The sequence below is a fragment of the Gastrolobium bilobum genome, unplaced genomic scaffold (assembly GCF_033153095.1).
Source record: "Gastrolobium bilobum isolate Gb01-03AN ecotype WA unplaced genomic scaffold, APGP_CSIRO_Gbil_v1 utg4009, whole genome shotgun sequence".
NCBI classification, from domain to species: domain Eukaryota; kingdom Viridiplantae; phylum Streptophyta; class Magnoliopsida; order Fabales; family Fabaceae; genus Gastrolobium; species Gastrolobium bilobum.
Window position 1 is genome coordinate 1 of NW_026898414.1, and position 52,246 is coordinate 52,246.

Sequence of the window (52,246 nt, forward strand, 5' to 3'; positions counted from 1 at the left end):
ATCAACATCATCTCCAAGATTACCATCCCCAACTTTAAGTAGCCACTCAGAAAATTCTTTTATTTCCTCTAACTTGTGAGCGCTACTTCCAGAATTAATACGCATGTTCTTGGTCAAAGTTAATAAATGACAATGGGACCCATAGATGAGAAGAATTGATGGTTGCATGAACTATATCTTGTCTGTTGCCATGAGGAATGACAGGTAATATTTGCCGAAAGTCACCTCCTAGAACAACAACTTTTCCACCAAATGGCATATCAACACAGCTTGTATCAGAAATTCTAAGAACATCTCTCTGTGTCCTATCCAGAGCCTCAAAGCAAAATCTATGTACCATTGGAACTTCATCCCAAATGATTAACTTTGTTTTTGACAGCAACTCAGCTATAGTAGATTTCAGCCTTATATTACACGTTGAATCTTCATTGATTTGAATAGGAATACGAAATCTAGAATGCGCTGTTCGTCCTCCAGGAAGCAGAAGGGAAGCAATTCCGCTAGAAGCAACATTGAGTGCGATTCCAGCTTTTGATCTAATAGATGCTGAAAAAGTATTCCAAATAAATGTTTTTCCTGTACCACCGAACCCGTATAGGAAAAATAACCCTCAATTACCTGCCGTAACTGCTGAAACAATTTTATCATAAACAGCTTTCTGCTCATCAGTGAGGGAATTAATTAGTCTTTTATGCTCCTCTTCCAAAGCAAATCTGTCATACATTAATTCATCCAACACTAATCGATTTTGCATATCAAGCAAAGTTTCACTATTGATGCGTGGCATTGACGGATAATCAGAGAGGCATTTCCCATTGCTCTGCAGTACCTTATCAATTTCTTCAAGAGTTATGTTTTTTATAGACTCTTCTGTAAGAATTGCATCTGACAAAGCATAAAATTCAAAGGAAAAAAAATTAAAAAATTAACAAAGATAAAGTAATCAAAGAAAGAAAAGAGAGCGAAATAAGTACTAAAGCATCATTTGTTGAATGCAGGCAAAAAAAAAAACAAAATAAGCACTAAAGCAACATTTGCTGAATACAGGCAAAAAAAGCTAATAAGTACTAAGGCATCATATGCTGATTTCGGTTAAAAAAAAAAATTGTATGAAATATTATTATAACACGTACCTTGACGTCCTATTTTTTTCCTATGCCGATAAACAACGTCGTCGGATAAAAATTTCCAACACTTTTCCCAAACTTTTTCAGGTCTGTTCATTGAGTTGGCAAATAACAACAGAGCAAACAGACATCTAAGATAAGCAGCAGATCCCCAGGAACTTGCCTCCTTAATTGCATCAATGTACTCATTGTCATCATCCAGAAGTCCTAAAGAATAGCACGCATCCTTAAATGTAGGAAAAACCACGCCATTGATCGTTCTAAGATCTTCATAACTGGTGTAACCTCTTTGAAAATTAAGCAAGGTGCAAAGATATGAATCTTCTCCATTATTGGCAGAAAAACGATTTATCCTTCCAATGGAAAATCATTTTTTTCTCGGATTCCATTCATGCGTTTTTTCTTTGAAAACAAATTCAGTCGGGTACTCTCCATAAGTTAGATGCCTACCTTCTGGATATTTTTTATTTGCATCCATCCAAGACTCAAAAATTGACAGTCTAGACTCCGCCCTTGTCTTTACATCATACAACGAATCATTATCACTGAAAATAATGTTCTTTTCATTAGGCTAGTGAAATGGCAATCTCTGAACAGGGGGATATCTCGAATGAATGTCAAATCCAAATATTCTCCAAGCTGCTTCACATGCGGAGACATACCTATCATAAATAAATAAATCGGTGAACATTTAAGTTAATAATTTCTCAAAAAAATTGTGCCAATTTTGTAGGAAATCAAAACACAATGGAGATTATTTTTAGTACCTGCAGTCATAAAACATTTTTATTTCATCGTCCGAATGATTTATGGCAGCTGTCACTCTGTCATTCCCTTTATGGATGTATTTAAAAAGATATTTAATGACACTTCTCTGGCAAGTATATTCAACGTTGATATGAGCCTGGTACATTAAAAGAAGGTGTGCATTATAGGGCACAACATAACGATTATCAAGTTCAACACCATTTTTGTTCACAACTCTCCCATCATTTCTTCTCTTATAATGAAGAAATCCATCATCGTCAATCAAAGTACGGGAGCAGAAGTTTTTTGAAAATTTTTTTGAACACCGTCCGTCCTTCATGCAAGGAGATTTGTAATTTTCAGGACCACATGGACCATGTATCATGTAACTCGTGACAGCCATAAACAGCGTAGGATTCGTTTCCTTGTCAGGTATCTCCGCTGAAATCAATTTATCAATATCAAGAGCACTTTCAGCTTTGCTTGAAGGGTTCAAGAATAGAAGAATATGAGCATGAGGTAGTCTGCGCTTTTGGAATTCGATTGTATAAACATCTGTTACATTCAACGAATATAACATAAGTGATAATAAGAATACAACAACGTTATAGAAAGATTCAATGCATGACGTAAATTTTTTTGTATAAAATCCAGTTAACAAAAAGAGTATCAAGTTTATAATATACTTACATGCAATGACTCTGCCAAGAATATTTTCCTTTTTTAAATCATGTAGCAACTGGTCCAATTTGAACTTGAAGACTCTGCATAGAATATCAGGCCGATCTTCAGGGTTCAGCTGTCTGGCCCTAACAAATCGTGTAATTTCTGGCCACTTAGGATTGCAGGTAATTGTTATAAAAAGATGAGGATATCCAGCCCAACGGCAAATTGCGAAAGCATCTTTACAATTTTCAGCCATATATCTAGGTCCGCCTGAGAATGAAGAAGGTGTAATGATACGTTTTCCAGTGCTCAGTGCTGCATCTTCACCGTTATCTAATGAATGTTTTATATTTTTGTACAACTCAGCTCTCAGATGACTCTGGTTATATCGAATGAAATTAAGTCGTTCAAACTCAATCATAGTGTATGCATCAACCAGAAATTGTTGGAAAAGTTTCCTTGATCGATGTAGAATTTCTGATTCTCCAGATCGCATCTGAAGTCTAAACGAAAAAAATTCCTTCATGCTGATCATGGCTCTTGCATTTTTCCTACCACTGGATACAGTACGCTGGACATCATCACGATAACCGTCTTCACCGTATGGAAATAACAATGGATACTGCAAGCCAAGATATAATGGATGCTTCACATCGATGCGCTGCAATACTCTATCTTGTGTTTCAATAATGATATCCCTATCGCCCATAGCACTGTCTATATCTCCAACAATCAAAGTTGCCACTTCGGATGCTGTCGGAAGATTATAAACTCTTCCATCACTACCACGCCTTCGAATAAGCCTCAACTTTACACCATTAAAGTCATCTTCCTTATAACGGTCTCTAGCGTACCTGAAAGACTAAGCTATACTGTTGTGCTTATCGAACATCTCCTTCAATAATCAGATAATTTCAGGATCAAGCATATCTTCAGTGCTGGTGGAACTGCAAATTTAATAAATAAAAAAATTGTCATTCATATTAGTCAACATAAAAAGATACTCCACATATGAAACATGAGAATTGGGTCAAAAAAAAAATATACCTTAGACAACCAAGTCTGTTGTCCACTTCATGCTCAGTGTCGTAAATATAAAGTTGAGCAAATTTTGGAGACTGACTATCAGCAGGCAGAAGACTGCCAATTAAATGATGAACTCTCCCCCCAACTCTAAAACAGTAAGGGTCAAAACCTTGATTTACTGATCCATCCACTTTTGCTCCAAAGGAGGTGAAGGAAAAAATCATATTGTACGCTCTAATATTTCGCAAAAACTGGCGGCTCGTCATATTGGAATTAGCATGCAATTGAAGCAATGTATCCGGAGCAGTTGGCACAAAGAGTTGTGATTCAATATTTGAAAATTGAAAATTAATATAAAGACCTTGATGGATAGAGGTAATAGTTGGCACACTGGAGTCATTGACATCAGTATCTGTAACACAAAGCAAAAATGTAACAAAAATAACAAAAGACATTTTTAATATAAAAATATTTTTAACTGCGTATTAAATCGGATTTGTGCTCACCATATTGAGTATAAGTTGCAGACAAATGTTCTCCAAGATGATATGTAAAAAATAAAAAAAATGGCACATTGGAATCATCCATATCCATATATATAACACAACAGGAAAACGTAATAAAAAAAACTAAAAAGAGAGCCCATCACGAACAAAGAGTTGTGATTTAATATCTGAAAATTTAAAATCGATAGAAAGAGAGCCCATCATGTTCTCTTATTCATTGTTATCAGTATCTGTAACACAAAGCAAGAGGTAACGAAAATAATAAAAGACATTCTAATATAAATAAATTTATTCCCAGCGCATTTAATTAAGCAAATGCGTACCAGTATAAGTCGTAAACAACTGTTCTTGAATATGCTATGTAAAAAATCGGTGAGTATAACATTTATCATTCAGACATTTAATTTGCAATTAAACAATAGAAAATTGGAAATAACAAATTTAGAGAATAAACAACGCTCAAAATAATTAATTTACTATTATTTTTTCCAGTTACCATTCGTATAGAAGCATTCGTGCTTGCATTTTAAAAATCCAATACAAACAGTGACAGGTGTTTAAACTCACTTTGTTGATCCAAATCAGCTGAAGTCGTACTTGTACCGTTATCATATAGGGAACTACATTGTATGTCACAGATAAAAAAAAAGGCTTTAATGAATTTATATTACGTCAATGAAGGAGGTGCATGTAAAAATATTTAATTACAACATAGTGTTCCCATAAAAGTATCACAGGTATAATGATACTGTGATATATAGTTTTCATCACTGAACGCAGTAACGGTTGAAAGCACTGAATTCTCACTGTTCACATCAATCCCTATATGAAAAAGTCCAATGCGGAATAAATAATATAGTCGAAATAATGGTAAGTGAAAAAATAGTTAATACATTACATATATTATCCTCTTATAATTCATGGTTGTAGTAAAATCAATCAAAGACGAATTACCTAGTCAAGTCAAGCATCTTTGGTATATTGTTTATCTTGACATATTGCTTAGAAGTCTTCTTTTGGAACATGATACCTTTCCGCCTTGATCTAGCATTTTTGCTTTCTAAGAAAAAATAAAATAAAATAAAAACTTAACGGCAACCAATATAAATTTTACATTTTATTTCACAAAATTAAAATAACGTGTGTTGTAGAAAATGGTAGCTTATTGAAAAGATTACCTTGTTTGGGATGAGAATGAAGACAGTCTCTAGCAATTGAGGAAGAAATATTGGATATCGAATGGTTTGTATTTGCGTAAATACTGATTAGTTGGAAAAAAATATTATACAACATATGAAGCAGTTAAAAAAACTGCTCAATATGAAATTTAAACAATCAAACAGCAGATGTCAATTACCTGCTAACGCATGAGGGAGTCAATGGAGATAGATTTTCTACACAATACCAAAAATGTAAATGAGGTGCCAACATTATAATGCCAACTTTCCTAAGGATAGTGATCTAAATAAAGTTATCAGTTGAATAAGAGAAGGAAATCTAATTGCAAGCTAGTGTTGATATAATAATAAAACTCATATGTTGCTGTACAACCAATAGAATATGAGAATGTATTTACAAAAGAAAATAGTGTACAAAAAAATAAATAGACATTGAAGTTAATTTCTTTTCACCTACTGTTAGTTATATCATCAAGAGAGAACCTGTTGCAGCTAAACTCATTCCGTTTACTGGTCATTTGAGAAATGTTGTATGTTTAAAAAAGATTAATAAATCAAGGATTGTTAGTCATTGTTGAATGAGATAACCCAAGCAATAATCTTACATGGCACTGGTGGAGGCAGAAAATGGAGTAAGATTTTCTACAGAAAAATTGAAAAAGTCAATTAGATAAGAACACAAATAATCGAAGTTCATTGAGGAAAGCCTTCGCACACACCATTCAAAGGAAACGATTCCACAACGTTTGGCTAGTAGGAATTAGATATTATTTTATTATAATCACAACCACGTGGCATGCTATGCGCAGTACCAACTGGGAACAATACAAAATCGAAAAAATAATAAATCAAACTTCCAATAGTATAACGTTGCTAAAGCTGTCAAATTGGTATAAAAGAGTAACAAACCGTTTGTAATATTATGCAGTCGTTGTCTGTTGGAGCTTATATCATTCTGAATAAAGCTCACCTTTGAAAGTCTACATGTTTTAAATATGGGGCAATAACAAAATCCACTAAAGAAGTTCCGCAATTAAATTTAAAAAATCAACAAACCATGAATGACATAAATGACGAAATAAAATTACCTGCCATCGGTAGAGGGAGAAAACCCCAAAAGTTGTTCTACACAGCAATGAGTAAAATTAATGAGTAAAATTATTTAGTTGTGAAAATGAGAATTGATTGTCTGTTGCAGTCAACCTAGATGATTCACTCAGACCTCTGTTTCTTCTTTTCCTTGAAGGAGTATGGAATTCTGATTTGTATTTGCTCATTTTGATATTGTCTCTGTAGCAGTTTGGTCTTCAAATGATATGGTTTTTTGGTTTTTTAGCTCGATACCTTGCTGCAAGAAATGCAGTTTTTTAGCTCGATACGTTCAGGAAAAGAAATGCCAGAAATGCGTTGGGATTCAGTAGTTATAAAAATGTGAAGTTTTTGAATTAAACTGAATAAAGATTTAAAAAACAAAGATAACGACAAAAGAGTGATTCAGTAGTTATAAATGAGATTTTCATGGAATAAAACAGTCATTTGTTTTAATAACAAAACACTCATACCTGATTCCACTGAATCAAGAGGTTAATAAAAGATTCAAATTTAAAAATATGAAAATAAGGAACAAAGGTCGGGATATGTATACTTTTTTTTTTTACTAATTAATTTTTTTTCGAGTAAATAGAATTGTATTCTTTAAAAAATGTGAAGTTTTTGAATTAAACTGAATAAAGATTTAAAAAACAAAGATAATGACAAAGAGTGATTGAGTAGTTATAAATCAATGAATATCCCATAAGGTGCATGGTTCTGTGGTTTTATCTTCTGACACACAAAACAATTTTTAACAAAGTCTCTAACATCCTGTTTGATTCCTTTCCAGGTAAACGAACCGTAGATGCGGTGCATTGTAGCAGTGACACCCGAGTGACCACCCTGGATGGAAGAATGCAGTTCCTGGAGCAGGATGGGAATTAAACTGGACCCTGATGGTAAATTTTTTTTGTTGTTGTATAGGACGAGTGGACCCTGAACTCGCCATTGAGGCCATGAGGATGGGGTCTGGTGAATGGCTTGCCAGATGTGTGAGGTATAGGGGTCCTTCTGCAATTCAGATTGTAAAGTGGCGGTGTAATTGGAAGTGGGTCCTGACAACACCGTGAAATGGGCTGCTGGGGCGGCAAGGTCAATGTTGGTGGTCTAGAGAGTGCATCGGCCACAATATTAGCCTTGCCTGACTTGTACTGGATTGTGAAGTTGAAACCGAGTAGTTTGGCCAGGAAGAGTTGTTGCTCCGGTGTTTGAATGACCTGCGACATGAGGTGATGCAAGCTACGGTGATCAGTTCGGATAATAAATTCAGATCCCAGCAAATACTATCGCCATTTTGCCACAGCAGCTGAAATGGCAAACATTTCCCGCACATAGGTGGACTTGTTCTGCATGGTGGGGGAGAGCTTCTTGCTAAAAAAAGCAATGGGATGATTGTGTTGGAGTAGCACAACACCTATACCACAACCAGAAGCGTCAGTTTCCAAAATAAATGGAAGGGAAAAATCAGGGAGCGCTAAGATAGGGGCCTGTGTAATCAAAGCTTTCAACTTCTGAAAAGCTTGAGCGGCTGTTGGTGACCACAAGAAACCCGATTTGCACATTAAATCAGATAAGGGTGCTGCTACTAAGGCATAATTTTTGATGAAGCGACGATAGTAACCGGAGAGGCCCAAAAAGGCTCTGACATGGGTTTGGGTCGTTGGCAATGGCCTGTACCTTCTGAGGGTCCGGTGCAACCCCAGCACCAGAGATAATATGTCCCAAGAAATGGATGGAAGGTAAAGCAAATGAACATTTGGACAATTTCGCATATAGAGAATTACTGCGCAGCATTTGCAGCACTATGAATAAATGGTGAACATGGTCCTGTAGGGAAGCACTGTACACCAGAATATCATCAAAAAAATAACTACAAAGCGGCGAAGAAATTCAGAGAAAACCTCGTTCATGGTAGCCTAGAAGGTGGACAGGGCATTGGAGAGCCCAAAGGGCATGACCACAAACTCGTAATGACCATGATGTGTGCGAAAAGCTGTCTTATGGATATCATAAGGATCCATCAAGATTTGGTGCCCCGAGCGTAAGTCAAGCTTGGAGAAAATGATAGCCCCGTCTAATTCATCCAAAAGCTCATCAATCGTAGGGATGGGAAATTTGTCCTTCACCGTGACAGCTTTTAAAGCTCTATAATCGACACAAAAAAAGCCAGGTACCGTCCTTTTTCTTGACCAATAGAACTGGTGAGCTAAAGGAAGAGTGACTGGCGCGGATAAGTCCCCCAGTAAGCATTTCTTTGACCAAACGTTCAATCTCATTCTTTTGGAAATGAGGATAACGGTATGGTCGGACCTGGATGGGTTTGGTGTTTTGGTGGAGAGGAATCTTATGGTTGTATGTTCGGTTAGGGGGAAGGGCTGGAGGTGTCTCAAACACATCAGCAAAATCAAGCAGCAGTGTCCTAACTGCTGGGTCAACAGGCCTTGGATCAACAAGCAGCTCACTTCCTATAGGGGACTGTGAATTGGTAGCTAAAGTGGTGAAACACATGTGACAAGATGAAACAGAATTCTGAGCCACCAATCGATGGAGTTGAGCTGGAGAGATGGCAGTAGGGTCTAGAGTAAGAGCACCATGTAGAATGACCTGTGAAGTTCCATGAGTGAAAGACATTGTGAGCTGTTTGTAGTCTGTGACAATGGGGCCCAATGTGGCTAACCATTGTACGCCAAGTACAATGTCAGCACCCTTGAGGTCTAGAACAAATAATTCCACCAAGAAAAGTTCATCCTGTAAGAGCAAGGGAACCTGTAAACATTTGGCAGAACAGAGAAGTGTGTCTCCATTGCCTACTTGGACAGTGAAGGGGGAAATGGCCTGTAGTGTTAAATGCAGAAACGAAGCCATCCTTGGAGTAATGAAGTTATGGGTGCTGCCTCCATCAATGAGGACTTGAAGTGGATGACCTGCAATGGAGCCCTGGAGTCTAAAGGAACGCGAATTATGATGACCGAAGAGAGCATGGAAGCTAATCTCTGGAATGGAGGGTTCGGGTTCCGCTGGTTCAGGGAAGGAAGGAATGGCATCAGTGTGAGAAGCAGCTGGGTGTGGCAGCTGGATGGCATCCAATTCCGATTCACTGTTATCCAGGTATAATAGAGCAGGTTTGGATTTGCATTTGAGACCGAATGTATATCTTTCGTCACAATTGAAACAGATGTTCTTCTCCCTTTTTACTCTAATTTCTTCGGGTGATAGTCTCTTAATTGGGATGGCAGGTATAGGGGCAACCTGGGAAACCGTAGGAGTAGGGGTTGTAAGTGCTAATGGAACAGTGTTGTGAGAACGAGGAATCCAAGGTTTCGAAGACCGCTCCTGATTAATCTGGTCTTCATAGACCCGAGCAAGAGCAAAAGCTTGGTGGACATCCATTGGGCGATGAGGAATCATAGAACTTCTGATTCTGGGTTTTAAACTAGAGATAAACATGCTCTTTGTGATAGCAGGGGATAAGCCAGGAACTCGACTAGATAAACCCTCAAATGCGGTCTAGTAATCATGAACTGTGGCAGTTTGCTGGAGCTTGGCCAGAAGTGGAGTAGGGTCTTCAAATTCTGTAGGGCCAAAGCGTTGATTCAGTGCCAAAACAAATGTATTCCAAGTGGTGATGAGGCCATCACGTGACATTCCTTGAAACCAGCTAGCAGCCGGATCTTCCAGATGAAAAGAAGTGAGGAGTAATTTATTAGGTTCAAGGGTTTGGTAGTATAAGAAATACCGTTCAACTGCAAAAAGCCATCTAGTAGGATCTCCCGTAGAGAAACGAGGCAGATCTAATCGAGGAGAACGTCCTCCAGGCCCTGGACCCAAGATTCCAGGTTGACGTCCGTGGTGATTGATCATACCATTGTTCTGCTGCTTCTGTAAATGTCTTTCCAGGTCAGTACGCATATCTTCGAATCTTTCTTTTTGTTGGTTTTCAATAGCATGGAAGCGTCAATCATGAGCTACGTCCCATGCTCTGAATTGTTGAGTGGTTGTGGTCTCATTATTTTGTAAACGATTTTCTGCATTTAAGAGTTGCTGCTTAAGTTCGTTTACTTGATTTTGTAGGTCTCTCATCCTAGTATTATCAGCCATAGAAGGAGATGCAGCAATGAAAGCACCAAATTGTAAGGAAGAAGATGAAGAAATCAAGGAGAGGTAGTTAGAGGAGAGAGTAGAATTGTCCAACAATTTTCTATATTTTCTCTTCTTTTTAGTTTCTGTATATATTCACGTTTCCAACTAACATGGAATGGGTAACTTGACATTACATGATAGCCAACCCATTATCCCAACAATTATTAACCCATTACAAAATCTCTAAAACGTTTGGGCCTAAGTTTGGTTCGGTTGGCCCTCTTATTCTTCTGAGCTGATAGACTTGGGTTCTGGACGTAAGGATCAATTGGGCTTGCTACATCACCTGTGTTGAGTTGCTCTATTCAATTGAGAACAAGGTTGTTACGGTTAAGGGAATGTAATTTGGGTCCCAATCATTGCACCAGACGTTACAGTTGGGAGTGTTGTTTGATAACAGAAATTAGCTATGTGGCCAATCCAAGCTTTATATATCAACTAGGTAGCATGCAGAGAACTGCTGCGGGTTACCAAATATTCAAATGACAGTATCGTTTAAATTAATAGAAAACAGCATACATAGTAGGAAGGAGATGAATGGAACTTCATTCAAGAAAGAAGGAATTAACAAACATTACATTAATCAAGCTTAACCAACTCTAATCTTCCTTGGGCATATCAGCTATCTTCTCTGGTTCATCTAAGGCAGATGAAGTTCTGAATCTTTCCGCTGGAATTTTAGACACATCACGACGTACTCCAATATCAAAAACCAATCGGCTAACACAGTACATGCCATAACCAACCAATGCTAAACCACTAAAACTGGTGGTCAGAAAGCCAAACGGTGTAGAAACTACGGCACTAGCAGCAGCAAAGTACGATGTCGCTTGCCCACTCCTGCATACACCGAAGCTTGTGAATACAAGCAGACCTGTTTTGCAGTAAATTGCAAAATCTTCACAGTTATTCTTGAAAAGATTGTAGCCACCAAATCCATTTTCCAGAAGAAATGAAGCACGGCGAAGAACATCTTCAGTTGGATCAGAAGGAGCAAGTGTGCAGGTACCTCCTCGAGCTTTGGCTAGAAAAAATGCAGGTGAGACACCATACTCAAAGAGGTATAGATTACCACCATGAAGAAAACAATCCAAACAGGAAGAGATGACACCATCAGTCCTACTTTGGTCACCACATCTCGGGCATGGATTGTCATTATCATGAGAGGGAGATGAACTGAAAATGAGACGGTCCAACACAGTTCCTGTTCCAATTTCATGGCCTGCTCCCCTGGTAAAGTGGATCACCATTCCATCACCCACGTATATTCCTGGTGTTGTGCACGAAGGGAGTTGAAAAAAACCAAGATATCAATTTCACTACCAATACCATACATAAAATAACACAGACTATAGGTTCAGAGTCCAATTAAATCTGAAGTCTCCAAATCTCATATATGGAAGAGAACTAAAGCATGCAAAAAGATCAATGGCATCTTACTATGCATGAATCTGGCCAAAATGCTTATTAATCCTAGAATTCTTGTGAACGATATTTTTCTGGTCCTGAGGTTCTCTTTATGCACAAAGAGTCTTAGTTAGTTTTGCTTTACTTCCCCCTGCCCAAAACGTGCCACATGCACACACACACAAAGATTGCCAGCCTATAGTTTCTCACCCCTATGAATCAGTCCTTTGATAAAAAATTAACTGACCTTGCAAAGCATTCAACCTCAACATTATCTCTCCTCATTGATGTTTAATATTATTCCTTAATGTCAATAGGTTACATAATCCATGTAGCTAGAAGGGTTAATTTCCAAAATAATTAAATATCAAATACCACGTTGGATTGCATTAATGTCTAAAAGTTCAAGTATTTAATTTGTATGATATGTTTGTTCATATTTAGAAGTCTTGAAAATCCTATTACCCAATAGTTCCATACTTCCATTACATTTAAGGAACAACAGCACAATAAACCTACAAGCACTGAAAGATTTCACCCACAACTGATCATACCAATCAATAAGTCACACACAGTTCATCTAAATACATCCAGGAACCGTGACATTTATTATAAAGAATCCACAAGATTGCCTTCAGAGTCCAATTAGATCATAACCATGAAGCTCATCAGTACAAGATTGCCTTCAGAGTCCAAGGTTTATTTTGTTTAAATACCAAATTGCAAGCCACATCCAAGTGGCCTCTAGGAGAAAACTAAGACAGTAGACTATTAATTGCATAGGAGTTAAACTTTCTAAACCATGGGACATAACTGGAATGAAAGGCTTTCTTTAAAGAGATAATGGGCCAAACATACAGACTTAAAAAATAAACACGAGCACTAGGGCCTAGGCAAAAAACAGAGTTGGTGGGTTTTTGCATTAGCTTCTTCCTATGGTTAAAGCAGAGATTTTATTCCAGCTTCATAGGTGCTCAATGATGATTCATGAACAATGATAAGTGCCATCAGTGGTGGAGTCTTAGGAGGGCCTATCGCCTGGCTAGGAGGGGTGGTTGTCCTCCTCAATTTCAACAAATCTTTTTGTCCTAGCTTACATTCAGATTTAAAAAAAAAAGAAGTGTAGCATAAGTTCCCCCCCCCCCCCCCTCGTCCTTATTATTCCTCATGTATGAATGAAAACTTGGAGATTTCTTCAAATCTGGGAGCGTCGACCTAGTATCGGATTGGCCGGTCTAATTTAGTATGAATTTTGCTTTCGTCGCCCCTCTCACAAAATTTTCTAGCTCTGCGATTGAATGGCATCAAACACTGTAATTTTGGGAACCAACTCTCTCCCACTAAAATTTGGTGAAATTTACACATTCGGGTTTAGGGTTTAGGGTTTAGGGTTTAGCAAATAATTAAGTGACTAAACTTGATCCAACACATGACCTTTGTGCATCTTTCTAAACTGAATAAATCTCAACCCCACATCCAATTGAAACTTTCTAATACAATAACAGAAGCATGAAAACAGAACGAAACAGTTATTACCACTACAAACTGACTTAAAAAACATGTATTGGGACTCAAAGATGATGACGGAGAGGAAATAAAAACAAGATCCGAACCTGAAAATGAATGATTTGCAAGAACAAAGGAAAAAAATCCCAAAATATGTGGTGTTAAAGCAAATACAAGAACAATGAATGACGAAGAAAGAGAAACCATAAAAAGATGATAAATTTAAGAAGAAGAAAAGACCGTGATGTGCGTAGATGTAAGCCTCCCTCCAGGAATAAATGTGATCACCGGGCTTCAGATGTTCCCGAACGATCTTATTGGAAAGCAATCCCATGTCTCTCTCTCTGAAGTCTGAACCCAAGCACAATGGAAAACTTGAAAAAGGGTTACGAAATATTATTGATGTTTTTTTTGAATTTGTACATAGGGGTCTCCATTTATAGAGACTTCTTGACCTAATTTTGACCTAATGGGCTTGGCCCAATATACAAGTAACGAACTAAACAAATACAAACAAATGACTACGTAATTACTAATAAATGACTACATAATTACTATTTACAACACTCCCCCTCAAGCTGAGGAATAGATATTTATCATTCCCAGCTTGCTAGCAAGTTCTTGAAATCTATCTGAAGGAAGCCCCTTTGTCAATAGATCAGCTAATTGACGCCTAGTGGGAATGTATGGAGTGGTAATCAACCCGCTATCAAGTTTCTCTTTGATGAAATGGAGGTCGACCTCAATATGTTTAGTCCAATCATGTTGAACTGGATTATGAGCTATACAAATAGCGGACTTATTATCACATAGCAGCTTCATAGGTCCCTCACATTTTATTTTTAGATCATCAAGTACAATTTTCAGCCACAGTAACTCACAAATGCCTTGAGCCATAGCTCGAAATTCAGCTTCTGCACTTGATTTGGCGACCACATCTTGTTTCTTACTTCTCCATGTCACCAAGTTACCACAAAGAAACATGCAATAATCAGTGGTAGAACGACGGTCAGTCACGGATCTAGCATAATCAGCATCTGTGTAGACTTCTAAAGATAGATTGCCATCACGTCGGAATAATAACCCTTTACCAGGAGTACCTTTCAGATACTGAAGAATTCTCTCTACTGCCTGCATATGTTTCTCCTTTGGATCGTGCATAAACTGACTGACAACACTAACAGCATAAGCTAAGTCTGGTCTAGTATGGGCCAAATATATCAATTTCCCAACTAGCCGTTGATATTGTCCTTTATCAACTGGAGGACTCTCCTCTTCATAGCACATCTTGTGATTCTGCTCAATAGGAGTATTAGAGGGTTTACACCTGAGCTTTCCTGCTTCTTTGAGAAGATCAAGAACATATTTCCTCTGGCTGATAAAGATTCCTTTGCTCGAATGAGCTACTTCTATCCCTAGGAAATATCTCAGTTTCCCAAGGTCTTTGACTTCAAACTCAGAGGCAAGTCGTGTTTGCAGAATCTGTCTCTCCACAAAATCATCACCTGAGATAATAATATCATCAACATATACAAGGAGCACAGTAAGCTTCCCATTTTGGGAGTGCTTGAAAAAAAGAGTGTGATCTCCTTGACTTTGTTTATATCCTAAGGTCATCATAACCTTAGTAAACTTTCCAAACCAGGCACGAGGTGACTGCTTCAATCCATACAAGGCCTTTTTTAATTTACAAACTTTATTTTCTCCCTTCACAGAATCAAAACCAGGCGGAATTTCCATGTAGACTTCTTCTTCTAACTCACCATTGAGGAAAGCATTCTTCACATCAAATTGGTTTATATCCCAATTGTAATGGGCAGCAAGGGATAACAAAACTCTCACCGTATTCATCTTTGCAACTGGAGCAAATGTTTCTTCATAATCAATGCCATAGGTTTGAGAGTAACCTTTGGCAACTAATCGAGCTTTGTATCTCTCAAGAGTTCCATCAGAATTATATTTCAGGGCATAAACCCATCTGCACCCTACCGCTTTCTTTCCAGTAGGTCTATCAATAACCTCCCATGTTTTATTTTTCTCCAATGCATTCATCACCTCTTGCATGGCTTAAGCCCAATTCCCATCTTTCAAGGCTTCATGTACTGATTTTGGGATTGTAATAGAGTCTAGTGCTGAAACAAAGCTTTTGTGCTGCACAGACAGATTAGCAGAGGAAACAAAATGGGAGATAGGGTATTGAGTACAAGAGGAACAAGATTTCTTGGGACATGATCTTTTTCCTTTTCTAAGAGCAATGGGTAAATCATCAGAATCAGTAGTAATGGGTAAGTCATCAGAAGTATCATGATCAGAAATATGAGATTCAGGACTTACCAGTGGTTCAGACGATTGAGGTTGCTGTTGAGGCAATGTGGGCTGTGTATCATTCATAGGAGGATCAGTCACAGGAGGATCAGACATAGACACATTGGGAACAGGAACAAGAGGAAGAGACATTGACTCAGGTGAAGGAGTAGACACTGAAGATTCAAATTCAAAGAAGGAAGGTGATGAGTCTTCTAGTGAATTATTCTCCCCCTGAAGATGAAAACCTTGGAAAAAGGACTCAGATTCCTGAAATGTAACATCCATAGAAACAAAAAATTTCCGACTTCCAGGGTGATAACACTTATAGCCCTTCTTATCAGGAGCAAATCCAAGGAAGACACATTTAAGAGCCCTAGGATCCAACTTACTGCGATGTTGTTTATGAATATGAACAAAGACAATACACCCAAACACTCGAGGAGGAAGACTTTGCAAAGTTGGAACAGAAGGAAAAAAAGAAGTCATGGAGTGAATAGGACTTACATGATCGAGAACCCGAGTGGGTAGACGGTTGATCAAGAACGCTGCAGTAAGAATGGCATCTCCCCAATAGCATTTGGGTACATGTGTTTGAAACATTAAGGCACGAGCAACTTCAAGAAGGTGACGATTTTTTCTTTCAGCAACCCCATTTTGTTGAGGGGAGTCTACACAAGTAAGTTCATGAATCATACCTTGATTTCGTATAAATTGGGAAAAACTGTGATTAACATATTCAGTACCATTATCTGTTCTTAGTCTCTTGATTTTTCTACCAAATTGGGTCTCAACCATTTTATAAAATTGAAAGAACAGATGTGGTACCTCAGACTTTTCATGCATTAAGTAAACCCAAGTTACACGAGTGCAATCATCAATAAAAGAAACAAACCATCTATTTCCAGAAGCATGAGGGACTTTAGAAGGACCCCAAACATCATAATGAATAAGATCAAAAGGTTCAACACTCTTAGTACAACTAGAAGGAAAAGACACACGATGATGCTTAGCAAACTCACAAACATCACAATGAAAAGACTCAATAGGCTTAGATAAAAACAATGACGGAAATAAAGACTTGAGTAAACCAAATGGAGGATGTCCCAAGCGCTTATGATGAAGCCAAATCAAAGAATCAGCAGTTGATTGACCATGAGACATCAAGATGTGATCTGTTACTTTATTTGCGGGAGATTGTGACACCAGATAGTACAGCCCACCTTGCTCTTTAGCACTACCAATCGTCTTCCCCGTGGCGAGATCCTGAAAAACACAATGGGTAGGGAAGAAGGTTACAGTACAATTCAGATCTTTTGTAATTTTATGAATAGAAAGAAGATTCGGGACTGCTGTAAGTTTATGTCACCAGAACCCGCAACTGATGTATGTGAGCCATCAGCTATGGCTATAGTATGAGTTCCAATGGTAGGATGATAAGAAGCAAAGGAGTCAGCACAACAAGCCATATGATCAGTAGCACCAGAATCAACAACCCAGGAATGTTTAAAATCATTACATGAAGAAAGGAAAGAATGAGTTTTGGGGCTCATACCAGTCAAAGCCAAAGCACTAGTATCAGATGGCTTACTCAGATAATCAAGGATGGTTCGGAGCCGTTCTAACTCATCTAGACGAAATGCAGGTTGGGTCTCATTAGGTGCAGGAGTTATTCCAAAGGAAGTAAAATGCGCTTGACCACGCATCCTTGCCATCTTTTCTAAGACAGTTTGCTTTCCATGGAGGCGAAAGCATAAATCCTTGATATGACCTGTTCTTTTACAATAAGAACACCATCGATCATCTCTCTTAGGTTTAGAAGATGCACCATCATAAAACTTTGTAAAAGAACTCCTTTGAGAAGAGGCCATACTGCACAAAAAACAGTCAACGAAAAAGGCTCTAAGAAGCCAAAAAATTCGGAAAAAATACCAAACGATGTCCGATCTGAGAAAACAACACAGATCCAGAAAGAGAACAAGGAGACGAGAAGAATGGTGGTGGTCCGGTCCAGAAACACCGCCGGACGCGCCTCCACGCGCCGGAGAAAGCAGCTGCGCGTGGGCTTCACACGCGGACAAAGAGGGGGCGCGTGAGAGCGCGTGGAAAGGCTTCTCCGGCTGAAATTTTTCCAGTGTGGTCTTCTGGTGAGCGCGCACCTGTCTGTGGGTGCTTGCGGTTGAAAAGTCACCGGAAAGGGTTCTAAACGGTGAAGACAGAACTGGTTGAAGGCGGTCGGAGGTGTTTGGGTCGTTTGTGGCGGAGGAACGTTGTGTAGAATGATAGAACGAAAAAAAAAAAGGTCAACAGTGGTCCCCTTGGTCCAAAAGGTCCCCGGATATCATTCACAAACGGATGGACAAAGTGAGGTTGTCAACCGGTGCCTCGAGCAATATCTCCGGAGTTTCACCATGGATCAACCATCATCTTGGTCCAAATATATCCACTGGGCTGAATATTGGTACAATACATCCTTCCACTCTTCGGCTAAAATGACACCTTTTGAGGCTCTATATGGCCGCAGCCCTCCTACTATCCCTGATTATATTTCTGGTGGTTCATCTGACTCCAACGTTGACCGTGTTCTCCGTAACAGAGATGCTCTTTTATGCTTACTTAAAGATAACCTCCGACGTGCTCAACAACGCATGAAAGCTTTTGCAGACACCAGTGGCACAGATCGCGCATTTAATGTTGGTGATAGGGTACTGGTGAAACTCCATGCTTACAGGCAACAGTCCTTAGCTCAGCGCAAGTCATACAAACTGTCCAGAAGATACTACGGGCCATTTCAGGTGCAAGTCCGTATTGGGCAGGTTGCTTACAAGCTGTCTTTACCATCCACTTCAAAAATACATCCTGTATTTCACATTTCTTTGCTCAAACCATTTCATGGTGAACCAACAGACGCTGCCCTCCCAAGTCTTCCTGACGACGAGCTAGAGAACCTTGGGGACAAGGTTCAGCTTGAAGAGCGAGGGGATGATAAATACCCCACAGCTACAGTACCGCTCCGTGCACGTATACGCAAACAACCAACTCACTTGGCTGACTACGTCGTGGGTACAACATCTAGGAATAGTTAATGTTTTGTATTTTATTCCTTCCGTTACTTTTGTTCAGTTTATTTGTAACCTCCCTTGTAGTTATTTGCTTTCATTGCACGTTCTGATTGTGATCCTTATTTCATGGGATTTAGTTAGTGGGTCTTTGGTTGTTTTAGAGCATAAATAGGAACCGTATTATGAATGAAAGAGCAGATTATTTTGCAGTAACGTTTATTTCTTTTAAATTTAAACAAGCTTATCCTTTTTGCTAAAAAGGAGACCTACCATTTTGCTATCTTTCTTGTATTTACAGGGTCTGAACTGTGTCCAATCATGACAATCCCATTTTGCTTGTGATCAATTATGGATATGTTGCCAGATGGCTTAACGTGCAAAAGCATATAGTATAGGCGATCTTTACCAAAAGATTTTCTCTAAGATTTCAAGGACTTAGATGGCAAGGATGGGAGCAAAAGATGAAAGAGCACAAGAAAGTATTCCCCCCCCCCCCCTGCTCTTTTCTATAACATAGAACATTCAGGTTCACTACTTTGCATTTTCCAACGATTTTTATAGACATATTAGCATAAAGATAATGCACATTCATGTTTTAATTGTTGGGAATGGAACTACCAAAAGATTTTCTCTAAGATTTCAAGGACTTAGATGGCAAGGATGGGAGCAAAAGATGAAAGAGCACAAGAAAGTATTCCCCCCCCTGCTCTTTTCTATAACATAGAACATTCAGGTTCACTACTTTGCATTTTCCAACGATTTTTATAGACATATTAGCATAAAGATAATGCACATTCATGTTTTAATTGTTGGGAATGGAACGAGGGAGCCCAAAACCCTTTGCAAAGGGTGTACATCCTCCAATGGGCCAAATGACAAACCACAATAAGTGGGCCGACACCACATCTCAACCCAAAACCTTAAGGCTGTAGGTTTATGGGTCTTTTGCACTTATATGGTCATCACTTGGTCTATGTCTAGTCTATGTGGTACTTCTTTACAACTCATACTTGATTATTTCCAACATCCTCCCTCAAGTGTGAGGCCCAATATCATTCTTACCCTAAGGACAACTTCTGCGGAAGTCTTTTTTTTTTCTCTTTCAAATATTAGGGTCACACTAGCCTTCTGCAGAGACCTTCCAAACACCTGGCCCAGATCGTTGGGCTCTGATACCACTGTTGGGAATGGAACGAGGGAGCCCAAAACCCTTTGCAAAGGGTGTACATCCTCCAATGAGCCAAATGACAAACCACAATAAGTGGGCCGACACCACATCTCAACCCAAAACCTTAAGGCTGTAGGTTTATGGGTCTTTTGCACTTATATGGTCATCACTTGGTCTATGTCTAGTCTATGTGGTACTTCTTTACAACTCATACTTGATTATTTCCAACATCCTCCCTCAAGTGTGAGGCCCAATATCATTCTTACCCTAAGGACAACTTCTGCGAAAGTCTTTTTTTTTTCTCTTTCAAATATTAGGGTCACACTAGCCTTCTGCAAAGACCTTCCAAACACCTGGCCCAGATCGTTGGGCTCTGATACCACTGTTGGGAATGGAACGAGGGAGCCCAAAACCCTTTGCAAAGGGTGTACATCCTCCAATGAGCCAAATGACAAACCACAATAAGTGAGCCGACACCACATCTCAACCCAAAACCTTAAGGCTGTAGGTTTATGGGTCTTTTGCACTTATATGGTCATCACTTGGTCTATGTCTAGTCTATGTGGTACTTCTTTACAACTCATACTTGATTATTTCCAACATTAATTTCTCAAAGAAATTCATTTCATAAACTCCACTTAGTTTTAAGAGGAAAAGACTCTTTAAACTTGCTTCAGATTAAAGGACTAGTAAAATTAATCCCAAGCATCATTGACAATCAATTATGCCATTCCTTCATCTGCATTGTTCCCTGATCCAACTACACACCCAAAATCAATTTCAATATAATTTTGTCAGTACAGCTAATAGAGAAACTCATTTTTTCTCTTTTTTCAAAAAGAAAACCCTGACTATCAATTTTGCCATTCCTTCATCTCTATTGCTCCTGATCCAACTACACACCCAAAATCAATTTCAATATGATTTTGTCAGTACAGATAATAGAGAAGCTCAATTTTCTATTTTTTCGAAAAGAAAACTCTGACATGAGTCAATATCTTGTGAATATAACTAAATTATCCATCAGACAACATGTCACCGTAACCCCCCCCCCCCACACAATATTATATATATATATATATATATATATATATATATATATATATATATAAATAAATATATGCATTCCTATCTGGTACCTCTTTCCGTTATAATTCCTGCAATTGACTTCTCCTCACCAGGTTTCACAACAACCAAAGCTCCAACATTGTTCTGGGTCATCTGCAACGGATATCAATTTAGTGGATTTCGTCAATCCTGTGTAATTAAACACCTACAAAACTATTGCAAAAACAATTGCAATGAAAGTAAATATGAATTACCGATTTAACAGCATCATAAACAGTATCCTCTGTGTTGCACCAAAGTCAGGAGCCATCTGCACCTTTGCCTTTTGCTTTCAAGATGTCTTCAATGGTGGTGCTCTCAAAACCATGCTCCTCAATACGAGCAGGTGTAGCAGACTCATACCGTGAAAAGGATACAGGCTGCAATAGGGGGTTCACGATGCGCATTCGTTGCAACACAGCATTTTTTACGACATTCCCGTGTGATAAAAACACTCGCAATCCTCCTTGCATTTTAACTTTCTACTAACCAGATAGGCAGAGAGTACCTCTTAGAATTTGTAATTTTGTAATTTAATTAGCTTAAGCCAATAAATGCACATATTCATGGGAGAAGAAGTGATGAGCTCTTAGCTCTACAAAGAATCACACAGTACAAAAGAACCGAGTATATGCATATCGGCCAATTCAAGTGTTATCCCCCCACCCCCAACCAAAAAATAAAAAAATAAAAAAATGGTACTAATTAACAATGAAATAAATTTTGACGAGCATTGCAATATCAGATTGGAAAAAGCTAGATACTCCTAAGTTTTAAAAACAAAACTCATACAGATGTTACCAAAATCAATGGGTGAATCAAATTTACCAAGTGGTCCTCACCACCACAACCAGTTGTGTAATAGTTACCGTCGCATACCAGGTTCTTCTTTTGTAAAAGATTCATGCTAAATTGCATAGCTGTATCAAACTTATATCTTTTTCAGATGAAGCTCAGAGCAACATGGTGACTATCAACAAAAGAGAGAGAGGGGAAACGAAACCAATAAGGTATGTAAAAGCATTTCACAAGATTGTGCTGCTAATTACCCGATTCATGAAGTCTGGGAAATGGTTCATAAATACCCTAACATCGTAAAAAATTCCCATATAACAACATTTCCAAGTGCCAAAGGAGATCAAAATAACTTTCTCGTCCAATTAACAAGCACTCGGATCAAATCTTAGAATAATTTACATAACTTACCATTTAAAAATAAAAAAATGAATCTCAAAATTGAAAAATGAAGTATACAAGAAAACATCACTTCCAAGTCTAAAAAGAGAGAGAAAAGGAAAGAGACGCAGAAGGTACGGAATCCGATCTAAAAATTAATAGAAAAAATTGAATGAGAGATTCAGGTCTCCTCTTTAATTTTATTCAGCGTTGTTGTATCTTTGATGACTAAGGTTCATGGATATATATGGAAGTTGAGGGTAAGCAAACCAAAGCAATCAATTTACTTCATCACAACGCAACACAACATAACCCCCACAGACATCAGCATCAAGAAGCTGAAAATAAATCTGAGAGAAATAAATTTAGAGAAGAAAGGGGGTGGGGGTGGGGACCCATAGAATTAATGATAATCGGAGATAGCATATCATATCAACCTGAATCTGCAGTTTGGGTGGGGTGGGATCTTTCGAGATCCAAGTGAGTGGCAGCACAGAAGGGTGCTCGAACAAAGAATAAGAAATGAGGATAAATTAAAAACTAGTAAGTGGATAGAAAGACGTATGTACCTTACAAGAACACAACAGAAGAGAAGAGTAGAGAAAAGAACGGCGTGAGGATAGAAATGAAATATAGAATGGCTGAGCTGAACCCTAATGAACTTTTTCTAGAAGTTCGATATTAAATATTAAATAGAAGTTCGACTTTATCTAGCAGAAAATAAATGAACTTTTTCTTTTTATTCCATTTTATCATTAAATGAATATATCTGCAAATAATTATTAAATTGTTTTATTATTTTTATCTAATAAAATTAATTTACTTAAAATATTTATATATTAGTTAAAAGTTAATATATTTCCTTTCCTTGCGAGGAAATTATTATTTCATATCACTTATCTTTTGCGTTTGTGTATGACGTAGTAAAATCAAACTGTAAGTGTATAAATTTATCAATAAGATCAATACTAGTTAAGTAATAAAAAATAAATGTATAGGATAACATGCCTTTTGCCTAATAAAAGGTGAGTAACACTGCTCAAAACTGAATCCCATAGCAAATTAGCTACTTAATGGAATTTTTTAATGTGCTACAGCAGTATAAACGCGGTTGATGGTCCTTTGTGTTTTTTGAAAAATTATTTAATTTTTAAATTCTTCTTTTTTCAATGATATATCTCTCAATCTCTTTTTCCTTTCTATTCTTGGAAGGGACCATGATATTTCAGGACCATCAAAAAATATGAGATATCAAAAAACACAAATAAATCATCAAATAAGATTTACTATCTCTTATACTATAAGAGATAAAAAAAATTGATACATAATAAAAGATAAATTTATCTTTTATATATAAATAAAAATATAAGTGACTCGTATTTTCTCTTTTTCTTTTTCATAATTCCTAATTCTTTTAGCAATATTTTGATGGGTTCGCTTTTTCTACAGTCAATGTAGATAACTTATCTACAGTGAGCCCAAAACGACGTCGTTTTGAGGCTGAAATCAAGGTATTTTTGTAATTATAATTTATTTCAGGGTTATAATAGTCTTTTTCATTATAGTTTTTTAATTTTTCAACCCAAAACGACGTCGTTTTGGGAGCGAATGTAGATAACTTATCTACATTCACTTTAGAAACATTAAAGTCTATTTTGATTCTGTTTGATGAGAAAATCAATGTTTTTAATCTCATAGTGCTAAAGAACTATGATTTGTTATTTTTAAGTCAACAAGGATTTCTTCATCAATTTTCACGTGTGGAGACTCCTTAACAAAACTCTAATAGTGAACAAAAACATCAACATATCTTGAATATCCCAAAAGCTTTATACTTGTAGTCATAGATCCCTATTCATTTTTAGACAAAATGCATTATGACTATTGTGTTTTTTGTTAATAAGATTGTTCCCAATATACTTAGGCACCGATCTCCTTACAATTTGCTATATCACAAGGAGTTTGATTGCTCATACTTATGACTTTTTGCCTCCACTTTCTTTGCCCTCATAGCAAGTTTCATCCACGGGCTCACACTTGTGTCTTTCTAAGTTATTTTCATTGATTAATCAACCAACAAATCATGAGACAATATTCATTTGCAACGGTGCATCTCCTCAAGACATTGTCATGGATTCTTTTTCAGATTTAGCTTTGCCCGATATATTTACATCTTATAGCTCTCCTCTATGTCTAAAACCAGAGGTTGCCCCCTATCATGAGTCATCTGTCCCATAACAGCCTACCCACCCTACTCTTGTACAATGTTAACGGCCTAAATGTATTCATGATTCTTTGGTTCCATCTTAATCCCAGTTTCTCATATATCCACTTGAGTAGTCCTAGCTATCTTTAACATTATCATTGCAATTTTCCAATCACTTATCCATTATCACCTTTGTTCCATATGCTTTGTCCTTAGTGATTTTGTATGAGCTATCTCCTAAACATAGATAATTAACTCTTAATGTCTTTTCACACTTTAAACCTCATTTTGACCATCAAAGCCATCAATTTCCCTAAATGGTTTGTTTTTTCTTTGCTTTCAAGCAAACACATAGTTGGATGTCACTAGATTTACAAAATTGTATTCAAGTCTCATGGTTCCATTAAGTGATATAAAGCTCATTTGGTAGCCAATAGGTGTACTCAACAAGATGGGTGAACTTCATTGATACTTTTTCCAAAGTTGTCAAGTTAGTCACAGTTAAAACTCTACTTGTCATTGCATCCTTTAAAGGTTGAATCTTCCATCAATTGGATGTAAATAATGCCTTTCTAAAAGGCAATTTATTTGAAAAGGTTTACATGGACTCACCTCTCGTCAATAAGGTTCAGGGGGAGGCTCTTGGTGACGATGGCAGACCTGTGTGTCGTCTATGCTTTTCATGGCCTTGGACAAACATCAACACAATGACATTCAAAAAAAATTGCTACATTTTTAAGGCATGACTTTCGTCAGTCCAAGTTAGACTATTCCCTTTTCACAAAAGGTTATGGATCATTCTTTGCTACCTTCTAGTGTACGTGCATTACATAATTCTTAGAGGTCCATCATCTAAAATAATTGAATCCTTTTAAAATAATTCATTCACCATCGGTTCAAGTTTAAGAATTTTGGTCACTTGAAGTATTTATTACGTATTGAAATTGTTAAGAGCTACAGAGGCATTGTGTTCCAAAAGTTACTACTCCCTCTAATTAGCATAAGACGTGGGATTTCTTGCTTGCAAACAAGTTATTGTTCCCATGGAGCATAAATACCAACTCAATGGTATTGATGGCAAGCCTTTATCTAATTATTCATAATTTCGCATATTAGTTGGAAGGATATTATTATACCTAACACTCTCTAACCAGATATAACCTTTGATGTCCACAAATTGAGTCAAATCATGTCTCAGCCTAGAATCCCATACTTGCAAGCAGTTCACTGCACTTTCTTAGATATCTTAAAAGTATACTTGGCCAAGGACTATTGTTACCTTCATCTTTTTCTTTATAGTTGACAACCTTCACTGGTGCAGATTGGGTATCATGTTTAGATGCAACAAAATTTGTTATTGGAATCTGTGTTTTTCTTGGGGACTCTATCTTGAAAATCTAAGAAACAACAAACATCTTAAATTTTGTAGCTGAAGCTGAATACGGAGTGATGACTGCTATTCAGCAGAACTTTGTTTAATGTTGTAACTTTTGCAGGACCTTGCTATTTGCTGTTCGTTTTCAACGTTAATGTTTTGCGACAACCAAATGACAATCCACAATGCTTATAATCTAACTTTCCACGAACTTACTAAACACATTGAAATCAACTACCATTTTCTTAATGATCAAGTTGATGTTTATTCTTTTTTAATATCATTTGGCTAATATATTCACGAAGCCATTACTATATTCATCATTATTTCCTTTGCTATTCAAGATAGTTGTGCTTGATACATGATAAGCATATACCACAAAATACTATAACCAATCATTATTATGTTATTAGTTAACGGTTATAGTTAGTTAACTCTTCCTATTATTTTCTTGTTCATCTGCTATAAATATAGAGCAGTGTGTACTCTCTTTAATTAATCAATATACGAAGTATTATTCAGTTACATGCTTTCCTTTCTATCTTTCTGTTAGAACTCTCGTTTGAGAGTTTCTTGCTTCCTGAGTCTGATACCTTTCATGGTATCAGAGCACCACAAGATCCATGACCTCTCCGCGATCAGACACACCTTCTTCCGTGAGCAATGCCAACACGTCAACAACGAAAATCATCATGAAATCCTTTTCACAACCCATTGCAGATAAACTAGATGAAGAAAGCTTTCTCCCATGGCAACAACTTGCCCTTGCAACCATCCATGGTCATGATCTTCGGGATCATCTTGATAAAGAAAAGGTTCCACCTCAGTATCAGACACCAGAAGATCAAGATCTTTAGATCACAAATGCTGCATATACTCAATGGCATCAACAAGACAATCTTCTCGTCTCATGGCTTCTTTCTTCGATGAACATGTCCTTCAAGAACAGAATGGTTGGCTGCACTCATGCCTATGAGATATGGATCAAACTTCAGGTATATTTCGCCTCTCGTACTTAAGCCAAAATCAAGCAACTCAAGAATTTATTAAAGAACACCAAGAAAAAAGGTCCAGCTTCCGAATATCTACTCCAAATCAAGAAGAAAATTGATTCTTTAGGAGCTGTTGGTTCACCTCTTACTGATAATGAATACAACGAAGCAATTCTTGATGGACTGGGAGAAGAATATGCTCCCCTCATTACATCTGCAATGTCCAGATCTCCTCCATTCTCGGTTATTGAATTAGAAGCCTTTCTATTGGCACAAGAAGACATGCTTGATCGTTTCAAGAAAACTGAACTCCCTTCCATTCAAGCCAATTTTAGTCAAAGAAACCCATCACAAGACCCTGCAGCCACTTTCAATCAACTAAATCAGACATCAGAACCTGCTGGTAATCGTAACTTTGGTGTTCGAAGAGGCAGAAGCAACAGAAATTTCAGAGGCGACAGATATTCAAACTCCTCTTGGAATCAAAATCGACTTCAATGTCAAATATGTGGCAGAAATGGCCATCCTGCGTCAAGATGCTTTTATCGCTATGATTCTTTTCAACAAAACACACCTACAGTTAATTCAAATCAGAGAACACCACCACCACCACCATCCACCTTTCACAATCCAACAACTTACTTAGCTGGTCCTACATCTCTTGTTGATACTTCTTGGTATCCTGATTCTGGCACAACCCATCACCTCACCAATGACATTAGTAATCTCACCACGTGCTCTGAATACAATGGATCCGATAAGGTACATGTTGGTAATGGAGCAGGTATGTCTATTCAACACTTTGGTAACTCAACTTTATGCACCTCTAATTCATCTACAGTTTTTAAACTCAAGAATTTACTGCATGTTCCTCACATTACCAAAAATCTGATTAGTTTTTCCCAATTTGCCAAGGACAATGATGTTTATTTTGAATTCTATCCTAATCGTTGTCTTGTCAAATCTCAGGTTACCAAGGAAATTGTTCTCAAGGGCAACCTTAAAGATGGTCTCTATCAATTCACCAATTCTCATGTGAATTCACACCCTATATCACTAACATCTCCTACTGCACTTTATTCTAAACTTGCTTCTTTTGATGTTTGGCATAAACGTCTAGGACATGCAGCTCCACCTATTGTTAAAACTGTATTGAAACATTATAATCTTCCTTTTAATATGAATAAACGATCCTCTGCTTCATCAGTTTGTGAAGCCTGTTGTCTAGGCAAAATTCACCAATTACCACACTTTGATTCAAATACTCAATATACTTCTCCTTTTGAATTGGTTCTGATTGATGTTTGGGGTCCTGCACCCATTCCTGAAAATTCAGGATCCTTTTATTATGTGTTGTTTGTTGATACCTTTACTCGCTTTAGTTATCTTTATTTTCTGCGCCACAAATCTCAGGTTTATCAGACCTTTATCCAGTACAAAACAACAATTGAAAATCTCACTGGTTTCAAGATTAAATCTGTGCAAACAGACAATGCCAAGGAACTCACTTCATCTCAATTTAACCATTTCCTCAACCTCCATGGCATTACTCACAAACTCACCTGCCCCTATTCCCATCAACAAAATGGCAAAGTGGAAAGAAAACATCGCCACATTACAGAAGTTGGTCTAGCTCTCTTAGCCAATGCCAAATTACCTTTATCTTACTGGGAAGAAGCTTTTATAACAACCATCTATCTTACAAATAGGTTACCAACCCCTGTTCTTCATTTTAAATCTCCCTTTGAGCTTTTATATCACAACACACCCGATTACAGCTTTAAGAAGATATTTGGATGTGCTTGCTTTCCCCTACTTAGACCATATAACAGACATAAACTTGATTTTCGATCCACCAAATGTCTTTTCTTGGGATATGCAGTTGATCACAAGGGATACAAATGCCTTGCTCCAAATGGTAAAGTCTATATCTCTAGAGATGTTTTATTTGATGAACTTAATTTTCCATACTCTGAATTATTTCCTACATCCTCTCATGTCTCTCAATCAACTGATATTTCTCACATTCCTTACATTCCCTTGTTACATCAGCACATTCCTGCACATATTCCCCAATCCCCTCATTTATCTGTTACTACTAACATTTCTCCCAGTGTTTCAACTATAAACTCCCCCCACTTCCAGCATTTCCAGAGCAATCAACATCACCATCAACATCTCCTGATCATACCACTGCAGTTGATCCTTCACGTCCTATGCAAACTCGAGCCAAATCAGGGATCTTCAAACCAAAATCATTTGCAACTACAACCATTGCTTTCGATCCACATTTACTACATTATGAACCTCAGAATGTCTCTCAAGCACTCAAATTTCCTCATTGGAAACAAGCTATGCAGGAAGAATATACAGCCCTCATCAACAATGGTACCTGGACTCTTGTCCCTCCCACCTCTTCCATTTAACCTATCGACTGCAAGTGGATATTCAGGATCAAGAGACATTCAGATGACAGCATTCACAGATATAAAGCACGATTAGTTGCAAAGGGTTTTCAACAAAGAGAAGGATTCGACTTTAGTGAGGTGTTTAGTCCGGTTGTCAAACCTTCTACTGTCAGACTCATTCTCTCTATTGCTCTCACCAACAAGTGGATCATCCGTCAGTTTGACTTTAATAATGCTTTTCTCTGTGGATCACTTCAGGAAGATGTCTATATGCATCAACCTACAGGCTTTCCTAGTGATCATCCACTCTTTATCTGCAAATTAAACAAAGCCATCTATGGCCTTCGACAAGCACCTCGAGCATGGTTTCAGACTCTCAACCTCACCCTTAAAAAACATGGATTCCACAACACAAAATCTGATGCATCTCTCTACACCAGATTCACTCCAACATCTACTATTACATACTCGTGTATCTTGATGATATCTTGATCACAGGAAATAATCCAACTGAAATCTCATCCCTCATCTCTCAACTCAATAGCCAATTCTCCCTAAGAGACTTAGGAAGCTTGAACTACTTCCTTGGCCTCGAGGCAATCTATACATCACCCACCACTTTACACCTTACTCAAACCAAATACATCACTGATCTATTAACCAAAACCAATATGCTATCAGCTAAACCCATGCCTACCCCTATGATTGCTCACCAGAAACTGTCTCTCGAGGGTGATGTTGCCTTCTCTGATCCCACTCTCTATAGATCTATCGTCGGTGGCATCCAATATGCAACCATTACCAGACCTGACCTCTCCTATGCTGTCAATAAGGTCAGTCAATTCATGCACAACCCACTTGAAATTCATAGGAAGGCAGTGAAGAGGATCCTTCGATACCTAGCTGGCACTCTCACCCATGGCTTAGTTTTTCATCCTTCCACTGATTCCAGACTCATAGCATTCTGTGACTCTGATTGGGGATCAGACATTGATGATCGCAAGTCCACCAGTGGTTTCTGTGTCTACTATGGCAGCAACGTAATTTCCTGGACCAATAAGAAACAACATGTTGTTTCCCGCTCCAACACAGAAGCTGAGTTTCGCAGCCTAGCAGCCACCTTAGCTGAACTGATCTGGCTTCAATCTCTTCTCTCAGAACTTCGAATTCCTTGTCCCACTCTTCCAACCATGTTTTGTGACAATGCAAGTGCAGTCCAACTGGCAGCCAATCCCATACTTCACAATAGAACCAAACACTTTGAGTTGGATCTTTATTTTGTTCGTGACAGAGTTCTCCAACGTCAAGTCTTTGTTCAACATCTTCCAGGCACTGAACAAGTTGCAGACATACTCACCAAACCTATCTCTGCTCCTAACTTTACCAGATTTCGCTACAAACTCAGGGTTGATGCTTCACCGCTGAGTTTGCGGGGGGCTGATAAGCATATACCACAAAATACTGTAACCAATCATTATTCTGTTATTAGTTAACAGTTATAGTTAGTTAACTCTTCCTATTATTTTCTTGTCCATCTGCTATAAATATAGAGCAATGTGTACTCTCTTTAATTAATCAATATACAAAGTATTATTGAGTTACATGCTTTCCTTTCTATCTTTCTGTTAGAACTCTCATTTGAGAGTTTCTTGCTTCCTTGGTCTGATACCTTTCAATACACACTTCAACTTGGGGGAGTTTTGTAATTAGTCACTAGTTAGTTTGTAACTAATTTAGTTAGAATGATTAATTAATTTGTTACTTTCTAACTATTTTGAAGTGTGTACTTGGTATATTGTCTAACAATAATTGAAGTTAATTTCATTTTTCTCACTTGTCTATGTATGAAATGCTTGAAGCTAGTACCCTTAGCCGTCGTTGAAGAAGTCTGAAAATATAACTAATTCACATTATCTTATCTTAACTCTTAATTATTTTCAGACTTCTTCAACGACGGCTAAGGGTGCAGCGTGATATTTTGGCAAAATTTACTGTTAGTGTGACAGTCTGATAAATTTTTTTGCCAAGTATGACAAAATGATCACTCTTCCTATGAATTCACTGTATAATATGAATTATTTATGGCTAAACTTAAAGGGAAAAAATAATAAATCTTGAGATAGAGATGCATAGAGGTCCGCAAAACTGAATCTGGGGTTAAGATAAATAATTTGTTGCTCTCTGCTAACATAAGAATGTGTCCTAATGTTATTGGTTGTAGTACAATCTCTAAATTCTTCACATTTTCTCATTAAAAAATTCTTACATGTTGCTGGAGGAATAATTCTTTCTCGATGCATGGTGCGGAGTGATATGACAATAGCACATATTAAAAATAAAAATACCTACTAAGTTGAAGAAAACGTGATTTTAGTAAATTACGAACGTTCAAAGTTAAATTGATAAAAACAAAATTACAATAGTTGTCAGGGCTGATTTCTAAAGAAGGTTCTCAATTCATATTTGCAGTAAATCACGGATGCTTGATTCTTGACTTTAAGCATCGGTAGATTTTACTCATTAAAATGCCATTAATTCTTGAATTTGAATGGAAAGATAGACTTTGAAAGTGAAATGGAAGCGGTAACTCTTGATATGATTGTTTGTGGAGTCTCCGAGATCTTTATAAAGGCTTAAATTGCATTAAGCCTGCCTGAAGTAGAAACGGAAAGGGGCAAATCACACTAAAAATACAATTCTTTATCTATTTCATTTTATTAATATAAGATTATAATAATATTAAACTTTATTAAGCTTAGTTTTAATATAATGATTAAGGTTTCTTTACTAAGTTAATTACTCGGCCTCAAATCTTTTTCATTAGTTGGATTAATGGATCATCACATTTAAAATGGTAAGAGAATGCATGTAAGGTGTTAATAAAATATAATGCTCAAGGTCAGACTACTACTTCCAGTTGACTAAGTTTAATATTCACTTTTAAACTCGAAGCAAACTACTCTGAATTAGGTGAAACGGTCCCCTTGACATGTGTCTTAATAGTTTTTTGACAAATAATAGAAATAGTAATCTCACATTATTTATTTATGGGGAATACTTTTCTCCTTTAAAAGGAGAGAAGAGTTGTCTCCTACTGAGACAAAAAAGTGGGACCAACAATTTAAAAAAAAATAAAAACAAAAATAAAAGCTTGACACGGAAGTCGATGTATGTGTAGGAATGAAATGTTGTCTCATGTGAAAGGAGAAAAGCATTTCTCTTTATTTATTTATTTATATTTTCGTTTAACTAGGATGCAATTCTTCTCATCTCTCCTCTCCTATTGAACTCGCACAAAAAGAGCAGAAAAGATGCAACAACAGGCTCTGTCCGCGACATAGAAAGAGAATAAATATTATTTATGGTAGAAATGTGATTTATATCAACACTTAAGCACCAGAAACCAACATGTCGAAAACTCAGCAATATCTAGTATCTACCATCCAAGAGAAAGACATGTTTATCTCAGTCAACCTGAAATATGAGAGCTCTTTGTTTACTTCATACGCTAACAAGGGAAACCAGATAGATCCTTCAAGCGCCTTCTCACAGATAACAGGAAGAGTGTCACCATATAAGGCCAATAACTTCCTTTCATTCTCAATCAAAACACAAACAGGTGAAAAACTTAACCTGCAATTGGGACACATACCAAATTACGGAGTAGGTTCAAAGTTCGTATCTTTGGAGAAAGCACTCTGATATAGCATATTACCATGTCCACTTTCACATGAATTTTTTTGCAAAATATAACATGACATTATCATTCTCTATTTTATACACTATGTATGCGTACATATAAGTATTTCACATTCTATTTCTTGGATAAGGCATAGAAGCAACACAGTTAGTATGTTAAACCAAAGTAGATAAATGGCCTAACTTAAAATAGTGCCACCAAGCTATCTTTTAGGATTAAACTCGGTATGTAAAATATCTCTCTTCTTTGCTCTGCATAAGCATAATGACAATAGGTTGTACTTTCTGGTATTTATCACATCAGTCATTTGTCATGTTACTCATGAAAACATTATTTTGACAATTTTGAAGTACAAGAAGATTTGCACTAATTTAAAGTTTCATCAATATTTTAAAGTTGTAAGAAATAAAAAAAATATTGAAAAAAGAGGTTTACCTTCATGAAATAAGAATACCACGAAGAGAACCAGCTCCAACTCGCTTTCTTGCCTGCAGCGGAACATGTAATAAGGTAGATACTAAATAAGTCAGGCTTAAATACGGACCTGGACTCTCTCTCTCTCTCTCTTTTTAGGGGTGGGTGGGTATTAGACTCACCTTCTCATTATTAAATAGGTCTTCTGCTGCAGCTTCCGTTTGCTTTCGCCTTTTCTCCTCCTTCACAGACTCAGCCATCTCATCATTCCCATAGTCAGAGTCTCTGGGGTAGAAAACAAATGAGATATAACATAACCTATTACTAGGAGAAAAGGAATGAAGTAAACTGGAAAAGCTAGCCAGATTTTGTTTGAAATAACATCACCAATCAGATTCAATATTATTCTTACTTGTATGGATATTTTGCAAATGGAACAAGATTGTCGAAACTATTACCAGATTGAGTTTGTGCCTGCAATTCCATTTCAAAGAAAACTGAACTAGTCATATACGTTAACATTCAATAATTGACTTTGCATGAAGCAATAAGGTTTGGTCGAATATAAAAGTCAGACAAGCCCCAATATAATTTGAACTAGATAACCAAAATATTTTTGTTTTAAATTTTCAACCACAACAAATGATAAGCTCATTAAGAGCAAGAGATATGGTATCAAAACTACACCTTTCTAAAGCGTTTGAAATCTGGAATACTGATATTTGGTGCAGTAGTTGTGTTCGTAAGTACGTTAATATCTCGAACAACTAAATTTTGGCTGTAAACAATATCTGAATTTCCACTTTCATAATCATCAACCTTGTCTTTCCTTACTTTGATACCACCACTACCATCCTCGAAATTGGTAGTAGCATGTGTATCCAATCTGGCAGAAGCACCATCCAAGCATGTTTCTGTTTTTGCACGTTTTATGTCATGCAATCTGGTAGAAACGTCATCTGAGGATGCCTCCATTTTCTCATGTTTACTCTTATTCAAAGTGCCAGAATCATCATCTAATTCTTCTGTTTTGGTGTATTTTACATTATTGCCATTGGAGAATGCCTCACTTGCATGAGCTGATGTGGCTGTTTCAACTTCGGTATCTGAATCTGCTACAACTGTCTCGTCCGTAGAGCATGAAGATGAAACTAGTACTGCAACGATACATACAGCTTGTTAAAAGAATAAAAATTACCTTTAATTGACCAACCATTCTCCCCTTTTCCTCAATTTCATCCCCATTAGGTGCAATTACAAAGCCTCAAACAACATTTTACACTCAGCAGCAAACAAAGGTGTGAACATTGGAAGAAAAACAACCCTAATTTTGAAATATTTATTGACAGTTGATCTCCTGTTACCTACTTTAATAGATAGCTAATACAAAGGGAAATCTGTCAAATGGCAAGTTTTATTTTATTTTATTTTTTAACGGGGGTGGAAAGCAAAGAATTTTGTACACACATGAACAGGTTCAACCAGATATACAAAATGCAGGTAACGATTTAGGTTTTTCATTTATGGGGAGAAAAACATAAAGGTTTGGACAGTGCAAATCAATTTCTTGAGATATTAAGAATACTTACCACATGGTGATTTCAATACAGACAGATCTAACTGTCCACTCAAAGCAGCAAATATTACATCCAATTCATTCACTCTAAGCAAGGAACTTAATTTATTGAAGCGATCAGAATTGCAAGCTTGTTCTCCTGGGATGACTAAAACCAGACGATTATCATCTTCATAATCTGAACCCTACAAGAAATAAATGAGGTTACCATACTGAAGTACCTAACTTTCAAGCAAGAGATAATAATCGGCCTGCTAATATGCCTAATGTCTAAAGAATATCAGAAATCAGATTAGTCAACCAAAAACTGAAGTCTTTAGTTATTCGATGATGAATTGATGACTATATTTCTGACTCAGGTTAATGCTAGAAAGGGAAAGAAGGCTGAAGAACAAAAGATTGCATTTGATGAGAAATCTTAAAAATTACAAAGGATAAGACATAGGCTATTACTGAATATTTGATTTCAAATGCATGTTTATAGCACATAAAATAGCATGGATATAAACATAAATGTTATAAGCATATAAAATAGTCAATCACCTTATGTCAATTGCAAAGTTCAGTATGTACCTTGTAATCAACAGAATTAATAAATAGAAAGAAAGAAACGAAATACATACTTGGCTATTTAAACAAAATTCTTCAAAGGAAACAGTTTTTGCACCAGCCACTTCCAATAAAGACTTTAGCTGATCCGTGAATTTATGCTGTAAGCAGGGAAAAGAATACGTTAAATATATTATCAAGATGAGCTATGCTCCAAAAGTATCAAAATGTTTTCATCTTATACATTCGGAAACTCATGCATGTTTGTTCCTGCATATTTACATGTGAGCATTCAAACAAAATTTCCAAGAATAAAATAAAGGAAACCTAACAGCATATTCTTTAACAATGGAAAACTGAATAACATCGAAACATGCTATTAATTATAATACTAAAGTTCAGTTTCAGAGTATAGAAGACTTTCAAAAACAAATACCAAATGCAGAGATTCCAACAAAAAAGTGTATCCTTTCAAGCAGTTTTCACGAGTTTTAGGGTCAGCAACTTTGATAGATGCTCCTTCCACAGACACTGTTGGAATATATCTGCTTGTACAGGAGGAAAGGATAGAAAAGAAAAAGAAGACAAGGAAAGCTTCTCTTTAGTTAGCCTAACCAGAGTCAGGGTCATGGAATATAAAGCAGGCTCAACCAAAATTCCAAAGTTAGAGCAATACTTACGAATGACAGCTAGGAATTTCAGTGCCAATGTTCTTCTCTGCAAAAATCTATACAGGGAACAAGCAGTCACAACATAATTTTCAACACAGGCAGAATAGTTCTCTACTAAATCCTTCAATTAACTCTCATACTTATAGACTCTAAATTAGACAATATGTTTATCTTGATGAGCTGTTATCGTAAAAGAAATTTATCCCTTTTAATATAAGCAACAATTAGCATTGTCTTTAGTCAGAACTGAGAATACAAATTCTGGCATACAATTCAAGATCTACGAAGCTAGTAAATAAAGAATAATCAGTGAATATATAACATGTCCTAGACTCAGTGCATGACTCTATTATCTAAAAAAAAAAAATGAGATCATGAAACTTTTATTTATAGTACAGGGTCCACAAGCTACATGAAAAATTATAATTATGCTTGTAAAATCTGAATTGATGCTTAGCAAATTATTCCCACAATTTGGGAAGGTAACACAGATCTAAATATATTATTGCTGTGTATAAATTGTATTAGATGCTTTTAGCTGTATATCTATATACATCAACTCTCCTTTTACATAACCCATTCTACTGCAGAAAAATGCTATGTCCGTCTTAAAACATTTTATTTAAGATGCATCAAATAATAAAAAAAATCAACCACAAAATATGAGTGTGAAAGCAACTAACTTTCATGTCATCAAACTATGAATCAAAGTATGATTAATCACTTGACTGTAACAAATAATTAGTATAATGAATAGTTGAAAACCCAAAATAATCAATACATAACACTGAATGCTTCTATACCTCAAGCCAAGTTTTGAGAACACAAGATTTTTTTGCCACAACAGCATCAACAAGGTCCTTCTTCAATGGCATGAATTGATCCACCAATACGTGTGTGCACTCTTCACCTAAGGTATGAGTAACACCGGCACCTAAATTGAAAGTATATGTTGGTCATTATTCACGTCAAGACAAGAGTCTAATGCTTCATCAAGCAAAACGACATTTCCTGTTCAATGTGAAAAGCACAATAACGGTATATTAATATGCCATAATTTGAGTGCCCTAGGATTTTTTGAATAGATTGCGTCTAATATAGCCCATGTAGCAAGATAAGCTGAGTGGCCTAGGACTTTTTTGAACATGCCGTAATTTCAATTTACATAACAAAAACTAATTACAGTGTCATTGTCGAAGCTATGCAAACTCTACTTCCTTACTAACAAATTTATTAGTTTCTCACCATTATTATTCATATTTGTTGAAACTAACAAAATTCAAGCATTCGATAATATCAAAACTTCACCACTACCATGGGATAAAGCAAGTTAGTAATGGCCTTTCAAAACCTATGATCTCTGATCACACTGCAGACACTGCTTCTGGAACAAATCTTTGGTAGTTAAGTGCTTTTTTCTTTACTAATTTTAAGGAAATGCAATATCATGTGCAAGTAACTGCATATGTTAAAGCAATCTGACAGCATATGTAGTCATGAATTATAGGAATTGAAGAACCTTTACAAGTATTTTCCCCACTGACCAATTGATGAAATTTTCTCTTCAAGAGATTGATCCACTTTATCCGAGGAACAGATGAAAAAAATGAGGGGGACATGGCAAAACCTGTCAGAATAAATTTAAAAAGCACAAAAGTGGAAGAGAGACAAATGTCATGAAACTGCATCAACCTATATAAACCTAGACCTAGAAAAGCTCTGCAACAACATTCTCTAAAAATTAAAAGTAAGAAGCATAAAAGAGGGAATAGAAAACCATATTGAAAAGATTGTTAACATACTTGTAGTTAGCATTACCAGTACCAAAAGAAACAAGGTCACCATCCTCTAATGCTGTTTCTTTGTTTGGTAGCTCATGCACTTTGTTCTTGGGTCCAACATTCTTGCTAATAAATGTTCCATACTTGGAGCAATCTCTAATCTGTATACTGGGTGCCAAATGAGAATGTTCATTTGGTAGAGGGTTTAACATGTTCATTGCATTAACAACAATTTCAGCATGAACCCGAGAAACCCCTTTATCTTTAGTGATGATCACATCACAACCTGTAAGCAGATAGTAAAATGTTCTTATAAATTATCATAATGAAATCCAGAAAACCAATAACCAGTAATTTTGTGCTTAACTGCTTAGAGCTTAAGCTCTTGTGCTGAATCAAGCTTTGACACAAAGCATTCTTACCCAATTTTTACATTTTCAGTTTCACTCTATCAAAGGTAAGGCAATATCCAAACCCATAGTAGCAGATACATAATCTTATTTATTTTGATATAAGAAAATAAGCGTAAAGTGTTAGTAATGAAAATCAATCAAGCACTTTAGCTGCAGTGTGTAGATAACTATTCAATCACGAAACAGCATGCACAAATTTGTGCACAACATAAGCCTTCCAAGTTGGCGAAAAAAATAGTAGGAACCATAAATTACACTACCTTTTCGACCAACTCTGTAAATTCCACTTTTGAAAATGTAGTAATTATCTTCACCTGTCATACAAATTTTAAAATAAAAATTAATACAAAAATTATTGGCACAACAAGAGTATGATAATAGACAGAGTCACAGAACTATAGCACTACAAAAGCCCAAAAATGAATTGAAATAAAAAAGCTGTATTCAATATTGGTACCTGAAAGAGGATCGATGGGGAAGATTCCCCACACCATGATTCTTCTTCGTGGTAACTCTGAAGCTGCACCCTGCACTTGCTGACAAGGTCGAAGACAAAGAATTAAGACATAGGGTCAACCAAGTTCAAAAGATGAAACGACATATTTCTATATCAAACGACTGCCGACTGGTATATTCTCGTATTTAATTATGTGTGCTAATTATAATTTGACTTTAATATATGAGAAATTATAAATAACCCCGAGGTTTTATACTTTGTGTAAAAATTACTCTTCCGATAAACAAAACCTAAGAATGTGTTTGGGAATTTAGAGTGGAAGATAAAGAAGGGAATCCAAAGAAGAGGAAGATGAAAAAAAGGAAGAAAAATAAAAGATATTTTCTTCTCCTTATTTAAGAGTTAAAAAGATGATAAAAATATTTACCAAAAAAGATGATAAAATATAATTATTATATTTTACATATAAAATTAAATTTAAAATTTTAAAAATATATTTATATAATTTTCACATTTAAAAAGTGATTCAACGTCTAAAAAATTATTGGTATTTGTATTATTCATTCACGGATTACTGTTCAGTTCACGCACAGTATTATTGTTTAGGGTTTCTGTGCAAATAGTGATCTTTTTTCTTTCTTTTTTTATAAATAGGCTTCCTCCATAATTTTCAAAAAATAAAAAACTGAATATAGGAACTTTTCTCTCTCTGTAATTATCTTCCTTTCTCTTATCTTTTCTATCAATTTTATAACATAATATCATCACGATAGCTTCTATCATATCAAATTAAATGCCTCTTTGGATTTTTATTTTAAGTTACAAACTCCTTATAAGCATAAGTTATGCCAAACAGATTTTGGGAAAAGTTCTTATAACTAAAAGCTCTTTTTTTATAATGAAGAAAAAAGCTGAAAACTAAAAGCTCTTAGGAGGAGCTTTTTTTTTAAGCTCTTATTTGTTTTTCTTGAATTGTATGCTTTTTTTTTAAAATGAAGAGTGATAAAGATAGAGAGAGATAATTTTCTTGAAATATGTGCTTTTAAGTCATTTTCAAACTAAAACTTTTATGTAATTTTCAAACAGTTTCTAGCTTCTTTTTTTAAACATTTTTTTTTTAACTTTAGCTTATAAGTAACTCCTAGTTTATAAGTAACTTCTAGCTTAAAAATAAAAGAATCCAAACAAACTATAAAAAGTTTGTGGCCAATCCTTCTTCTCTCAATTATTTTTCTCACACACGGTTACCACTTTCCACTTTGACTGAACTCAAGTCACGCTTCTCCCTCTTTTCAACTGCTTCAGACTTTCTCTCAACATTTACCTTGGCACTAATTGAGCGAGTGTCTCCTTTTCTATTGAAGTAGTGGTGGCTTAGTTTCTTTGTTGTTGTATACCACAAAGTGATTTCCTTGAACCTGTAATTGTTATTTCCAAATGTAAAAAAAAAAATCAAAAAAAAAAAATACTCTTCATCGATACTGTTCACATGAACACTATTGTGCAAAAAACACAAAAAGATTATTGAAATGGTGCAAGATGCGCCAGAAACTACCGATCGGAACAAAATTTGATGTTGTTAGTGAAAAACAACAATAAAATTAAAAAAAATTTATATTAAAACTATAATATAAAAAATATATTAAAATAATAATAAACAAATAAATATATATAATATAAGCCAAAAATAACAATTAATACTAAATATTATAATAGCTATGATATATATATATATATATATATATATATATATATATATATATATATATATAAATGACAGTATACGTGGAACAAAGAGATAGCGGTGATACTTACATTTTTCTTGATAATAATTATTTCGTTAATGAGTTAGTTAGATTCTACGGGAACTCGTTACCATTCAACTTTTAAAAATGAGCCCGTTTGTTTGCACTTTTTTAAAAAGTAATTTTTATCTCCTTCTTATTTTAGAAGTTATTTTTACAAAAGTTAAAACTATTTATATTTTTATAAAAATATTTAGATTTTAAAAAAAATATTTGACTTTTGACTTCTACTTTTTTTAGAAGTTAAAATTTTTGACTTTTTTTTGTGACTTATGCTTTTTTTAAAAGCAGACATCCAAACGAATTAAAAATGAAAAATATTCTGAAGAAAAAAAAGTACATCCAAACGGGCCCAATATAGGGTCACCTAACGAAAGAAAAGAAACAAAGAAACGAAATGAAACAGAGAAAAGAAGTGGTCAAATAAGAAGGAATGTAATATTGGAGAAAATCACATTCTCCTAATTTTATTTTTTTATTTTATAGAGTAAAGTTTTTTTTGGGTCGCTAACAAAAAACACGATCTTTACAAAAAAAAATTAGTCGTCTGCCCTGTGAAATTCAAAGCGAATCCATTTTAGTCTTTTTCAGTGAGTAATATGGGTCTTTTTTGAGTTTATGAGGGACTATAATTTTAAGTAAATTGATCTACTTTGAATTTTTTAGGGACCTCAAGACTATTTTTTTGTTTGTAAAGGACTAAAATTTGGACCCTTTTTTTTGTTAGGGACGCAAAATGGGTGTTACTCTCTTTTATATGTAAAACTGATATTTTGAAGTTATTTCTTTAAAAGTTATGAATGTGTCGTTACTCTGTCCAAATATTTTATTTTGAATATCTTCTTTTTTTTTTGATACATCTATTATCTTTGAGTTTGTGGATTTGATAAATTTATTCATATTGGTTATAAGAATGATCTTGAATCTATAATATAGAAATAAAAAATTCCTTTCGTACCAAATGAATATTACGGACTATGTAATCTTTTACTGAATGATTTTGATGTGAACGACCCACGAAGGGATCAAAATGGTTATAGGGTAAGAGACGTCTTATCATGGTTTGAGCTCGGCCATACAGAACCTTTTACATGTAGAACTCATAGAATTTGGGCGCTCACATAATTGAACTTTAGTCATTTCAGTTAAAGACTACACATTCTTTTATATGGTTTGAGCTCCGCCATACAGAACCTTTTACATGTAGAACTCATAGAATTTGGGCGCTCAAAATAATTGAACTTTAGTCATTTCAGTTAAAGACTACACATTCTTTTATATGGTTTGAGCTCCGCCATACAAAACCTTTTACATGTAGAACTCATAGAATTTGGGCGCTCACATAATTGAACTTTAGTCATTTCGGTTAAAGACTACGCATTCTTTTATATGGTTTGAGCTCCGCCATACAAAACCTTTTACATGTAGAACTCATAGAATTTGGGCGCTCACATAATTGAACTTTAGTCATTTCAGTTAAAGACTACACATTCTTTTATATCTATCTATGCAAAAGCCCACAAAGGTTTGAGTATATTTTTTCGAAGAACCCACAAAAGTTTGGGTAGAACCCACAACTGTTTGGGTATATTTTAAAAAAAACTCACATAGGTCTAGGCTTATGTTTATTATTTATGTTATTATTTTCTTATTATAAATATCTTTTGTGAGAATGATATTTTTCAGTATTGATTTTAGTTCAAAAATTTAAATATTGAGATTTATCTCACTTGTGTTTATGTTTATGCTAACATTTTCAGAAAGTAAGCATATCAATATGTGTAGCTTTAGAATAGGATGAAACACCGGATAATGACTTTGAAGACTTAATCGAGTAACTGATAGAATAAAAGCGTTTATTTTCAGTTAAATGATGATGTAATATAGTCCATTTCAGATGTAACAGTCAACTTGACTTTTGTTTCATGTATAATTTTAAGAATTTTTTGTTATATGCCTTATTTAATATATGATGCGTTAGAATGTGATATTTTATTAAAATAAAATAAGAACTAAAAAGTAATGTGATATCATCTATGTTAGTCAGTAATAGGGAATGTTACAGTATTGCAAAGTGATTTTTGTCTATGAGGTAGATATTTGGAAGAATTAGGGTGGCTCTCCACAAATTAGCTTGATACACCAAGTTTTGTCATTTTTTAGGTAAGTTCACTTATTTTCTCTTTTAGTTAATAATTTCTTACTTTTGAATATTTTTGTGCTCTTTATTATTTTTATTAGAAATTTTCTTATATAGTTTAGAAACTTAATTAAGGATTAAATTAGACGTGATGACTTATTAATCTCATAGTTTTTTGGATCATTTTAGTTGTGACAACTTAATGATCCAAAATACATTTTAATAAAATTTATATTAATATAATGACATCAAAATTAATTTATGTATAAATGAGTAATTTAGCCGTGACAGCTTGATAATCTAACACTTATATATATCTATCATAAATTGTAATGGTACCATTAATAACATTAAAATCATTTTATTCTGAGGTTGATTTAACCGCGACGACTTGTCAATCCCACACATACTTTATTTGAGTAGTTTTGGGTGAGGCAACTTGATGATTCGATTTTCCCAAGTTTAAAGAAATTTCATAAAAAGTGAGATTATTTCAAAACGTTATAAAAATTAAAATTAACATATATTTTTAAAGAACGACATAGCTTTAAATTTCTCACTGCACCAGAGGATACGTTGGAGCGAGATTTTTTCTATCAAGCCAAAAATAAATTTTAATAATTTAATTTTCCTTCTTCCAAAATAATCATATATTTTTTTACGAGATAAAGTAAATATTTTTTATAGCTATTAATAATTTGCATAATTAATTAAAGATAACTGTTTTTAAACTGATGTATTGAATGTGCGCGAAAGGAAACTGAGTCTAATAACTACACTTTATGCTATGAGGATACCAGACGACAACTAATCTACAATGGGTGAAACTCTGTTCAAGCTCAGCTACAGATACGAGGCAATGATCTCGGTAGAAATTGGAAAGTCGTCCTAAAAAAGGATGTAAGCCTTGAATGATGAAGAAGAAAGAAACAATGAAGCCCTGGCCATAGAGCTGGACCTATTAGACAAGGAGAGAGTTATGGTACATTGTTGAGATATAGTAACCAAGCAATTGATAGCGACCAAGTACAAAAAAAAGTCAGGCCAAGGTCGTTTGAGAAAGGCAACTTGGTACTCAGAAGATCGGATATCAAAAATAAAAATGCTAAGAACGAAAAGCTAGTTACAAATTAAAAAGGACCCTACCGAATAAAGGAAAAATTCAGAGCATACATCTTAGAAACCATGGAAAAAAAAGCATAGCAAAAGAATCTAGAATCCTGACAAGTTGAAGCAATATTACAGCTAAGCTGCAACCAAAGAACGCACTGATATTTTTATCGCCACAAGGACAAATTAAAAGTTGACTATCTCAACAAGTTCATGTTAAATTTTCTCTTTTTCAAATAAACGAGGAACTACTCACTAAATTTCTCATTTGCAATGTCAGCTAATATGCTGGCTTAGGAAGCCACCACGAACGAAACTCAAATTAAGATGTATTTGATATATATATTAAAATTTATAAGATTTGTTTGATGTAGATCAGATTTAGATTTATATTTGTACGGATCCGAAATTTAAAAAATTAAAACAATGAAGTCGCCACCAGTTTTATTTACTTTGAAAAAAATTGAAAAACCTTTTATTGCAAACTGGTCTTTAAAATTATAGATCAAAGGTTCGAGAGTCTAATTATGCGCAAGGAAGGGTGAAAACTTAATCTCACTGCACCTCTCACACATCCGTTTTAAAACGGTTACCTTAAATTAATTGTGCGAATTATTAATAGGCTTTTAAAAATATTTGCTTTTTCTTATAAAATATAAATGTGATTAAGAAGAGAAATAATTTATTAAACTTTATTTTAGCTTGACTGAAAGAGTTCCGCGCCGACGTATCCTCAGGTGCAGTGAGGAATTCAAAGCTACGTTGTTCTTAAAAAATATTTGTGTGTTTTATTGATTTTAATTTTGGAAAAATTCATTTGATTATTTTGATGTTCCTAGATCACCAGGTTGTCCCAATCAAAATGATCCGAGCAAGATGTAAGATTAACAAACTGTCTCAACTCAGCTAACCCGTAATTTTAAAATTATAATTTTATTATGATTTATGGATCACAAGCTGTCGCAGCCAAAATGACCCAAAACACAAAAACTTCGGTTAACAAATCGTCACAACTCAGTTGACTCCCATTTTATTTATAGATAAATTCTTTTTCTTTATTCTTTATGTTCTAAATTAATCCAAAATCAATAAAAAATTATGATTATTTGTTTATTATTACTAAGATATTTTAAAATCATCAAACTGTTACCGTCGAAATCACTTGCGGACCCACGTTGGGTCACATGTCCGCAAGTGCGGACACAAGATTTGCATTTTAAAATTTTTTTTGTAGTCATGTAGGTTATTATTTATCTCTTAGTTCAATATTTATAGTAGGAGTAAATATCATTTTTAGTCTCTAACAAAAAAATATGGTCCCCATTTTAGTCCCTTACTAAAAATTAGTCTCAATGAGGTTTATAAGAAATTCAAAGTGAATCAATTTAATTAAAATCGTAGTCCCTCACAAATTCAAAAAAGACCTACATTAGTTTCAAAAAGACTAAAATAGGTTCACTTTAAATTTCATAGGGACCAGGTGACTATTTTTTTTATAATGAACTAAAGTGGGGACGAATTTTTTGTTAGGGACCAAAAATGATATTTATTCTTATATTAGTTAGCAACGTACGAAAATAATTAAAACAACGTAGCAACTCAAATTGATTAAAGAGAAATATTCTTCCTCCTCTGTCACATACTTATCGCCATGATTTCTTCATCCTTTGTTATAGAAACAACTAGATTATGAGTGGGTTCAAGGATTAATTTAAACTTTTTTTACAAAAATAAAAATTCGAGGGCAGCCCACTAATTATGCAGACATAAAAAAAAAATTCTGAATCCGCCATTGGTCAAAATGATTCCATAATTAACGGGATTAACAAGCTGTTACAAGTTAGCTAATCCTTCTTTTCACTACAAATATATCTCGTGATTTGTTTTCGTGATCGATTACATGATTGATAATTAAATAATAATAAAATTATAAATCAGATTGCCTAATCGCATAAATACATTGTCACACGACAACCTCATTTAATCAAATCTTATTTTTTTATACGGAACATTTAATAAATTTTTCAACACTTAAAGCTTTTGATAATTCCATAAGAATATTGCACTCTAAGGTAGTGTTTGGTAGAAGATTTATTTTAAGAATGATGGGAAAATATAAGTGGATATTGGAAAATATCACGTTTGGTTTGGGTTTTTGAAAAAAATATTGGGCAAATAGGATAGATGGGAAAATGATTTTTGTGTTGATTTTTGGATGAAATTCACTGTTACAGAATACCACTTGAGATGTGGTATTTTGAGATAATTGGGGAAGTGAAAAAACAGGTGCGAAGTTTCTTCCGAACATAGATTTTGCAAATTTAAATAAATTTCTCTGGTAATATTTCGGTCAACCAAACAACTTTTTTACATTTTCCTACAAACTCAATTTCCAACTATTTCCTTAGTAATTACATTTTCCTAGTATTCAAAAAATTTCTCCTCAACCAAACGCCCCCTAAGTGATTTTATCCCATAGCACAAGACAACAAAAACGTAAAAAAAAAAAAAAAAAAAAAATCATGCTCCAACACCAATATGTTGACAGATTTCATCTTGAATAAGGACAACAAACTATAAGGTACAATATTCAAAATGATTGATTCAAGGTCAATGATACATCAGAGGTGTTTAACCAAATGAATTAAAAAAACGATTTATCTTTCCACGTTGCACGATTTAATCCATACATTTCAATCCAATATAAATCATAGATTCAGTATATTTTATCAATGGGAGCATTACACATTAGGAAAGAGAAAAAAAATTAGACAGAAAAAATAAAATTTTAACTAATATATAATATTTTCATTGATGACATATACTGAATCTTTGATACAGCGTATTACCAAAGATTTATTCCACGGTATGAGACAAAATATTATCAACATTAAGATCAAAGCTCTAAACAAGGGGAGTTCTATCAAGCTTTCCGTCGAATAGGAAGTGGGCAATAATGGGTGCGAAGACCATATTGAAAATCGAATGGAACTACGCAGACTCGAGGAACAGCATACAAGTGGTCACCATAATCAGTACACATTATTTTCAAGAGCTCAGTTTTCTTATCATGATAAAAATCTCAAGATGGAAGATAAAGAAAGATAAATACCGAATGGAACTTTCTTAATTCCAACAGTGATGGCTTTTATTCCTCTCTTCGACAGCTCCACTTGACAATAAATCCCACTAAAACTTATGAATTTGGTAAGGAGCCCAGATTTGTTTTTTTTTTTTACCTTTCCATGTGTATTTCTTTTTTGTATCACAATCTCTTTTTTCGTTTCCTTCCTGGCACTCCACTCTCCCTTTGATGTTTTCTTTTTTGGACTTGAAGTTAGCTAACCAAAAAAAACTCCTCCTTCTTCTCCAAACTCCATTTTAGTGCACTGCTCCTCTGTTAAGATTGTGGTTAGAGAATAATATTAGTTAGATATAGCTTTATTCTTATCTTTCTTTTTCTGTTGTAACAAACCACGTGAAGTAGTGGTGCCTTTTTCTTTGGTTCAATTTGTTACAGTTTGTTAGGAGATTCTTTTTGCATTTCACTCTCTTATGTATATATATCAGAGATACCTTCTGTAATCAACATAATGAATATACAGTTTTTAATTCTTTCTTCTAATATGGTATCAAGAGCGTCTAGGTTCTTTCCATTTTTTCTCTGATTTTTTGCCATGGCCAAGGGCCAGCAACCTCCGAAACCCACCACCACAAATCCGGTTGAGGACACAAACAATCCATATTTTATGCACAATGCCGATCATCCAGGTCTTGTGCTTCTCACTCATCTTCTCACTGGAACGAACTACCACACATGGAACAGAGCTATGTCCATGGCTCTCACTGCTAAGAACAAATACCAATTCGTTGATGGATCTCTTCCTCAACCAGAGTCAGATGATTTACTTTCTTCTTTTTGGATTCGATGCAACAACATGGTCACTTCTTGGTTATTGAATTCCATTGCTCGTGAGATTGCTGATAGTCTCCTATATATACCCACTGCAGCAGGGATCTGGGTGGATCTCAAGGAACGCTTTCAGCAAGGGAATGGTCCCAGGATTTTTCAGTTGAAATCCCAAATCACCACACTCACTCAAGGAGCTCTTGATGTGAACACCTATTATACACGATTAAAGACACTATGGGATGAGTTAAAGGAATTTGAACCTCTGCCTTCCTGCACTTGTGGTGGATTGAAGGCTTGGACTCTGTACAGAGAACAGGAACGTTCCCTTCAATTTCTAATGGGTCTTAATGACTCCTTCTCCTCTACACGAGCACAGATCTTGCTTATGGACCCATTACCATCTCTTGGTAGGGTTTTCTCACTTGTTGTACAAGAAGAACGTCAGAGAAACATTCATTGCCACAATTCAGTTGGGTTCCCTTCATCTATGCCTACTGTCAACGCCACTCAGATGCCGGGAAAACCTCGTTGTCCATTTTGCACTTATTGTTCCATAACAGGGCACACCATCGAAAAATGCTTCCGCCTTCATGGATACCCACCTGGTTTCAAGGGAAGGATGAAGAACAATCCTGGTCAGGGGAATACTAGTCCCATTTCGGGCCACAACTACACTGCTTCTGTTTCAACAGATGGGCCATTTTCTACTTGTGGTCCAATAGGCCCAAACCCGAATCTCACCCCAAATCAAGTCTCTCAACTCCTAGCATTGCTCCACTCTTTAGGCACTACTTCACCAGCCCATAACACCGTGTCAATGTCTCCATCTCACACAACTCACATCTCTTCCACCTTCGTTGAGTCACCTCCAGTAGATTCCGCTTCTGTCTCCTCTGTTGCACACGTGTCCGGTGAGTCACCTTCATTTTCTTCTTCAGCCTGGATCTTAGATACAGGTGCAACACATCACGTATGTTGCGACCTCAAGCAATTTCTTTCCTCTTCTCCTATTATTGATTTCTTTGTCAATCTACCCAATGGTACTTCTATTTCAGTGCCACGATTGGGTTCTGTCCGCATTTCTCCCAATTTAATTTTACCATCCGTGTTGTATGTGCCAGATTTTACATATAATCTTTTATCTGTCAGTTGTTTGACATCTGTCTTCAAACTCAATATCTCTTTTCATCCTCTTCGTGTGTTTTGCAGGATCTTACCACGGGCCACACGATTGGGACGGCTGAGAGACAAGGTAATTTGTATGTCCTACATGCCGTCTCCAATGGTCCTGAAGCACAGGTCTCATCCACAAAATTATCCTCTCTCTGGCACATGCGTTTGGGTCATCCCTCTTTTTCCCGTTTACATGTTTTACAGCATATGTTGCATCTGTCTTCAATTCCAAACACCTTTTGTAATGTGTGTCCTTTGTCTAAACAGAGGCGTTTGCCTTTTGTTTCAAATAATAACATGAATTCTTCACCTTTTGATTTGGTTCATTTGGATATATGGGGTCCTTTTTCACCTGTCTCTGTTGATGGTTTTCGTTATTTCTTAACCATTGTTGATGATTGCAGCAGGTATACTTGGCTTTATTTCTTACGATCCAAATCTGATGTTTTACAAATTTTTCCTGAGTTTCATACTATGATTAACACTCAGTTCCATGTGAATATTAAGGCTGTCTGGTCTGATAATGCTCCGGAATTTAATTTCTCTGAATTTTTCAAAATGAAAGGTATTATGTCTTATCATTCCTGTGTTGATAGGCCCCAGCAAAATGCTGTGGTAGAACGTAAGCATCAACACTTGCTTAATGTGGCAAGGTCTCTCCAATTCCAGTCAAATGTACCTCTTGGTTACTGGGCAGACTGTGTACAAACGGCTGTGTATTTAATCAACCGCTTGCCATCTACATTGTTGACTGACAAATCCCCTTTTGAGGTGCTGATGGGGAAGCCTCCTTCCTATTCACATCTTCGGACATTTGGGTGTCTATGTTATGTATCTACATTGCCTCGTGATCGTCACAAATTTTCTCCACGAGCTTTTCCTGGTGTGTTTCTTGGATATCCGCAAGGATACAAAGCCTACAAGGTGTTGAATGTGGCAACCAACAAAGTCTTCATATCAAGGGATGTTGTTTTTCATGAGCATGAGTTCCCTTTCAAGCATCTACCTGATTCTTCTCCTATTGTATTTGATGATTCTGTTTTGCCTATGCAAGTACCTTCCACCCTTCCTATCATGGACGTGACTTCTGCATTGCCTTCACAGCCACTTGCTACTCGCAGAACCTCCACTAGAGATGTTCATCCTCCTTCTCATTTAAGAGACTATCATTGCTACTCTGTACCATCTTCTACACAGCATCCTCTTGAGTCTGTTCTCTCAAGTTCTCGCCTCTCTGCTTCTTATGCATCTTTCATTGGCTCGGTCACATTACATCCAGAGCCCTCCTCTTTCTATGAAGCTGTTAAAGTTCCCTCATGGCAGCAAGCAATGCAATTGGAGATTAATGCTTTGGAAACAAATGGAACTTGGTCTCTTGTTCCATTGCCACCTAATAAAAGGGCCATCGGTTGCAAATGGGTCTACAAAGTAAAGCTTCATGCAGATGGTACCCTGGAACGTTATAAAGCTCGTTTAGTGGCTCAAGGTTTCAATCAACAAGAGGGAGTGGATTTTTTTGATACATTCTCTCCAGTGGCAAAAGTAACATCTGTTCGTTTATTGCTTGCTTTGGCCTCCTTGCGTGGCTGGTCTCTTACTCATTTAGACATCAATAACGCTTTTCTCCATGGTGAGTTAACTGAAGAAGTGTACATGGTTTCACCTCTCGGTTATCTCCATGAGGGGGAGCCTGCATCACCAAATATGGTTTGTAAGTTACATAAGTCCTTGTATGGACTTAAACAGGCATCAAGGCAGTGGTTCCATAAATTTTCTCAGGTTTTAATTACTCATGGTTTCAAACAATCCATTGGAGATTCTTCTCTCTTTGTTAAGAACAAAAGCGGATGTTTTCTTGCTGTTTTGGTGTATGTAGATGACATCATAGTGGCTGGAAATAATGATTCAGAAGTGCAGCAACTGAAAGATTACTTGAACAATCAATTTAAATTGAAAGACCTTGGTGATTTGAAGTATTTCCTTGGATTAGAAGTTGCACGTTCATGCAAAGGGATTTCCATTTGCCAAAGAGGATATGCACTACAGATTTTAAAAGATGTTGGAGTTACTGGTTGTAAATCCAAAGCTACTCCAATGGAACCAAATATCAAGTTGTCTCAAGAGGAGGGTGACTTGTTAGATGATCCAGTTTCTTACAGGAGACTAATTGGACGGTTGTTATTCTTAACCATTAGTAGACCAGATTTGTCATATGCTGTAAATAAACTTAGCCAGTTTCTTGCTCATCCGAGGGTACCACATCTTCATGCAGTTCATAGGTTACTGCAATATGTCAAAGGGACAGTTGGACAAGGCATTTTTTACCCTAGTTCTGGACAATTGAAGTTAAGAGCTTTTTCTGACTCATATTGGGGATCATGCACAGACACTAGAAGATCAATTACTGGTTTTTGTGTTTTTATAGGAGACTCATTGATAAGTTGGAAGTCAAAGAAACAACCAACAGTGGCTAGATCATCAGCTGAGGCCGAGTATAGAGCAATGGCTAATGTGACATGTGAATTAATTTGGCTACGATCTCTTTTGCTTGATTTTGGCATACTGCATCAAGAACCTTGCTTGATTTTTTGTGATAATCAAGCAGCCCTACACATTGCAGAAAATTCAGTTTTTCATGAGAGGACTAAACACATAGAGATAGATTGTCACTTGGTTAGAGAAAAGGTATCAAAAGGGGAGGTAAAGGTGATGTATATTCCTTCTCAGCTGCAGCAGGCAGATTTGCTTACCAAGCCATTATTTCCTGGACAATTTCAAACATTGCTTGACAAGATGGGAGTGTTGAATATACACTCTCCATCTTGGGGGAGTGTTAAGATTGTGATTAGAGAATAATATTAGTTAGATATAGCTTTATTCTTATCTTTCTTTTTCTGTTGTAACAAACCACGTGAAGTAGTGGTGCCTTTTTCTTTGGTTCAATTTGTTACAGTTTGTTAGGAGATTCTTTTTGCATTTCACTCTCTTATGTATATATATCAGAGATACCTTCTGTAATCAACATAATGAATATACAGTTTTTAATTCTTTCTTCTAATAGCTTCTATGTATCCATCTCTGAACCATTCTTATTTTGTCTACCTGATATCTTACTTTTCAGCAAAAAGTATGCAACGTACACCAGTGAAGTAGCTTTGTGCCCAAAACGTAAGCCAGTGGAGAACTCTTTTGCAGTGGCGGTCTCTTGTGCAGAGCTTTTCCTCTTGAAATGACAATATGACTAGCTTAGGAAAAGAGAGAAATGTAGTTGCTCTGCTCACGATGCAAGTAATAGTTAGGGGTAGTTTTCTTCTTTTGTTCATTTTTTATTTTTTATTTTATTATTTAATT

The 52,246-nt window shown here is 35.9% G+C and overlaps 3 protein-coding genes across 10 annotated transcripts; all 3 read right to left on the reverse strand.

Moving 5' to 3' along the window:
- Positions 1-94: 94 nt before the first annotated feature.
- Positions 95-3,832, reverse strand: LOC133316046 (uncharacterized). Its single transcript, XM_061517737.1, has 8 exons — positions 3,588-3,832; positions 2,565-3,394; positions 1,895-2,429; positions 1,723-1,789; positions 1,578-1,644; positions 1,134-1,334; positions 619-885; positions 95-546 (listed from the first exon to the last, which is right to left on the reverse strand). The coding sequence occupies exons 1-8, from the start codon at positions 3,830-3,832 to the stop codon at positions 95-97; spliced, it is 2,664 nt and encodes an 887-aa protein (XP_061373721.1).
- Positions 3,833-10,817: 6,985 nt separating this feature from the next.
- LOC133316047 (protein LEAD-SENSITIVE 1-like) lies at positions 10,818-22,872 on the reverse strand. Of its 6 annotated transcripts, none has more exons than XM_061517742.1 (5): positions 22,782-22,872; positions 21,252-21,521; positions 21,069-21,150; positions 13,636-13,746; positions 10,818-11,752 (listed from the first exon to the last, which is right to left on the reverse strand). In XM_061517742.1, the coding sequence occupies exons 3-5, from the start codon at positions 21,148-21,150 to the stop codon at positions 11,082-11,084; spliced, it is 864 nt and encodes a 287-aa protein (XP_061373726.1). In that variant the 5' UTR covers positions 21,252-21,521; positions 22,782-22,872; the 3' UTR covers positions 10,818-11,081. The 6 variants fall into 6 exon arrangements, with proteins under 6 accessions (XP_061373726.1, XP_061373723.1, XP_061373724.1 ...); XM_061517739.1 differs by having other exon boundaries at positions 21,252-21,518; positions 22,782-22,870; XM_061517740.1 differs by having other exon boundaries at positions 22,650-22,789.
- Positions 22,873-32,476: 9,604 nt separating this feature from the next.
- On the reverse strand, positions 32,477-38,863 carry LOC133316048 (nibrin homolog). Of its 3 annotated transcripts, none has more exons than XM_061517744.1 (14): positions 38,755-38,863; positions 38,558-38,611; positions 37,922-38,170; positions 37,623-37,730; positions 36,907-37,037; positions 36,113-36,159; positions 35,869-35,977; positions 35,507-35,593; positions 34,897-35,068; positions 33,995-34,464; positions 33,720-33,781; positions 33,490-33,592; positions 33,329-33,381; positions 32,477-32,826 (listed from the first exon to the last, which is right to left on the reverse strand). In XM_061517744.1, exons 1-13 carry the CDS (start codon positions 38,789-38,791, stop codon positions 33,331-33,333), a joined length of 1,680 nt encoding a protein of 559 aa, XP_061373728.1. In that variant the 5' UTR covers positions 38,792-38,863; the 3' UTR covers positions 32,477-32,826; positions 33,329-33,330. The 3 variants fall into 3 exon arrangements, with proteins under 3 accessions (XP_061373728.1, XP_061373729.1, XP_061373730.1); XM_061517745.1 differs by having other exon boundaries at positions 32,479-32,826; positions 37,648-37,730; positions 37,906-38,170; XM_061517746.1 differs by lacking the exons at positions 38,558-38,611; positions 38,755-38,863 and having other exon boundaries at positions 32,479-32,826; positions 37,906-38,089.
- Between the last annotated feature and the right edge of the window lie 13,383 nt (positions 38,864-52,246).

Coding starts and splice junctions, on each gene's coding strand:
- LOC133316047 (XM_061517742.1), bottom strand. CDS start 21,150: ATGACCCAGAACAATGTTGGAGCTTTGGTTGTTGTGAAACCTGGTGAG. Junction 13,747..21,068: donor AGGAATTATAACGGAAAGAG/GTACCAGATAGG, acceptor GCTTGGGTTCAG/ACTTCAGAGAGAGAGACATG. Junction 11,753..13,635: donor TTACATCTACGCACATCACG/GTCTTTTCTTCT, acceptor GCACAACACCAG/GAATATACGTGGGTGATGGA.
- LOC133316048 (XM_061517744.1), bottom strand. CDS start 38,791: ATGGTGTGGGGAATCTTCCCCATCGATCCTCTTTCAG. Junction 37,038..37,622: donor TGGGGAAAATACTTGTAAAG/GTTCTTCAATTC, acceptor CTTTCAATTTAG/GTGCCGGTGTTACTCATACC. Junction 33,782..33,994: donor ATTTCAAACGCTTTAGAAAG/GTGTAGTTTTGA, acceptor ATGGAATTGCAG/GCACAAACTCAATCTGGTAA.
- LOC133316046 (XM_061517737.1), bottom strand. CDS start 3,832: ATGACGAGCCGCCAGTTTTTGCGAAATATTAGAGCGTACAATATGATT. Junction 1,335..1,577: donor AAATAAAAAATATCCAGAAG/GTAGGCATCTAA, acceptor GCTATTCTTTAG/GACTTCTGGATGATGACAAT. Junction 547..618: donor TGTTTCAGCAGTTACGGCAG/GTAATTGAGGGT, acceptor ATACTTTTTCAG/CATCTATTAGATCAAAAGCT.